The sequence below is a fragment of the Clupea harengus genome, chromosome 24, assembly GCF_900700415.2.
Source record: "Clupea harengus chromosome 24, Ch_v2.0.2, whole genome shotgun sequence".
In the NCBI taxonomy this organism is placed as follows: Eukaryota; Metazoa; Chordata; class Actinopteri; order Clupeiformes; family Clupeidae; genus Clupea; species Clupea harengus.
The window spans coordinates 18,606,100-18,678,052 of record NC_045175.1 but is presented as its reverse complement, the minus strand read 5'-3'; the positions used below and the strand labels follow the sequence as shown (position 1 = coordinate 18,678,052).

The window sequence follows — 71,953 nt, the reverse complement described above, 5'->3', positions numbered from 1 at the left end:
ATCAGCAAAGCTGTAAACCCTAGAATATCATCAACTGACCACATCACACTAGAAAACACCAGGATTATACCTTTCTGAAAGCAGATAAAAAGTATTAACAAACACGGAGTTGACTAAACTGCATACTGATTCATTGAATATGTTTGTGTGAAACAGCATGACACATTGCAACCGACGCAATCTAATGACACGAGGCACTATTAGAGTATTGGACATCACCGAGAGATCATCATGGTGGTGTGCACAATGTCCTAGTTCATATAGCTCATGTCAGAAAGCTTAAAATCTTATTGGCTTCATTCAATGTTACAAGCCTAGTCTATAGGGCAAAAATGTAATGCTAGTTAGCTTTTAAGTTTGTCAGTGTGTGGTTTATTCTAAGACTGATTAACACATAGGCCTACCATCCGTTGAAAAGCGACCCTACACATAGCCTATCTCTCCTACTTCAGGTGTATCATTAGTATCTCATCTGATCTCTCATACATAAATGTATAGAATGCCTTGTAGTGCTCCTAAACTCAATAGATTCAGCTCAATTTTGTTAAGTGCAATATTTAATGGTCATTCTTGTGTAGTAGTCTGTTAGGTTCACATTACTTCAACTATGTCCCAACCATACACAGCAAAAGCAGTCCTTCCATTTATCAATTTGGTAAAAAGGTCAAAATATGAAAAAGTAGCCTTAACCAAATATCTTAAAGTACGCAATTTATCAATACAGCATCAGACAGCATTTCTTTTTTACTGAATATTTTAAAAAGATACACAGTAAGCAAAGAATGTAAGGATGTGCAAAATATGCTATTTGCAATTTCAGCTGAATAAAGAAGTGAATATCTGTGTATATATATATATATATATATATATATATATATATATCTGTATAGTGTTTCCCAAACTGGGGTCAGGCCATGGGTGCAGGAGATGTTATTTGAAACCTCTAGATCTTTCAGTTAAAGAAATGACCATCTGCTGCCAGTGGAAGATGAACTAAATGACTAATCAAGAGGGAGACGAGTTTCCTCACTCCCTAGGACATTTCCCGGGGGAAATGTGTTGTGAATAATTTCACCAGCCTCATCCTCTCACTATCTGGTCTCACTGAGGTCATCACAGCTTCCATACTCAGTAGGCCTTTCATCTCAGAAAACATACAGATGATTCAGTCTGCTGTAGAAACTCCACCCTCACAACCACAGCCAGGATGTATCACACATCAGCGGTTCCTTCTTTGTTTTGTCTTTTTCCCATCACATGTCAGGATATTTGGCTCGCTACAAGGAAGACAAACTCGTTTATTTGAGAACCTGAAGACACAATAGTCACTCTAGTTATTCTCGTCTTTCAACTGATCTTTCCTACAGAATCTAGATAGACACAAATTTACCCAAAATTACCCATCCAATTCAAATGTGTATCATGTGTGTGTGTGTGTTCCACCATGCATCTGTGTTTACAGGAACATTGTGTTTACAGGAAAACTGTACATATGCTGGGAAATAAAAGAGGGAAATAGATGTGGCTGCAGGCACGTGCACAGATAGACCCCTAGTGGTGCTCAAGCACCTGCCCTTTTGCCTTGGATGAGAAAAGTGCCCCTTCCGCTGGAGCCAATTTTTTTCTTCATTCATCAATATTTAACAATAAAAATTACTCTCTCTGTCATCAATTCCCCCCAAATGTGTTTTGATATATGACGGGGCATTTATTTGAGTTCTTTTCAGAATTTCGCCCCGACATGCTCCGCGTCGCTCACAAGCCCCACGCGCCCCTCCCTCCTCCTCCTCCACTTTTAGTGCTCATGCAGTGCTGAGCGCCAGGCCAAACGGCTGCAGCCTACTTCTTCTCTGACCCGCAGCATCAGACAAACAGGTAATGACGGTGTTTGTGCAATCCCCCAACGTTGTTTGGTGATAAATTAACCACAACATTAGCGCCGCTGAAAACATTATGTTGCAACTGGTCCGACGTTTCCTAAAAAAATTAACAAACACAAAACTCACGAAATCCATGATTTAAAAGCCTTGTCCAGCTGTTTACTGACGTTTGTCGTGTTTAATGAAGAGAGAGGGAGAGAGATACAGGCAGACAGACAGGCAGGCAGGCAAGCAGGCAGGCAGGCAGATAATTTAAAGGCAGTTTTACGGTTCTACAAATTAGACTAGTTCACTAGTTTTGTTTCATTTAAAATCGTAATTATTGAAATGAAAGGTAGGTCTTAAGTTGAGCTACATGACTATATTATTAGTGTAATGCTGCTTATGCTTCAACTCAGTCAGAAAACAGTAAACAAAATGTGTGTGTACTGTGTTGTCAGCTTTACAGAGATAATGTAAGTCACTCTTGATCATTATGCACAACATTGATTTATCTCATTTACAAAATTTGCAGCATAATGCCAAGAAAAGAGAGACTCCAAAAGCAGAAGGACAGGGAACTGCAGCAAGCAGCTCAGGGTAGCAGCTTTCTTTTATCTTGGATCAGGCCATCAACTAGTAAAACAAATAAGGGAGAATCAGTAACCCTTCCTGGTTCAGAGGAGCCCATCATGGATGAGGAATGACAGATAGAGTGTAGGACTGAGTTATGTTCAGGAGATAATTTGAGTTAGTTTGTTAACAAAAATAAATATTTAAGTTGAGAATATCCTACTGTGTTTTTTATTTATTTATTATTATTATTTTTTAATTTCATTAATAATTTTGGCGATGGGTGCCCTTTTTTTTGGTTTGAGCACCTGCCCCCCAAAATGTCTGTGCACGTGCCTGTGTGGCTGCATGTGTTTGTGTGCGTGTGTGCATGTTAAACTATACCTCTGTGTGTGTATGTTCAACTACACATCTGTACGTGTGTGTGTGTGTGTCAGAGAGACATCAACCGCTACTACTAGTAGAAGGTCTTCAATCGATGATGCACCTGCCAGCGACAGCCGCCCAGGTTGCTCGTCCAAGCCTACCTCGGATCAGGATGTTAGCAGCAGTACAGTTGTGGCTAGCCAAGCTACTAGCTTTTTTGTGTGGAAATCAACTCGGTTGACATTTTACTTCTTTATTCACAAGTCCACAATAAAAAACAAATACACTTCAGGACCCAAATGTATCAGACGCATTAATTGCTCAGCCATGACTCAAACATGTGACTCAATCAGCAGTAATTATACAGCAGCACAACACATCTTATGGCTAAACACAGCACCTCCTCATCCAAATGTGACAACCTCCATTCATGGATGACATGGAGCAGTACTTTGCCCACTCTTTTGCTTTCATTTTTGAAAATCAAACTATCCTGAGACCCCTTGGGACCAGCTTATGCACATGACCCAAACTGCCAGAAAAAAATACAAGAAATTGGCATTTATAACCAGAACCAGATATTTGCTGCACAAGAGACTGAGGTTCCACTGGCTTCTGCTAGGCATGAATCAAAACAACAGCCTATTTCAAAGATGAACACTTTCTTGATGAACACGCTCTCATCAATTATGACATTATCGTGTCTGATGGCATTTGCATCAGAAAACATGTCTGCATTGCACAAAGAGAACATTTATGATTTAACAAAACAATTGGTATGAGTTGACACTGTAGGAGGGCAGATAGATGGTTAGATATAATGTCCACAATCCTCTCATGTCTGGAGGTATACAGTTCTTTATAGAAGTATCAGCCATTCAGTATATGGGCCATGGATTCTATGACCTGATCTTGTCCATGGCGAATACAGAATGACAGTCAGGGTACCAGATGGAGAGAGTAAGTTGGGTTGGAAGCATCTGAAGTCTGGCTGTGGCTGGAAAGATCTGGACATCCTTGTCAAAAGAGGTATTTTGGAGAGTGGTGTGAGACGCGGACTGGTCTGCTGTGGAGTTTAAGCCCAGTCCAGTGTTTCTGGCGCTAACGATGTTTGGCTGACATCAGGACTGCTCGGCTGCACATAGTGAATGTGTAATATAGTAACACATTTGGACTCTTTCATCAGTAGAGCAGACCACTCAAGGAAGGCATCAGTCCTGTTTAGCACATCTGTTATGATGTTCTCTTGGTGTGAGGACATTTGCACATGGTCAGCGTATGCCTGCACAGGGTTTGGGGAGATGGTTTCAGGTGGGGCGCACTGGCTCATCCAGTCCGCCCACTGGTTGATTGACAGAATAAAGTTCACAGCGCTCCATAGGCAGACAGTTTTAATGCCTAGGAACAAGAGTATTGGTTCTGTACAGACACACACACACACACACACACATACACAGACACACACATATACGCACAGCCACACACACATACACACACACACACACACAGACACACACACACACAAGTACAGACACACACACACACACACACATACACACAAGTACGGACACACACACACACAAACAAACACAAACACAAACACACACACACACAAGTATAGACATACACACACACACAAATGCACTACACACACACACAAACACACACACACACACATACAAAAATACACACACAGACACACACACACACACACACACACACAAACTCAGGAGGTCATGTGATCTGGCACACGGATACTGAGGAGTTATAATTCCAAACCCTAAACCCAGGATAGAGGGGCTCAGTGAATTTGGAGTGGAACGTGTGCAGGTGGGTGAGTGTGTCAGAGGAGACGCTGTAGAAGGAGAGAGTGCCTGCTGGCCAGTCCAGGTACACTCCTACTCTCCTGGAGCGGGAGGAAGAGGCAGGTATGTCAGTCCTCTTATAATTGTGATGGGCAGAGTAACTGTCAACAAAGCAATACAGACTCCAGGACTTGTCATTACGTCCAAACAGGCTGTCACTCCTTTCCTCCCCTTTCCTCAGGATGCTTTTATATGCCACTGCTATCCCAGCACTACTACCACTCCACTCAGCCTCCCAGTAGAAGCGTCCAGACAGACCCTCTCTACACAGCACCTGAGACCAGTCAAATCTCTCTGGGTGGTCAGGATACGGCTGCTTCTCACTCACCCATGTCACCTTTCTGTTCCCCTCAGAGAGAGACAGACGTGTGTTTGCTGTGTTTTGGTCCAGTGTGAACTCACAGGCATCTGCAGACAAGAGGGGAGAACATCCTCATCAGAATATGGGGTAGGAAAGGGACTGTTCACTGCACCCATCCACACACCCACAGACACACACACACAAACACACAATCATACAGATGTTCAGATACACATCTCTTCCTGCTTGCACACAACCAAACGCATGCTCAAACATACATAGACACACCATCACATACAGATCCAACAGGTGTGTGTGTGTGTGCGTGTGCGTGTGCGTGTTTCTGTGAGGAGAATTATAAGTTTGTATATTTGTGTGTGTGTGAGTGCATGTTGCATTGTACCTGTGTGCGTGTGTGTCAAGAAGGCAACAGGGAGTATATGTGTAATATCTGTGTGTGTGTTTTTGTCTGTGTGTGTATGTGCATTCATGTCTATTTGTGATATGTGTGTGTGTGTGTGCCAGGAAGGAGTACATGTGTAATCACTTGTGTGTGTGTGTGTCAGGAAGTATATATGTGTGTGTGTGTGTGTGTGTGTGTGTCTGTGTCAAGAAGGAGTATATGTGTAATATCTTGTGTGTGAGTGTGTTTGTGTGTTTTGTGTGTGTTATTGAGTGAGTGCATGTGTGGGTCTCTTTCTGTGTGTGTGTGTGTGTATGTCAGGAAGGAGTAGATGTGTAATCTCTTGTGTCTGAGTGTAAATTAATGTATGTGTGTGTTTGTCACTCTCTCTCTTTCTCTCTCTCTCTATCTGTGTGTTTGTGTCTGTGTGTATGCATGTAGGTGAGTGAGTGTGCGTATGTGTGTGTGTGTGTATGTATGTATGCATGTAGGTGAGTGTGTGTTTGTGTGTCTGTGTGTGTTTATGTCTGTGTAAGAGAATGTGTGCACGCGTGTGTGTGTGTGTGTCAGGAAAGCAGGAAAGAGTATATATATGTAATCTCTTGTGTGTGTTTCTCTCTCTCTATATATATGTGAGTGAATGAGTGGCTGCATGTGTGTGTGAATGAGCATATATGTTAGAGTGTGTTTATTCAGGGAGTCCAGAGTTCTGGAGATATTTTATGAATGTGTGGGTATGAGATGTGTATATCTTTGTGTGTGTGTGTGTGTGTGTGTGTGTGTGTGTGTGTGATTACATGATTAACCCTCCTATTACCTTCAAATTTACTAACATATTTTATGCTTGGAGTCAATTTGACCTCAGCAATTTAAACCTCCAAAACATTATTATAATTAAATAGTTTTACCCAAGTTTATGTGTCAGGTACTTTAGGTTTGTTTGTTGACTACCTAAATAACCCTTTAAATAAAACAATACCCCCACCCATCCCCCTTATACATCCAGAATACATGTTACGCGACTATGGAGAAATATGCAGATCACCCTAAAATCTCACTGATTGACGTAAAATTGGAAAGAGATATCCCTCTGGTGTTTTATGGCTTCATATTATTTCTAAGTACATATTGCTGTTATCTATAACATTTGGAATGAAAAACTTGTTCTGTTTACTTGTTCTGAATAGTAACATTTCTTATATATTTTATACAATTAAAACAGCCTGGGGTCAAATTGACCCCAAACAACACCCATGCGTACAGCATGTGTACAGGACATTGACAACATATCATCATGTTCATTTTGTGATTACCCAGTTGTCCCCATTAAATTAGGAAAAGTAATGAAATATGAAGCAAAACAAATTATGTTTGGGGGGGGGGGGGGGGGGGGGGTGCCGGCAGGAACAAGTATATGTGAAATGTCTTCATTCACACACACACACACACACACACACACACACACACACACCACAATCTGTCACACACACACACTCTTAGGTGTTTATCCCTTAAGGTATGCGTCACAGACCAAACACTGCCAGGCTTGGTTAAGTAAGTGTCAGATATCAATTCTGTTCAGCTTTCATTGTCCTGATGACACATGTCATGTAATGATAACACTGCAGTTGCTCAGCACCAGCTGTATGAGCTGGGAGTTGACTTGATCACATTTATGTTCATGTTTTAGAATTATCACAAGTCAAATGGCATCTGAAAATGACCAAGTGAAAACAAAGAAACATCAGCCTCCAGTACTGAAGGGACACTGAATCAAACATGCATGATCACATGCACTGCTAAACCTATAAACATACACAACTTCTTTCTCTTTTTCAAACACACACACACACACACCTCAATGTTTCAATATGTTCATACACAATCGTGTATGTATTTTTATCACTCACATTTTCTCAGTCCTGGTTTCATCCTGCATTCTCCTCCATGGTCATACCTCAAGAAAGAAGGGGAGAAGAAAATACAGTTGAGGCACAAAACTGTGAGTTTAGCATTTTAACTGATTTGTTATCAGTGAAATATTTTAATCAGGCAAAACTATGTAGGTTTTGTAGATCAATAAGGAAAAAAGTAAGCATGCAATACAAAATCAGTAATATATTTCATAGTCTGGAAACACCTGGGATATTTTTTCATGACAGCTGTACTATATCACTATATCTGAGTTTTTATGTTTCTTTGATGTCTATTTTTATGTGCATGTAATTTCTTTGTGCACGTTATGTATTTGCTGTAAACCACTATGTATAGCATGAAAGGTGCTATATAAATAAAGTTTTATTATTATTATTATAGAGCTGAGAGAGACACGCTGGACCCCCTTCAGTTTCCCTATCAACAAATCAGATCAACCACGGATTTCCACAGAAAACTAAGACAGCCATGTTAGAATGCGGTTCATTAGCTACTGCTCAGTATTCAACACCATCATCCCCTCCACACTAACAGACAAACTACTCATGCTGGGCCTTATCCCCTCCCTCTGCAGCTGGATCATGGACTTCCTCACGAGCAGAACACAATCTGTCTGCATTGGGCCTCTCTCCTCAAAGACACCTATCATGAACACTGGCTGCACTCAGGGTTGTGTGCTGAGCCCCCTGCTCTACACACTCTTCACACATGGCTGCACTGCCTCCTTTGAGAGCAACTCCATCATCAGGTTTGCTGATGACACCACTGTCATAGGCTTGATCACTGGTGGTGATGAGACAGCGGACAGGAGTGAGGTGTCAAGCTGAGTGACATGTTGCCATAAGAACAACCTTTCCCTTAATGTCAGCATAACTAAAGAGATGATTGTGGATCTGAGGAGAAGGAACAGAGGACATCAGCATCATACTTTACATAGACGGGTCTGCACTGGAGAAGGTAAGCACCATTAATTCATGGTCAAAAAACATGGTCATACAGTACAGACCAGCCAATCAAGAAAGACCAGGAGCAGCTGTACTTCCTCAGGAAGTTGAGGAGCATAGTTTGTTTAACTTTGCTTCTCTCTTGTCAGCTGCAGTCTGGAAGTGAGCCTATGCATCTTGAATAAAATTATACTCTGTCCGAGATAAACTTGAGTGCAAATTTTCACCTAACGCTAGGTGTTATTAGTCGCAACACTTTTGGAAACGATGATGCAGACACCCACGTTTGCTTCCTGATTAGGTGAAAGCCATCGTGCAGGTGCCAGGCTAGTGGAAAGTAACAACCAGTCAGGAGGGGGGTCACTCACTCACATCCACCCACCCACACACATACACACACACACACACACACACACACATGCACACACATACACACACATAAACACACACACATACACTCTCACACATACACACACTCGCGCATACACACACACACAAGATTATGGCAGTCAAGGTCAGGCCAAACAGAGATGCCTATTTTCTCAAAACAAGATCACAGTTTCCACAGGTGCAGGCGTACAGAGACAGCCAAATATTAATTAAAAGGTTTATGCATAAGGGGTAATTCAACAAAGAGCATGTAAAAGTTCCCACAAAAGAGCCTTGACATTGCTAACCGGGAGGGGTGAAACTACTGATAAGGACACAGCTGTTTCGGCATCTTGAAAGATGGTTTGGAAATAAGTGACGGAATATGCCCTATAAATAGTTAGTGCGCTGGGTTTTTTAGTCAGAGCTGCTCCATGGACCACCGCTCTGGTTTTGGATGAAATGTCTGCAGGATTGAATAAAACTTCAGTTTATCGCACTCGGACTTATCACTCTGATTGAATATTATCTCTAAGATTTGGAAACAGTTGTTTTTTGCTACAACACGATCTGCGACAATGCCTGTGTCCAGCAGCGTTATCAGCCCTACATAGAGTGCATGCCCAGTGTACGTAAATGGTCATGTGATATGCATTTGCAGGCATATTTGTATCAATGGAGATTATTTCACAGAGATACAGAGATAAAATGCTTGTCTGGACGAAGATCATTCCGAAAGGTAAATGTATTTCTGTGGATATAGCCACAGCAAGTTAGTGCTCTTAGTGAAAAGATTATTCCCATCCCCTCTATTAGAAATCTCCCTCCCAACCCTATGAGCCTTGGTGCCCTCAGCAACAGCCTGTGTCACCTACACCAAGAACCACCACGGTGTCCATTTTAGGATGTGGGAGAAAACCTACACATACATGGGGAGAATAGCCAGTTTATGCAGAATATGTCACCTAAGATCAAAATGTTATTAACACCCAGATAAACACCCAGCACTCACCTGAAAGTCTCTAGTTTACAGTTGGGATCATACTGTCTGTCTGTGAGCTCTCTGACACCTGAGTCTCCTGGGTGATTGTAACTCAGATCCAGATGTTTCAGGTAGGAGGGGTTTGATTTGAGGGCAGAGGCCAAGAAAGAACAGCCCTTGTGTGTGATGAGACAACGGCTCAGCCTGAAACAAGAGACAACAGAGTCAGACTACACATTTATAAAATATATTGTTTTAGGCAATGTTTTTTATACTGACCAAACTGTTTCTGTTTCTAATTATAACGTTATCAAAGGACTCCGGAGCTGTAGATCAATTTTTTATTACAAACAACCATTGCAATCGGGCTCACTCACAGCACAAGGATGAAAGTGAAGCAATTTCACAAACATCGTACAGGGTTTATATACTTAAGATGTATCTTACTCTGATGCCATAAATGTTTCTAATGTCAGTAAGAATATCCACACTCGACTTAAAGTCCCTTTGTGTCATCCCCGCTGTGCTTTCTTAAATGCAAGGATGTCAGTTTTACGCAGAGTAGAACAAGCACAGTTCTACGCTTCTTATCACCTCTGAGCTCACCCAAACATATGCAGAAGGTCCCTCTCCTTACGCATAACACTCATACTCATATGCAGACTACATGTCGTCAGCACCTAATAATAAAGGTTACAAACACACAGAAACACAGAAAAGCCATGTTCCTGTTTACATAAGCACATTATGCATACAAGGTAATTATTGGTAACGCTTTAAAATAACCTTAATTTATAAACCGTTTATGAAGCATTTGTTCATAGTCTGTTCATCATTTACAAATCATTATTACAACATTTATGAATGTTAGTTCGCTATTTATAAATGAGTAGTAATGTATTCATGAACATGTTTCAAATTATTTTCTAATGATTTATAAGATTGTTTATAAGGTATGTGATAATGATCTGCTCACATTTAATAAATCCTTTAGAAATGACAAATCAAACAGTTATAAATGATGTACTAATGATATGTATAAAGTATGTGATAATGGTCTACTCACCATTTATGGTTCATTATGAATAACCTTTATCAAGCATTAGCTATTGTCGAATTCAGGGGTTTTTAACTGGTTTTGTCCCAGGGACCACCATTCTGACTAGAAAGTAATCCGCGGCCCACTGATTTGCCTGTTCGCACGTGTGTCCATGTGTGTGTGTGTGTGTGGAGAGAGGGGAGACCTGTCAGTGTAATATCTGGGCATGGTGAAGTCCACACAGCCGGGCTATTCGTGGCGAAATGATAGACAGCGACCGTCTCATACGTATCATTGTCTGGTTCAAGCCTTGCCCTGTACTTATTCTTCAAGTATGCCAGTGTACAAAAAACGCTCTAACACAGGTAGGTAGTTGGAAAGGGCAAAGGACACCTCATTGCTTTTGCAGCTAGCTCTGGAAATACTGTCTGGCAACTTATCCAAAACTTAAGACTTCTGAAAATCACGTAACATCTGTTGCATGTACCCAATAGGCTTGGCCTGCTTCATGGCTTCATTTGACAGTAATGTTGAACACACGAAACACAGTGGTGCCTCTTCTCCTGCTCTGTCTGTCGTCAATGGAAATCCATATTTGATGTATTCCTCATTGTATTTTGACTATTTCCCTGTATCCTGTGAAGGTGTAGCTTTGTTGGAAGCCTGTCCTTGTCCCTCTATCGTGGCAGCCTGTCCCTCTGTCGTGGCAGTCTGTCCCTCACTGTCACTCACCTGACTAAAAACCGATCCATTGGTGCTTCTGACCAGCTAACTCAACATTAGAATGAAATGTTAGCTAAGGACAGTAGATAACTTCAGTCATTCACCAAAAGTATTACTTTTTCGACTAAATTTCAAAAGTACAAGTAGGCTATGTTTTACTGCAGATGCTTGTCAACTTCATAATATGCATATGGCATGACGTTAGGGACGCAATGCATTAACATTAGCAAAGCAAAGGCTACCATAGACTGGATAGGTGCAAGGCTTCATTATGTCAGCGTGAATCTCTTTTATATTATTTTAGACATATTTTTCTTATTTTAGATATTTTTCAAGAGTAATTTGGAAATGTGTTGAAATATCAAAGCGAATCTATAAAAAAAAATCAATGGTGAACTGATCAACATAGGCTCATGTCGCGGACCCCCTGCAATGCTGTCGCAGACCACCAGGGGGCCGCGGACCCCGGGTTGAAAACCCCTGGTCTAATTCATGAGTGAATTCATAAATGTTAGCACATGTAGCAATGCCTCAGTTGATGCTTAACATAGGTCTTTAGAAACCATTTATTAATCATTAGTGAAGTGTTTTACAGTGTTTGATCTCTGTGTTTCATATAAAAAGAAACAAGCAGACACACACACACACACACTAACACACAAACAGTCTTTCTTATATGCCTCATAACTGACCTCAGTGTCTCCATCTTGCATTGTGGATCTCTTAGTCCCACACAGAGCAGCTCCACTCCTTCATCATGCAGGTCATTGTCACTCATGTCCAGATATCTCAGATGGGAAGGTGTCCCTTGCAGCACTGATGCCATCATTTGACAGCTTGCTTTGAAGAGGTGACACCCATTTAGCCTGTTTAAAAAATAGTATGTATGTACGTATGTAATAATATATATGAACACATTTAATACTATCCAGCATTGACACTGATTTAGCCTGTTTAGAAATTAAGACTAAACATCATATTGTTGAGGTATCTCAGTTTCATATACAGTTATAACACTTTTATTCATGTTCATACACAGTTAAACACACACAGTGTTTATAAGCATCTCTCTCAACCAGTATGTCAGAATACATTTCCAATCATTGTTGTTAATAAGGCTTTACCCACAGAACCCACTCAAAACTTTACTCACCAAACTCTCCTAGAGACTTTCACTACAGGAAGCATTCTGTTGAGCCCTTCCTGTGATCTCAGGTATTTCTTCAGATCAAACTCATTCATGTCTTTAGCTGACATCAGCAGCAGATAAGCCAAAGCTGAACACTGGGCTGGAGTCAGGTATTTCTCCTCATTTGCTGAGTTTATGTACCTGGGTAACATTTTAACGCAATATTCATAATCTAAGTGATATTTAAAAAGCCTCTAATTTAAAAAGACAATACACCTCTAATTTAAAAACAAAGTCCAGAAGAATAGAGCAATACAAAAAAATCAGCTTCAATACCAACAAACATCAATTTCCTATTCACTACGGATTAAATACATTCTGATGATTGTTGTGAACACTTAGATAATGAATATGACACAAGTTAAGAACATATATTGAGGACTATTCCTTTATCAGGGTGAACATAATTGCACAGACTTGATGATTTCAATATTGAATGCATATATGATATTTTCCTTTTACCACAAACAGTTACAGTACATGTAGGAGAACCAATATGTTTAAAACAGTTACCCTCCAATAACTGAGCCCTGCTAAGTGCTTTTATTAGTATGTGCTCTTTCGGAATCAAACCTATGGCACTAGTGTTGTTGACACCATACTCTACTAATTGTGCTCTTTACAAATTGGTCTGTATTGATTACCTGTTGATCTCCTCAATCAGTGAGTTGTCCCCTAACTCATTCAAACAGTGGAAGAGGTTGATGATCCGGTCTGGTGAGATATCTTCCCTGATCTTTTTTTTTATGTATTGAACTGTTTTCTTGATGCTCACTTCTCTGATAGCTAACTGTGGCAGCACCACATCCAGGGGGGACCGGATTTCCGGCTCCAACATTGGAGCCAGGCCGAGGAGGAAACGGACAAAAAGATCCAAATGTCCGTTCTGGCTCTGCAGGGCCTTATCCACAGCAAATCTGTAAAGGTCAAACCTTGAGTGTGTGAACCACCAGCTGATCTTCTCCTTCCAAGTCTTGAAGAAGGGATTTGCCCAATGACACCTTTATGAAGAACATAAAGAGCTGCCAAGAATTCCTGTACACTGAGATGCACAAAGCTGAATATGTTCTCTCCAGTTGTAGCACTCGCCACGTTGAAGATCTGTGTGCAAACTCCAGCCTGCAGTGCTCCCCAATTTACATCAATGTCACACTCTGCCAGGTCCTTCTCATAGAAGATCAGGGTGCCTTTCTCCAGATGTTTGAATGCCAGTTTCCCAAGTTTAACAAGGAACTGCCCTTTTTTCTTTGCACTCATCTTCTCCGGGTTTTTGTCATTCATTCTTTTCATCTGAAAGACATTATACATTGTGTACAATTCTGTCAAAGTTTTGGTTGATTCTTCTTTGCTCTGATCTTCCAGTATTTTGTCCACCACATTGGCTAGAATATGGCAGAATACTGGTATGTGACACATGATGTGGAGGCTTCTATTCTTGTTGATATGGTCAATAAGTCTCTTAGCCTTCTCTAGAGTCTCTATGTTTGTCTTAAAGAACTCATCTTTCTGGTCGTCATTGAATCCTAGAACCTCTGTCACCAAGTTGAAGCAGTCTTCTGGGATCAGACTGGCTGCTGCTGGTCTGGTTGTAACCCAGAGGAGTGCAGAGGGCACTATCATACCTTTAATGAGACTTGTTATGAGTATGTCTACTGATGACTCTGCTTCCAGCTTACTAATGCATTTGCCAAAGTCCAGATTGAGTCTACTTTCATCCAAACCGTCAAGGACAAAAAGAATTTTGCTGTCACTCAAGTCAAGGATGTATTCCAAATCTTTCCGATAAGGGTAGAATACCTCAAGAACATCAAGAAGGTTGCAGTGTTCACCTTTCTTCAAGTTTAACTCCCGAAATGGAAGAACAAAAACAAAGTCTATATCTTGATTTGCTTTTTCCTCAACCCAGTCCATGACAACCTTCTGCACTGCAACAGATTTCCCCACGCCAGCAATTCCCAAAGTCAAAACTTTTGTGGCAGAGTTGTCTGTGAACATGTTTGCCAACTTGACTTGCTTATCTTGAGAGCTTGGTCCTCTCCCAATCTGGCTCATGTTAATTGTCGACACTTCATGTTCATTGCTGACTCCACCTGTGCGGCCCTCTACAATGTGAAGCTCAGTGTAGATATCTTGTACACTAAAAACTCCAGACTCTTGATGTACAACAGAAAATCTTTTTTTTTGGTGTTTCTGAAGCTTCAGTTTTAGTGATGCTTTCTTTTTTTTAACCTCCTCTGCTGCTTTGTCATCTGAAGACAACAAAAGTCAGATGTAATATGGTGAAATGGGGAAATAATTAGTTGTTTATATTACATATGACACCTTAATCTTAAGATAGGATTTTCATTTGTTAGCTTTGTTTGCATCCTCAGTATAACATTTTACTTCCACCTTTCCTGTGGTTATTTTTGTAGTTATTTTTTTCCTCTTGTATTTGTCTGAGCAACTATCATTGTTTTAAACATGTTGCATGGATAAACGTACTTTTTTATGTATTCTTATACTTAACTTTGCATGTCTGTGTATCAATCTCCAAGTCTCACAAAAACATTTACCAAGGTTCACATTCTTTCATATGTGAAACGCATAACTAACAGTTTCAGTCAAGGTTCAATACAAGTGCATAATGACCAATACATATGAAACTAAATTAATATAAGTAAAGCAATATACATGCCAACAAACCATATAGTGAACAAAGGGACCAATGCATTTGTACAAAACCAGTACTGACATATTTCCTGAACTGCACCCCATACATAGTGGTACAATTTTTTTATTAGCAATAAAGGACACGTCACAGCTCTGTTTATCTCTCTTCACTGACTTAAGCTCTGATGCTCCCCTAGACGGTAGCCACCCCCTCAACAACACCCTCCTATCTAAACAACCTCATCCAGGTCTACAGTCCATTTTCACCAGTGAGCAGCCAAGGTTTGTGTAATATTCGTGTGTGTGTGTTTATTGCAGCTAATATGCCACTGAATCCAACTGTGAAATGGCCAACATTGGGTCCTTACCCCCTCCTTGTTGTGGCATGGGTGATCCTCTGCTCACGGCTGGGGCGTTCACCATCCCTCCAGAGCGATGAAAGAGAAAAATACAGAGAGAACGAGGGAAGAGACAGAGAAAAAGAGGTGACAAAGAAAAGGAGACAGATGGAGGAGATTAATGGAAACAGAACAGTCACAGAGAAAGTAAGCAGAGAGAAAGTCAAAGAGAGGGAGAGAGGAACAGATGTGATGAATACATGTGATTCTTCCTACATACACAAACAGGAGCCTCATCTGAGACTGTAAGCTACACACTTACATTTTCCCAGATCTCTCTCCAAGTCCTTGGCCAAATGGTTGTTGTTCATCTTCTTCAAGATGGTCAACATGACGTCCCCAGCTCCAGTGCTGTACACCTTCACCATCAAGTCCACAGTGTCCTCTGTGTCTGCCTTCTCCAGCTTTCCCCATGTGATTTGTCTCTGATCCCGAAGGTCGTGCTTAAACCTCTTAAATTCAGCCTCCGTGAGGTTGCCCAGAGCGTTCCTCAGCACTTCCCTCGGAGGTGCAGTCATTGTGGGGTCCAGATTATTAGTCCACTACGAACTGGATGCTTGGGTTCAGGCTGGGCCAGCTTTCAAAAAGATCAGATGTTGGGGGGATAGTTCATGTTCAAAACAAAAAATGTTTTTTTTTTCAAGAGCAATTGTTAAAAGTATAATTTAATTTTCACAATGAAATTGTACTCTCCCTCTCTCTTTTTGTGTGTGTGTCTCTGTGCGCGTTTGTGTGTGTGTGTGTGTTTATGTCTATGTACGTGTTAAATAAGAGGTGTTAGTACACATTACATCAGGGGTTCCCAACCTTTTCTACTCCAAGGCCCACCTTTTTGTATTTGATACAGGTCGGGGCCCAACAGACACCCCGCTTATTTTTAGCTAATCTATATTCCATTCTTATTAATAAGCGATTGTTATGTGTCACAAAGAGCAACATCAGCACCTGCTACAGGTGGGAGCCTAGAAATTAATACAAGAAAATCTTCCTCTAGATGGTGCAATGAAAATTGTATTGTGCACCAGAAAACAACATAAAACCGCACAGAGCACTTTCAGTCAAAAGGGATGTTTTATCCAAAAGAGTTTTGAAACAAAGGAACTTAATTGCAGTAGGCCTAGGCCTATTTGTGCACAGCAAACAAGCAAGGAAATAAAACCAGAGTAGACCCAAACGATAGCATGCACTCAAAACAAGTGATGAAACATGCAAACAAAACCACTCAGCTAGGCCTAATTAAAATATGTGATGCTTCAGACATGCAAACAAATATGTTCAAATAATGTTCAAATAAATAGGTTTAAAAAGGTCAATATAATGATTCAAATTATTGAAATAATGATTTAAATCTGTGGCTGCAATCTATTATCAACATAAATAGCACCGAGCAGTAGATCGAGCTCTCCACAGAAAAGCATGTCCTCTTGTATAATACCACTCCAATGATAACGCACAAAAAACAGCACTAATGCAGCTTTATTGACGTCCGTCTACTCGTCTAACTTGTTTTAAAAGGAACGGGCTACCTTTCATCCTTTCCAGGACCTGGTTCTGTATGTGAGTGCTGGATGTCGCGTCTCCAAATGTCGATTCAGATTTGAAGGTTTGAGCGCCTCATTAGACCGCTTTAAAACGCACTCAACACACTGTGCCCTGGGATCAACGTCGTCATCTCTATTCACAAAACCAAATCTAATAAAATTAGGGTTGTATTTACGCAAAATTTTACTAACTTTTGGTAATATGACACCAGGGGCGGAGATCCCATTTCATTGTAGGGGGGGACAATAGATCGTAAAATTTCAGAGAGTAATTCCTGGGGGGGGGGGGGGGGGGGGATTGCTGTCACGAGAGCTAGCATAACTTAGCTGCTAAATACCGTATTCTCTTATAACATTTACAAACAGAAATTCAACGTAATTTTTACATTCTCTAAACGGCATTAAATGTACTAACACAAAATATCTACTCACAGACAAATCATTTCCAAAGTTCAAACGCAAACGAAGGCTCTACAAGGAGGAATTCAGCTGCATGTAAATGAACGTCTTCTCCCGTGGTGAATCAGTTCAACAATAAAAAGTAAACCGCATCTTCTATCGCATCTACTGTCCACAAGGTGGCAGTGTTTATCTAGCTACAGCTACTAAAGCTACTACATTTAAGCAGAGCATTTTATTTCTTTACTCCAGTTTCTCTATTTACCATCAACAAGACAGAGGTGAGTCTAGCTTATATAGAGAAGAGGCCTATGGAACTCTGGGAATACCGGATTGGGTGACCTCTCTGTGCACTAACACCCCGTGTCACAATGGGGTGCCTAACTGGATACCGCTGGTCAACCTTCTGAACAGTTGTTTTCCTCACAATCTGACCATGTACTGGGCTGATTGACTGACTAGTGCTTATTCATTTATTCAATGGCATTTGCAGTGTTCGTGTAGTGCTTTTATTTATGTTAGGACATTACGATGCCTCGTATAATCATGACTATAAATGTGGACATAAATGTTTATGATACAAATATTCTCGTATTTATTACTATTATAATCGTTTAAATCCCAGGATGTCTGTAGAATTGATGTGAATGCAATCACCAACGATTTCTCACAAATTCAGCCCTTGGCGCAACATGGGTGCAATCCAATCTGGCCGATTTATGACTCGTATAGCGTTCTTAAATTCTGTTCAAATTTATGAAAGAATCCCAGATGAGAAAACTTTCATGAATGCCAGAATTGTCCCAGGAACTTCGTAAATGGAGTTTAGAAAAAAAATCTTCTTTACATGTTCTTAACTGCGTTCGAGAATGAGGTCAATCTCTTTACATATCGTGTATCATAGTGGCAGTGACAGGGGAGAGAGGAGGAAAAAAAATCTCACAATCTGACCGTGTACTGGGCTGATTGACTGAAACACGGAGCTGCCGGTAGCCCCACCCGTTGGAAACAGCATGTGAACCAAACCACTTTGAGGAATAGGGGGATCATGATTTTTCAACACTTAAAAAACACATTGTTTTACGTTTATAATTGTCGTCGTGCTTTTATTTAATATTACTATTTTTTTCAAAAAAACATTTTTGTTTCCAATGATTGTTGGGGGGGACAACTTTATGGTAGATCTCCGCCTATGTATGACACTACAAGTGCTTTCATTCTTCCGCTTGAGAAACGTATCCATTTTCCCGATAATATCGCCAAAGAGTAGAATATTCGAATAAGACCCGAAGCTGCCCTGTGGGGAAGATTGTGGTGTTGTGGGAATGTAATAGCTCCGCAAGTTTTTATCCTACATACATAAAAATAACACCCCCAGAAGCCTCGAAACAACATTTGTAAGGAGAATAGAACTGAAGTTTTGCACATTTCAGTCTCTGAATGTGGAAGCATCTGCTAACGACCCACCGATTAGCCAGTCAAAAGACAAAAACAGGCCTTAGAGTCCAGAGCATTAACTGAGCGCAGCCCATGGGTTGGAAAACCCTGCAATACATGATTATGAAGGTAAAATTGTCTTAAATACAAAGACGGTCAGAGTATGCTTTGCTCTTGTAAAAGGCGAACTGTAACACAGAAACGCTAATCGCTAATCGCTAATCGCAATCACAACTTGATTTTTTGAGTTTTCAACTATAAGTTCTGATCTGTAAAAGTGCAAAAAACTAATTGCAATAGTCATTTCATACTTGCAAAACCACAGGATTTGTATTTGTTACTTTTGCTTTGAGTGCTCATGAGCGTAATCTTATCACGCGATTTTTGTCAGCTTTCAAAAATGAAAAAAAAATGTGTCTCACGATTTGCAACACAACTTGCTTTCAAGAAACCGTAAGCTGTGGCTGTTCTAACACAAGCATCCAGTAGGTGGCAGTGTTTCATTGGCCAGTAATATTACATATGCAAGTCTGTTCTCCTCATGCAAGATGAGGGAAGAGAAGCCCTTTTGTTTAGCCACTCTTTGTTTTTCTTGTAACCATAATATGTGTTGTCATGGGTTCAAGGAAACACTGTTTCCACCAAGTTAGCAACATTTATGAGAGGAAAAGCAGCCTTGTGGAGTATCATTAGTTGGTTATCTAGATAGCCTGCGGCACCTTAACATTACTGTAGGCCCCGGGGCTTAGAGTAATTTCGAGGGCTACAGCTGGATGGATAGATAGCCTCCCACCAGAGGTTATGAAGACGACAGCCTAAATAGCCTTGAAGTACAGATGCCATGGTGTCATAGAGGGGTATAAAGTTCACTTCCATTTATATTAAGCCTGAAGTCCACCATGTTTCCATTAATGTAAAGAGTCAAAGACGGTATTCAGGACTTATATTTACACTTTCCCAGCTGTTTTGCAGCGGGATCACTAGTAACCAGTACGATGTTAAAGTGTGAAACATCTTCAAGTTAGTTTTATAGATAGGCTATATACACTCACCATTTATTCACTTTATTGTCAGGGGTCTAAAGTAATATTTAGGTGTATCTACCTGCTAATATGTTAATGATTGTGGAATAAATACCTGGTTTCGTCCAAGGCATTTGCAGTAGTGTTTATTGTAGGTTAGGTGAATAAAGGTATATGTGTTTGATGACAGATTGTAATCACACAGGAGTATGGTTACAACGGTACACTATATCACTTTGTGGAACTGTCAAATAGGAGCTGTGTGTGTGTGTGTCCATTGACTCTACTATATCAACTTACCCATGGTGGTCACTAAGACACATAGCTGAAATACCTCCCTGAAGTGAATTAAACAAACAAAAACATTGCTGGTTGTATTACAGTAAGAGTATGTTAGGTAATAGTGATATGAAAAATTGCCCATTTGTAGATTTGATTGTCACTTCAGCACCTTTAAACACCAATTTTCTTATTGGTCTGTGTGTGTGTGTGTGTGTGTATGTGTGTGTGTGTTTGTGAAATAAGTTTACAGTTCCAATACATAATTTGGATTGTAGAGTTTCCAAACTTTTGGAGGGCAGTACTCCCTGTAACTGTGTCAAGGTTGAACCTGAAGATGGCGCTATTTTACTATATTTCTGTTGATTTATGTGAACTGAAGAATACAGAATTGTGAACACTTCCCTCTCTGCAAGTAACTGGTGTCAGTTTCAAGGTTGAACATGAGGAGGGGGCTATTGTACTATATTTCTGTTGATTTATGTGAACTGAAGAATACAGAATTGTGAACATGACATCTCATTTATCTCATTATACACATGCTGAAGTCTGTAAGTCAACCAACAATGCATACAACATCTCTATGAAGCCACAACTCATCAACACCCATCAACATTCATGCCATGATCCACCTTACCTCAGTGTCCAAAGGAGTTGTCCCTTAGCCAGTCCTCAACTGTCCCTGATGACACAATAATTCCATCTGATGAATATGTGAGAACAGCAGTTGAACATGAAGTATACATTCCCAGAGCAAATAAAGGGGCCATATGCCACGTACACAGTGCAATGACACAGTGCACTATTAGCATGTGCAGATCACTTACACTTGACATCCAATTAATTCAAGTCCCTCAGTGTCATCATGAACTCTGCTTCAGTGTTGATAAGATTCTCATGCATCACCAACATATATTTGTATTGCTCTATGTAATATACAATACGTTATGTGGAAAAAAATTACATACATGTGGTACAATGCCCTAACATGGAGCTGAAATCAATGCAAAAGTCAAAATACGCTGTGAATTCAGGTTCCAAGACATCTATCTATTCATATCTACACTCATTCTGCTAGTGATGCTGCAGGGCCCTCAGGATGTTAGAGCTCCCCCTATTGTTCACTTAGTGACCACCCATTGCACAAGTGAAGTATGCCAATTCCAACCATTGACCAAACAAGAAACCAGCCATCATTCAGTGCTCTCATGTCAGCCACCTGCCTTTGACCCAGTCTCCCACATTACTGAACTGGTAATTCTGGTATCTTTTGACACTCTTTGGTGTCATAGGGATTTGTTGCTGTGCCATCCTGTGTCAGAGAAGCACAAATTTGTCTGGATACACTGCTGTCCTTTCCCCAGGTACCATGGATCTGAATCCACTGCATTATTTTAAAGTCTTTGGGGCCTTGCATTCACTTGCAGTAGCAACACCATGTCTACCTGCATAAAGCTCTGTGTTGAGGATCACAGTGATCCTCCATCTGTATTTAATCATTCTCTGAGCTCATCATGATTTTATATGGATACGTTACTGTAAACACAGAGGCTGCAACAAACTGCAACACGTCACACATTGGCATGGTGGAAACACTCCAGTGACTGCATCCTATATTCACATCTAATGGATCTATTCGTGTGCAAGTCGTTCACAACCACAAGAACACGACGTTGAAATTAGAACTTTATTAACTTCACACACACTGTATCAGCAAACAAACACAACTATGGACAAGTTTCTGATTCGTAAAAGTCAGAAAGAGAAGCCTGTGGACTTCTTTAAACATAAACGTGATGGCCTCCAGCAACAACGAACCACCATCTCCAAGCAGTGTCTGGAGGCATCTTATATAGTTGCTCATAGAATTTCTAAGCTTGGCAAACCCCATACAATTGCCGAAACACTGATTTTGCCGGCCGCACAAGACGTGTATGTCAATATGTCGCTGAATATCAGAAATCAGTTTGGGTCCTATTTCAAAGAGGACTGCCGTTCATTCGCCTGAGTTCGGGATCCATTTCTCTGCTCAGCAGACGAGCTGTCAATAGACATGAAAGAGCAGCTGAAGAGTGACAGTAGACTTCAGCATCTCCCCTCTTTCGTCATTCTGGGTAGCAATGATCAGCTTTGCGACATAGCCTTAAAAATGCTCCTCCTTTTCGCATCGACATATTTGTGCGAGGCAGGCTTTTCAAGACTGACTGCGCTCAAAACTAAATACAGCAACCACGCACAGATCGAGGATGACCTGAGGATATGTTTGTCAAACATTGCCTCAAGATTTGAGGATCTTTGCAGGGCAAAGCAGGCTCATGTCTCACATTGACAGACCTGTAGGATTTTTTTTTAAAGATCACAAGAGGCCCGTAATAATAACAGTATCCTAATGATAGCAATAATAACACTTTTATTATGATAATAATAATAATACAATAATAATAATTGGTCGATAATCATTAATTATAATAATAATAACATAATGATGGTGATAATAATTAATAGCCTACTAATATGCCTACTATTAATGATAATAATAATAACAATAATAATAATAATAATAAAAAAAAATAGTTATAATAATTGTCTGTATGGGCCTAACAATAACAATAGCATAACCTTGACATGTCAGGCCTATCAATAACAATATGCTATCTACGGTATCTATCTATCTATCTATCTATCTATCTATCTATCTATCTATATATGGTGGTGTAGTTGAGGGCGGTGGTGGCAGGCCGCAGGGGGGCGGGGGGGAGGCGTTTCTGTATTTCTGCGTGTGTGACCCTTAGATTATTAGGTGCCACTTAGTCTGCATATGTACAAGAGCATGTTTAGACCAGAGGTGATAAGAAGGGTCGAACTGTGCTTCTTCCGACCTTGTGCAAAACTTCAATCCTTGCCTCGGACGTCAGAAATCCACCACGTGGTTATCCCTGCTGAACACTAAACTTCTGTCTATATAAATCCTGTGCGATGTGTTTAATATGACTTCACTTTCAGCCTTGTGCTGGGAGTGAGCCCGATTGCAATTGTTGTTTGTCTACTAAATGAACTTAAATGCAGCTCCGGAGTCCTGAGGTAACAGTCAATTACAAACACAGAGTGACTCACTCTGACGTAGGTGACCCACAAAAACAGTCAACTGCTTCATATTAGACTATTATTAGATATTCAGACTAGGAACTTTCCATGCATCAAATGTATTGTTTAATTTGACACCTATTGAATGTCCTGATTATTTTAACTTTTATTATGAATATCTTATCTGTTTCGGAACGCTAGGAGTTGAACTGGGCTACAGACAGCACATATTGTACTGTGAAGGAGGGCCTTTACGGATCCTGGGTACAGCATGTGGCACGTAGTGCAACTGTCGCTAGCCACTTGTGTACTGTTGTTGTATCCTGCCACACTTACTATACTTGGAAAAATTTAAATTTCAACGCACCAAGCCAGCCACCTTAACTGAAATAACTCATCGCAACTAAACTCATGTCAGATTCCCAATATCAATAAAACTGGACTACAGGCGGCACATGTTGTACTGTGAAGCAGGGCCTTTACAGATCTAGGGTACAGCATGCTGTGTGGTTAGAATGTCATTTCCTGTTTTTGTTCTCTGTGTCTCTTGATTTGATTTGATGTTGCGGCTGTCACCTGCCAGTTGTGCACTGTTGTGCATCCTGCCACCCTTGCTATCCGTGTATAACTAAAATCTGCATGCACCATGTCTGCCAACCATAACTAAACATATCTCATAAACATAATGAAAAAAAACACATTGCCAGGCAGCCTCTCCCTCTCCTTCCATATCATATTATTATTATTATGCTAATACCGATACTGATGATGTGGCCATATTACCTACTGTTAACTGTTTACCTAATTTTTCCCTGTTTATCAAATTGATGTTTACTAACCAAATTGTCTCTCTTATAGCGTGACCTTTGGAGTCTCTTCACCCTGGAGTGAAGTAAGTCAGCACTGCACATAGGTGGCCCACAAGCACCTAATTTAATCTAATCCTAATTTTAGATTTTAGTTTTTTAAGCTATTATGGCACCACATTTCAATTAAAAGTGTTCTGTAACTATGACAACTACATTTGGGTTTTAGTTCTGCAAGACCGCTTGAGCCCTTGCTCCTCCCCCTTCAACTTCTCTTGACAACAACTGTAGTTACCACACGCAGATAAAGCACCCTGCATAGCAGCATCCACATCTCCCTAACTTGCCGTCATTGGTGACAGCCAGGTAACAACACTGTACACTAAGCCCCCAAGTTTGTCACTGTTGTGAAATTAAACCACTGTTGAAACATTTTAATGCTAACTGCAATGGGCAAAATAGCCAAACTTAGATAATAGTCCTCCATTTAACTAACAATAAACAAGCTCTGGAAAAATAACAACGTCAATAAAACAAGTGAACTCCACCAGTTCCTTTGACAGGCAACTTCTACATGTGTGACGAGTAAATATGGATAATGTGGTTAATAGTCTATGCAAGGAAAACACAGTAGTTGGCTTTTGCATGTTATTGTGCAAGCTCAGAGGGTATAGCAGTTCACACATAGGCCCTGTAGCCATGGTTACCTGACCACAGACCCTTATTACAGGAAATCCTTGCTGTTGAGGCGACAACAGTTTTTCTGTTGCTTTTCAGCATATGTAAAATTACCCTGCATGTCATTGTATGCATGTATTGCCTACATTCTTATAGTATTTAACCCCTCGCAACTACATTCTCAAATGAGATACATTCATATATTAACAGGTAGGATTTGTATGACACCATTCTTTCTTGCTTCACACCATTAACATCATCCATTTAGTCGTCATACAATCAGAGGGGGGAGTGGAGCAGAGAACACATGTTTTGGGGTAAATTGCAACAATAACACTTTTAAGGGCAGTGCTAAATTAATTCCTTACTTCAACAAGTTTGCCAACTTTTTTAGAGGTCTTGTAAGTAATACCACTGCCTCTTGTTTATGCTTGTCATAAAGTACATATTTTTTTACAAGTGTCTGAAATAGATTGAATTGTTTGTTATCTTACTTCAGTTTCCAGTGTTGTAGACCCCGAGGTTCAGGACATGTGTCAAATCCTCACAGAACATTTCTGTGTGAGAGGAAATACTCACACATTTCCTATCAACAGTTAAGGGGAGGGGCGATTTGTTGACTCAAAGCTTTTCCTTTAAACAAATAGTTATTCGACAAGTACGGCTATGGTGTGATACAACTTCTCACTTAAACAGTGTGGATATGAAGTCTTCTTCAGCACACATGTTGGTTTTTGAATATGTTTTTCAGTTCTCTTGAATATGTTATGTAGAGAAGCCACTCCTGGCCCAGAGAGAGACGGTTATCTAGTGGCTGAAGGTATAATGCGTGATCTGTCTTATCCGGTGTCCTGATGAGAGTGCTTGGATGGCATAAGCTCTCTCTTGACCAATCTGTTCTTTCGTTCCAATTCTTAATTGTAGGATTTCCCTCCCTTTGTAGAAACCTGTTGAATGAATACATTTGGTCTAGGAAGTCCTAATTGTTTTGTTGTCAATTTATCTTCATTAATACGCCGACTAAAAAGGAGTTTCTGTCAAAGAGCGAATCGAGTTGTTGCACTGAACAGGCGCCATCTTGACAGAATATAACTCTGTCGAAAGCTGTATGACGTTTGTCGCTACCGGACGGTAGTCCTTTAGAGCATGTGGGGATACAATTTACGATCACCCAGCAGGTGGCAAGCACGAGCCATTTTACGTTCTAGGCCACGAAGCGTCTTCAATCATCATAAAAGTAAACACGCAGCCAAGTCAGTGAAGAGAACAGTTGAGGAGGTTTTCATTTGGTCATGATATATTTTGAAAAACTTTAAAACTGTGAAACAATGCCAAATGTTATTGGCATTCTTAACAGGCAGAGTTATTGCATACATTGCTCATTTGGTAGTGTTGTTTACAGTGAGTGCGTTGAGTTTGTCATTATAGTCCACTATTGCACAATATAACTTGAAAGGGTAAAATCTGTCTGGCTGGTGTTTGTAGTTTGCTGTGACCTACACAACTCTTAAACAGTAATAGTATTTCCTCAAACTGTAACTCCTTGCTGATAAGATAGTCCCGAGGGAATTGTTACACACACACACACACACACACACACACACACACACACACACACACACACACACACACACACCTTCAAAAATGAAATCAGACAGACTGTTTATTTGAATTAAATGTTACATTGTATCAATTCGACATGCATTGTAGTGCATGTAGTGTTAAAAGTCAGTGAACTTCAGGCTTAATTTACGGAACAAGACCAAAATGTAAACATTACCTCAAATGTAAACATTTTTCTTGAACCTGTAAAGTGGTGATGATGTCATGGATGTATGCTGAAACATAACCAGCATTTACATTTCCAGATTTCTATTTTAACACTATTTTTAGATTTACATACCCCTGTGTAATTATTATGCAATGTGCCGAACCATAGGTAAAAAACATAGAATACTCCTCTACGCTAACAGGTTAACCTAATTGTCCAAATCTTATTTCAGCCTAATTCAGCCTTATTTCAGATATTTCAGATATTTCAGCCTTATTTCAGATAGTTGTAATTTTGTAAGTTTAATGGAGGAGACTGTAATATCAGTTAGATAACTAGCTATCATGTCATGAAAATGGAATTGGAAATTTAAACCGTTTAAGTTTAGGCTGTTTAAATGTTTCTTTAGCTAGCAAGCTAGTTCGATAGCATAGAAACTAGACAACCATAGCAACCAGGACACATCATTTTTATGAAGCTCTGTTTAATTTCTCAAAATCAGCTCATCAGTTCAAGGCAGTCAGGTTCAAAGTGATCAAAACCACTTACAGATGATGATGAATGGCTTCACATGACTAAAACATGCATAATTCATAACACATCAATTAATGAACGTTCTGCTAAATCTGTTCTGCTTATAGCCTCCAGCTTCATGTCTTGTAGAGCACTTCTGTGTGTGTTGAGTGCAAGTAGTCAGTCAGTCAGTCAGTCAGCAGTAGTCTTTTAAAGGGTAGTGTTTAGTGTTACCTGCCTCAGCATTAAGTTCCTTTGAGACCTCTGTGTGTTTTTTGTGGGAACTCAGCTGGTATCAGCATTAACCCTTCAAAACGTATGTTTCCAGCATTAACCCTTTAAAACATATGTTTCCAGTGTTATCTGTAGAAGTGGAGTTATCGAGTTCTTCTGGTAGAATCCCTCAGAAGTCTGTGTGTGACAAGTGTGTTTGGGACTCAGGTATGGTAAGGTAGTCAAACACACAAAGATGTTTTTTGACTGACAATGCCGTCTGTCCTTCTTCCTCGTGCCTCTGTCTCTCCTCCTCCTCCTCCTCCTCCTCTTCCTCGCCTCCTGGCCCTTGACGGCTCATCGTCACGGCGACAGTCGCCGGCAGCAACCTCAGCGGGCAGCGGTGGCAGGATGTGGCGAGGTACGGCTGGAGCGACTCAGCGGAGACGTGGGAGAAGGTGTACAGGTGTGTGTGTCGGTCCGCATCGCTGAAACACACACGGCCCGACCCTTGGCTCACGCGCACCTTCACCCTCCGAGGGCCCGGGGCCCCTCCCACTGTGCGCCCATGGTGGACAGGGACAGCGGTGAGGGGGAGGGGCGCAGCGGAGGCTTCGAGGGCCTCGTAGTGAGAGTCGCGCAGTGACATGGCCCAGTAGCCATTCTCGGGGCAGGCGGCAACCAGAGACTTCCTGGTGACAGAGCGGCGGGCCACACCCACTCTCCAGTTGCTGTTGTTGCCAACGTCCACGACCCAGGAAGTGGAGCTGTCACCACGACGGCGGCCACGGAGGCGGAGGGGCTGGCATTGTGGCACGGAGGTGGAAATGACCTCACGGCCAAGCATCTCACCACAGTGGGTGAAGCGCTCAGGGTTGTCCGGGAGACGCACGTCTGCATCATCAGTGACGTCACCGCTGTCCCGGACACTGGTGAGATCATCAGAGACGAGCAGAAAGGGAACAGCAGTGTTGGGGTCAAGGGTCACTGGAGCTGAATGAGACAGAGAGGAGAGAAAAGAAAGAGAGATACAGGAAGGAAATGAAGGAGAAGAGTCAGTAAGGGAATAGAGATATGAGGAAACAAATCAAGAGGTTTGAGTCAAGGAATCAAACGATATGAAGGAAAAAAGAGGGCTGAGAGGAGGGAAGGAAAGAGAGAAATGAGTAAGTGAAGAGAGAGGTTTGAAGGAAAGAGAGAAATGAGCAAGTGAAGAGAGTGTGATGAAGGATAGAGAGAAATGAGCAAGTGAAGAGAGAGGTTTGAAGGATAGAGAGAAATGAGCAAGTGAAGAGAGAGGTTTGAAGGAAAGAGAGAAATTAGTAAGTGAAGAGAAAGGTTTGAAGGAAAGAGAGAAGTATGGCAGAAGAGAGGAGTGATGGAGAGAGAAGTATGGAGTATGAAATACAAATAAAACGTATGAGGTGCTGTAGAGAAGAAGAGAGGGATATGAGTGAATCAGGAAGAAGATGATGAGACTACCCGAATGGCGTTGGGATCTTCACAGTGGATGAAGGAGGACATTTACATCAGAGATTGAAGGACAGTATTTACAGGATGGAATGAGATGAATAGATGTGTAATCATGCATACAAACACACACGCACACACACACACAGACACATACACACACACACACACACACACAGACACTCACACACACACACACACACACACCAATATCAGTACTTACTGTAGGGACAAATGTCCTGCATTTTCTTCCAAACTCTGAACCTAAGGTTGCCCACATGTTTGGGGACGTCAATCAGAGAATCGTAACTCTTCTCTGGACTCTGCTTAGCATTCCATACTCTGCAATAACATTCACACACGCACACACACACACACACACACACACACACACACACACACACACACACACACACACACACACACACACACCCGCGCACACACACACACACACACACACACACACACACACACACACACACGCACACACGCACACACACACACACGCACACACACACAACACACACACACACACACACACACACACACACACACACACACACACACACACACACACGCAGACATGCATACATAAATAATGGACGTGTGCACACATATACTACATAAAGGGAAAAATCTGAATGGAAAACACACAGCGCAAACAGGTGAAGAGAGATGAATAGGATAGTCATACCTTTTCACAGTCTTTTTATAATTCTGGAAGAGAGGAATAAAAGAAGGCCTTCAATAAAAACCTGCATCACTGTCATTTTGCCAGAAACACAACATTCAATTAAAATCAATCCAATTCAATTCAACATGAATGTCTCTTCTCTCCTTCAAAAACGAAAGTTTTTAGAAACATTTAGTCAAAACAGACCAATATAAGCTGTGTTTCTCAGGCAAGGCTGGAACCACAACAAGTGCAATTTTAGCGTTAATCTGAAATTAAGCTAATTAACTAAATTAACTTCAGCGTTTATAAGAAATTAAGCTAATTTACTAAATTAACTTTAGCGTTAATCTGATATACCACAAAGACAGAATGGCAAATGAAGTATAGAGTTAACCACCATTAACATCGCAACATGTCACACGACAAGCATTGCAAACAAAAAAAATCACATTACAAACATAACATCACAAAGAGCCCATTACAGGCATCACATCATAAACACAACACAAAAAATCACATCATAAATAATGTATCATAAACATCACATTTGCCATAACATCAACATGTCAAAATCAACATTATAATCATCACCTTACAAGCATCACAGCACATACATCACAATGCAAACATTATGGCACAAACATTACATCACCACTAAAGGTCCTTGCAGTACTTGCTGTGCTTCTAATCCGTCTCCCTCCTCCATCTCACAAAACTCACAACACAAACAACGCAAACAACACACATCACAGCAAAAACATAAAATCTGCAATCACAACAAAACACAATCCCGTCACAGACACCACAGCACAAATATATCTGCTTGCAAAATCACATTACAATCATCACATCACAATACCGAGATCATAAGATCATAAGTAGCAAACAATTCACATCACCACACAAAGATCACATCACCACACAAAGATCTCCTTACAAATATCCCACCACAACAAAATCACATCTACAGTCAAAACACAGTCAGTTGCATCGGTGCAAAACATCTCATCAGTGCCAACATCTCATCAGTGCCAACATCTCATCAGTGCGAAACATCTCATCAGTGCGAAACATCTCATCAGTGCCAACATCTCATCAGTGCCAACATCTCATCAGTGCGAAACATCTCATCAGTGCGAAACATCTCATCAGTGCAAAACATCTCATCAGTGCCAACATCTCATCAGTGCCAACATCTCATCAGTGCAAAACATCTCATCAGTGCCAACATCTCATCAGTGCCAACATCTCATCAGTGCCAACATCTCATCAGTGCTACAGTCTTGTTTGTGTTTAACCTGAAGGAAGTGAAGCCCGTCTCCCCCGTCCATCTCCATCTCCATCTGGGAGGCTTTGAGCGTGTGGAGGAGCTTGCACATCTCCTTCCTCATCCTCTCCGCCCTCTCTCGACGCGCCCGAGCCTTCCTCTCCTGCTCCTCCCTCACGGCGGCTATCCGCGCCTCCTCCTCTGCCCTCAGGAACCGCCGGAGCTCCTCAAACTGCTCTTTTATCCGACTCTCCGTCTCCTCAGACTGCGCCTACACAAAGGATTAATAAAGATAATATTTATAGATTAATAATAATTTAAGACTTTAAAAAGAAGTATTGATTAATATCATCAAGAGTGTCTTTAAAGCAAGAAACCCTTAGTATGACAATATTATTCAAGCACGTATGTAAGAATGACCCCTTTTACCACCAAGGACACAATTCTTTTTTAAAGGAAATTAAATAGTTTAAAGTTAAGTTTAAGTAAAAACTTTAATTTCTTTGCCACTGATCATACAAACACAATAACATAACAATAACCTACTGAGCGTAACAATTACATATAACATACTGTTTTATCATCAATAATGTATTGGATTAGATTTAACTAATTTCTGTAATGCTTACTGGGATGTGCTTAGCCATTTGTCTGCAGGTCTGCTGTGCACCTGTGGCAGTCTTCAGGCACTGAAACAGAGGCTGCATGGAGGCCATCAGCTCCTCCTGGGAAGACAACCACGAGCACTGATGCAGCACAGGTTAACAACCACGAGCACTGATGCAGCACAGGTTAACAACCATGAGCACTGCTGCAGCACAGGTTAACAACCACGAGCACTGCTGCAGCACAGGTTAACAACCATGAGCACTGATGCAGCACAGGTTAACAACCACGAGCACTGATGTTAGGTATGTCAGTCCAACAACCATGAGCACTGATGCAGCACAGGTTAACAACCACGAGCACTGATGTTAGGTATGTCAGTCCAACAACCATGAGCACTGATGTTAGGTATGTCAGTCCAACAACCACGAGCACTGATATTAGGTATGTCAGTCCAACTGTAGGAATGAAACTAATGAAACGGCACTTTAAACAACAGTATTAAATAAGACAAAAAATTGAATGAATTAATGCCTCACGCCTCACGCCTCACACACACACACACACACACACACACACACACACACACACACACACACACACACAACCAGCCAGTCAATTGGTCAGACAGGGTCAGACAGCTGCTGGTGATGCTAATTACATATTTTTTTTCATTTTCACACTTGTCTTAATATCACATCCATTTTTTTTCAAAACACTTAACACATTCACCAAATCAGTACACTATGTGAACCAAACTGCGGACACTTGTCCAATGACCACTTCTTCCACAATTCATAGATAGTAGTTGTCACTGAAGATATTTTCCCACTATTACTGCTGTATATGTAAGTTATGGGCTATCAATGAGGCAAAATGACCCACAAATAGAACCATAATGAACACTTTTAGCCAAAGTGTCATACAATAGCATCTTGCACTCGCCAGGAATTGAACCCAGGTCAGCTACTTGTTAGTCAACACCAATAACCACTGATCACACAGGGTACATTTTCCACACTCAAAAGTGATATATACAGTATTGTGACAGGCAAAGAAACAGATCAAAAAAGTTTGTTCTTGGTGTCAGGACAACAGCTTGTCTTGAAAGATGGGAATATGGAATATGGGACATGTTATGGGTGGATAAGATGTGCGAGGGAGAATGTTGTGGTACTGTAAATGTGGTAGTCTCATGTGTTGTTGTTACTGTCCTGGGAAAGAAAAGTGTCTGCACACTTCTTTTGTACTATAGTATACCACAGAAAATGTAGTATGGAGCTGTCTTTTCTTTGTTTTTCAGTTCATTGTACATTGAGTGATGAAGTCGTTTAATGGGAGAGAGCATATGCTATAGCTATGGCAGCATGAGTCACGTTTGGGTGAAGTACGTATAAAGTGTTTTGGTGGTTGTAGTGCATTTTGCACTAAAGGTTAACTGCTGTGCTGAGGTGTGTGTCTGTAAAGCCCACTGTGTGAACAGTTTTGAAAGTGGAGTGGACATGGTATTGAGACAAGTGTGAGAATGATTGGAAAAAACTGTAAGCCAAGGCAGGTTTTAGTTAGTTAGTTTGTTAGTTTAGTTTAGCAAATGGGCAGCATACAATTATGTGGAAACAACAGTACAGCCATGTGCAGTCATATACTGTGTGTGTGTGTGTGAGTGTGTGTGTGTGTGTGTGTGTGTGTGTGTGTGTGTGTGTGTGTCATGGTGTGTGTGTGTGTGTGTGTGTGTGTGTGTGTGTGTGTCATGGTGTGTGTGTGTGTGTGTGTGTGTCATGGTGTGTGTGTGTGTGTGTGTGTGTGAGAGAGAGTGTGTGTGTGTGTGAGTGTGTGTGTGTGTGTCATGGTGTGTGTGTGTGTGTGTGTGTGTGTGTGTGTGTGTGTGTGTGTGTCCGTCCTACCCTGCAGTCCCGCAGTGCCTGCTGATGGGGGGAGACTCTGTGTCCCTGGTGTCTGTCTGAGTCTCCACACTCCCAGCAGAGGGCCAGCTGGTCGTCCTCACAGAACAGCACAGGCTCTCTCTGACACTGAGGGCACCCTGACAAGTCCTTCCCTTCTCCTTCACACTCTTCCTCCCTCTCTCCACCCTTCTCTTCCTCACACACTCCATCATCTTCTTCCTCACACTCTTCATCCCTCTTTCCATCCTCCTCTCCCTCCCTCTCTTTATACTCCTCTTCCTCATCAAACTTTTTTCTCTTCTCTCTATCATCTTCTAGGTCTTCCTCACAATCTCCCTCCCTCTCTCCACCCTCTTCTTCCTCACACTCTTCTGCCCTGTCTCTATCCTCCTCTTCCTCCCCCTCTACTTCATCACACCTTTCTCTCTTCTCTCCATGATATTCTTGCTCTTCCTCCTCCTCCCTCTCTCTGTCCTCCTCTTCTCCTCCGCCACTGTAGTCTTGCTCTTCGTCTCGTTTCTCCTCACAGACAGAATACTCTTTTCCCTCTCTCTGATCATCTCTCTCTTCCTTATTCTTGCCATCCTTCTCTTCTGTGCATTCTCCCTCCCTCTCTCTAAATTTTTCATTCATCTCTTCTCCCTCCTCCTCCTTTCCTTTCTCTTCCTCCCTCTCTCTATCCCTCTCTACCTCACACTCTTCCTCTCTCTCTCTATCCCTCTCTACCTCACACTCTTCCTCCCTCTCTCTATCCTTCTCTACCTCACACTCTTCCTCTATCTCTCTATCCCTCTCTACCTCACACTCTTCCCCTCTCTCTCTATCCTTCTCTACCTCACACTCTTCCCCTCTCTCTCTATCCTTCTCTACCTCACACTCTTCCTCTCTCTCTCTATCCTTCTCTACCTCACACTCTTCCTCCCTCTCTCTATCCTTCTCTACCTCACACTCTTCCTCCCTCTCTCTATCCTTCTCTACCTCACACTCTTCCTCTCTCTCTCTATCCTTCTCTACCTCACACTCTTCCTCCCTCTTTCTATCCTTCTCTACCTCACACTCTTCCTCTCTCTCTCTATCCTTCTCTACCTCACACTCTTCCTCTCTCTCTCTATCCTTCTCTACCTCACACTCTTCCTCCCTCTCTCTATCCTTCTCTACCTCACACTCTTCCTCTCTCTCTCTATCCCTCTCTACCTCACACTCTTCCTCCCTCTCTCTATCCTTCTCTACCTCACACTCTTCCTCTCTCTGTCTATCGTCCTCTTCATGTCCCCCTCCATCATTAGTGTTGTCCTGCTGCTCGTCTCGTCTCTCCTCAGACACGGAAGATTCTTCATCCTCTCTCTCAGCTCCCTCTTCCTCCCTCTCACCATCCTCGTGCTCCTCCTCATCTGTGGCATGCCGCTCCTCGTGGAGTTGTCTCTCCTCTCTCCTCATCTTTCCCTCACCCTCCTTTTTCACCCTCTTTTCATCCTCTTCTCCTCCATCTGTGGCTCTTTGTATTTCCTCAAAACCGGAACGTTCCTCCTCTTGTTCTCCTCCATCTGGGGTGCTTTGTCTCTCCGCTCCCCTCAGCCTCGCGCCGCCTCTCTCTTCCAACTTCTCTTCATCGTCCTCCTCCTTCGTCTTCACCTCCTCTCCTCTGTTAGTCTCCTTCTCCTTCTCTTCACAACACAAGCGTCCTCCTTTGTCCGCTCCCTCTCCCTCATTCTCATATTTCTCATGCTCATTCTCTCCATCGTCCGGCTGCTGTAGCTTTCTCTCGCCGCTGACTTCCCTCACCTCATCTCCTTTCTTCATACACAATAAACACTCAGACGCCTCATCTCCCTCGCCTTCACTGCCATAGTGTTCCCCTCCCTCCCTCCTCTTACCGTTTATCCTTGGAAGTCTGTCGTTCTCTTGTCGACAATCCCTGTAGTTCAGTCCTTCATGGTTCCTCTCCTCTCCTAGGAAGTGCCACTGCGTGTGTACCAGTTCCATCCCTCCTTCCGTGCCCTCTTTCTCTGTCTCTTCTGTTGTTGTTGTTGTTGTTGTTTTTGTTGTTGTTGTTGTTTTTTGTTCTCCCAGTGTTGCCCTAAACGAGTGGAATAGAGAGACGCAGAGAGACAAGTAAACGGGTGAGGAGTGAAGTAGTGAGTGCTGTCTATTCGGGAACAAGCCAAAAGCCTATAGGACCTGAGGGCTGTGCGTGCGTATGTGCCTGAGCATGTGTGGCTGAGAGAGAGAGTTTGTGTGTGTAAGGAAGAGGGTGAGAGAGAGTTTTAGAGAGAGAGAAGAAAGAGAGAGAGAGGGGGGGTAGAGAGAGGGGTAGAGAGAGAGAAGAGAGAGAGGGACAGAGAGAGAGAGGAGAGAGAGAGAGAGAGGGACAGAGAGAGAGTTTTAGAGAGAGAGATGAAAGAGAGAGAGAGGGGGTAGAGAGAGAGAAGAGAGAGAGGGACAGAGAGAGAGAGAGAGAGGTAGAGAGAGTAGAGATAAAAAGAGAGTGACAGAGAGAGAGGGGTAGAGAGAGAGTGAGAGAGGGTTAGTGAGAGAGAACGAGGTAGAGACCGAAATATACATAGAGAGAGCTGTGTGTGTGAGAGAAAAAGAGAGAGAGAGAGAGAGAGGGATAGAGAGAGTGGTAGAGAGAGAGAGCGAGGGGTAGAGAAAGAGAGATAGAAATAGAGAGGTGTGTGTACATACACCAGTAAATGTGCTTTGCGGGGTGGAATTTGAGCTGAAAAGCCTGGATCTCAAACACGACCCCCGTCCATATTCTGTGAGTCGGTACATGCATGTCTGTGTCACATGTGCTACACATGGTGTTCCCAACACATGTGTGCCAATACAAGGATCTCTACACATAATAATAATAATAATAATTCATTTTATTTGTAACGCACTCTTCATTCAGAAGAATCTCAGAGTGCCAAACTCATTATTCAACTCCCTTTCTATTCCTGTTTTGCCTTTTCAATACATTTGCAAACAATTTCTAAAATCCTGTTTTTTCGCTTTGTCATTATGGGGTATTGAGTGTAGGTTGATGAGGGGAAATTAATTGAAATGATGTAAGAATGAGATGAATGGGGAATGTAGGCACATTATAGAGTCTACATGACTGTGTTTCAGTTTGTGTGTCAGATGTGAATTTACCTTTTGTGTGTGTGTGCATGCATGCATGATGTGTGTGTCTTTGTGTGTGTGTGTGAGTATGCATGCATGATGTGTCTGTCTGTGTCTGTGTGTGTGTGTGTGTGTTTGTGTGTGTGTGTGTGTGTGTGTGTGTGTGTGTGTGTGTGTGTACATTATGTTCTCTTAAAGTGTTAATAGCTCCAGGGGGCTGGGTTAGGGTCAGCATGTTAAATTTAGTGGGTGTGAAGATGAGTGTTAATGCAGCTGTTAGCTTGTGTTTGTCTTCACGTGATTTGGAGTGTCATAACTTTACAGTGGCATGATTGGCATGGTAACACACTAGGTAGCACACAACACCACATTGCAGTCAGGACCACTCTTGTCTTGAGTCACATTGCAGTCAGGACCACTCTTGTCTTGAGTCACATTGCAGTCAGGACCACTCTTGTCTTGAGTCACATTGCAGTCAGGACCACTCTTGTCTTGAGTCACATTCCAGTCAGGACCACTCTTGTCTTGAGTGTCATTGCAGTCAGGACCACTCTTGTCTTGAGTCTCATTGCAGTCAGGACCACTCTTGTCTTGAGTCACATTGCAGTCAGGACCTCTCTTGTCTTGAGTCTCATTGCAGTCAGGACCTCTCTTGTCTTGAGTCACATTCTAGTCTCATTGTAGTCAGGACCACTTTTGTCTTGTAACAATGTACTGTTACTCGTGGTATTGAGAAGCACGCAACATTTATGTTTTGTGGAATGACTTGCATAGGTAAGCATAGTATAGTACAGTGTCCCCCCCACCCCCCCACCCCCCACACACACACACACACCTATTGAAGCAAACACAAAGACCAAAAGAAAAACAAGATATGTGTATGTTTCTAGCATTGTATTGCACAGTTATTCACCGAAGATGCTGCTATGGTTGGTTGAGGCATAACTGGAGTCAGTAGCTGCTCTGTGGCTGGAGGTGTAAATGATACGGTATGATGACTCCGTGTCTGGCCACCATTAGTACCCAGACAGGAGCAGTTTGTGTAACCTTATACTGCAGCACAGATTCCACATTATAGCACACACACACACACACACACACACACACACACACACACACACACAGACATGCCCAGATGACATACATCCCAGCACATTCTGAACACTCTGATGCCTGAGTCTTGTTACATATGTATGACCTAATAGAGCATGTGAGACACACACACACACACACACACACACACACACACACACACACACACACACACACACACACACACACACACACACACACACACAGTTGCCCAACCCTTCCCTCTGCCACATCCAAAGGTCATATGGATTATTAATAGCACAGACGGGACATGCATGTATGACATCTCCCTGTTCACACACCCAACTGGCACAGGTCACTCACTGTACCCGAGAGACAGCCATCATCAATGACCTTTACAACCAATTCATGGGTCTCTCTCTCTCTCTCTCTCTCAAAGAGAGGGAGAAAAATGTACAAAAACAGAGACACACATGCACGCAGATGAGAACACTCACAGACACAGACAGACACAGACGCGTGCACACACACACACACACACACACACACACACACACACACACACACACACACACACACACACACACACCATACTGTATATCTACTTGTGAAGATTGTTTTATGTTGTCCGTTCTTGATAGATATAGTGTGTGTCTATTACATTGGGTGATGAAAACTACACACCCCATAAACACCCTATTAATCCAACACCCCCCACACTTTATTAATCCAACACCCCCCAAACGTTTTCCTCCTCTCTCTCCCAGTCTCTTCTCCATCCCTCTCTCACTTTCTCTCTCACCATCTCTCTTTCTGTCTCTCTCTCTTCCTCTTTCTCTCTCTCTTTATCTCTCCCACTCTTCTCTCTATCTCTTTATCTCTCCCACTCTCGCTATCTCTCCCACTCTCTCTCTCTCCTGTCCTCAACCCGCCACACACACACCCCTTCTCCCTGTCCCCTTCTCAGCTTTCTATTTTTATTACTATTCATTAATTATCATTCTCACAGACAGGACAGCACAGGAGGGCAGGACCGGACAGGACAGGGTAGGAAAGGAAAGGAGAGGACCGGACAGGACAGGACAGGACAGGACAGGACAGGACAGGACAGGACAGGACAGGACAGGACAGGACAGGACAGGACAGGACAGGACAGGACAGGGTAAGATGGACATCCTCCTGGAAGTAGCAGCTCCAGAGCCCTACCCCCCTGGTGCTCTCTGCCCAGCGGAGGTAGCCCTCCGTGGGGAGCCTGACCACGGGCTCTCCCTCCTCTCTGCGGACGAGCTGGAGCACGTCTGCTGTGAGTGTGGGACGTCTGAGTTGTGTGAGGGGCGCAGAGGTTGTCACTGCAAGGTACGACACACACACACTCACACACACACACACACACACACACACACACACACACACACACACACACACACACACACACGTGCACAAACACACCATATCATAAATACAGGTGTCTAATATCATGCCCAATGTCATACATGCGTTTGTATGTGTATGTGTATGTGTGTGTGTGTGTGTGTGTGTGTGTGTGTGTGTGTGTATGCATCTTGTAAATGTATCCATGTCTCTTGTGGCATGTGTTCCCTGTGTTTATGCATTCATTAGTATTTTTACATGTGAATATGTACTGTATGTTCTTGCTGATGAGAAGGTGGTCTATTTTTATTTAAGGGAAGAACTCAAACTTATACATGTTCCCTTTGCCTCCTATATGATCTAAAAGAAATGGTCTCATCTGGGGTGGTATTGCAAGAACATGGTGTAGTGACAAATCTTGCTAAGTTACCTCAGATTCAAGTGGTAAACCTCCTAATAAAGACCCCAATGCCTTCATTCTCCCAGCAAAACAAAGCCACAGGGCTCTTCTAGTAGGAGGTTTACCACATACTCACATAAGTTAAATTATCCAGGTTTGTCACTAAACCACATTCTTGGAATACCACCCTATCTGTTATGTATTTAGTACAGAAGATCACGTTTGAAAATGACTTGCATAACGGAAGTTGTTTACTTTCATATATACGTATATGTGTATATGTATATATACAGTATACTGCCGGTCAAAAGTTTGGGGTCCCTTAGAAATGTCTTTGTTTTCCATGAAAACATACTTGAAATGAGTTTGTGATAAGAAATATAGCAAAATGAATATGAAATATAGTCATTGACAAAGTCAGACATAATGATTTTTAATTCAAGACTAGAAAAGTCACGTGTAAAGACCAAGAAAGTCGGGTCATAATTTCCGTTTCCTGATCACATGTTAACATTTCCTGATCACATGAAATACCAAAACTTGCCTTTTGGAGTTTCACAAGAGAAAACAGGGTCTACTTTATCCACGTTACGAGAGTGGCAACCTCAAGATCAGTTGGGGCAAAAAAAAAAAACTCTTCATAAATCAACACTTTGTAGATGTGCTGACAGCCCAAATTGCTCCTAAATTAGTAACTTATAAATATGTAGTAGACGTAGAAGTTACACATCTGTGCCAAATGTTATTTTTATGCCCTGTTTTCCTATCCAGACACACATAGAGTATTTGGGTTTAAATGTATTGCAATGCTCTTGTGCGTATGTCAGCGTACTGTGCGTCTATGCATGCGTACGAACCCAGTGTCTTTGAGTTCATGCATATAGTTTTGTGTGTATGCACATTTGGTCATGTGTGTGTGGGAGAGTTTGTTTTTTCAAAATAACTTGTGTGGGAAATACAGTATGTGTGCATCGCCCTGTACATATGAATGCATTTGTGTGTGTGTGTGTGTGTGTGTGTGTTAGTTTTATACATCGGATTGTCTATTCCCCATGCCTGTGAAGTGAAGTTCTGTTTTTGACCTACAGGGGGAGCTAGAGAGGTCTGTGTATCAGCTCAAGGAGAGGAGCTGGAAATATGACCTCATAAAACAAACCAGCCAGTCAGCAGCCCAGCACACTCTGGTAATCCATGATTTATGTCTTTAAATGCAGGTCTTTACTGTTTTGAGGTATGTTTTGACAAGTAACTCGCTTTTATAAAGTCATCAAACTCTACTACATGTTGACTTTGACTACATGTACTCATTTGAAAGATCAACGAGCACCACTTTACTGTTTTGAGGTATGTTTTGATAAGTAACTCGAAGTCCTAAAGTCCTCAAACTCAGTTTGACAGCATATAGTCATGTGAAAGATCCCACTAGCTACCCAGGCTTTTCAATATGCAGTATTGTGATGCAGGTCTAGAGTCTTGCGTTTTACAGCCCAACGTTGCCAAATATTTCACCACAATGCATCAGTTAGCAAGATAGCTAGCTTTTATCAGGGCCAACTGTGCTGTTGTTGGTTTTTAGCCTGTTACCTGGTATGCCTGATAAAAAATATATAATTGTGAACACAGAGGATTGATACTCTCTTTAGTCATACCCATTTTGCATGCAGTTGCATAGTTGTCTGGTTCGAACTAGATCAGAACAGCAAAGTCAAATTTTCTGTAAAACTGCCTGGATCATGTTTGTCCCCTCCTCAGTCATCTTATTTATTAGTGAGATGAGACTTTCTGAAATGGTGAACCATTCAAAAACTCCTTACAGCAATACATATGTATATACAGTATATCTACTTGTACACATACACTTTTACTCAGTTTTACTATACGGCTCCTCAGAATGCTGCAAAAAGTTTCCATTGATTTGAATGGGCCACCCCAACGTTCAGAGGTCTGATATTTCTTGTGCTTCTGATTCACATATTTCAAATAATTTTGTAGTAATACGTTGCTACGCACAACTGAAACTTTAAAGCTTATTGGCGTGATGAACTATATTTTTCTCAGCGGAAGCCACGAAACAGCAGGAAAAGCATTCTTAAAAAATTCTTTTGGAAGAAGTACTTTTTATCATTTGGCAAGCAACCATGTCAGGGTCCCGTTACCCCTGTCGGGATTTATTTTCCGATACTGACCAGCGGACTATACATTATCCTTTACTTATACTTTCATATTTTCTCATGTTTTACATTTTTGTATAATTTGTCATTTTTCATATTTATAGTAACATTTTGAAATAATTAAGTAGATAGTATAGATCCCTCCGTTATTTAAAAAAAATACAAATAATAATGCAAACATCTGGACATTATAAATATTTGCATGGAATCAATTATTTGTACCTTATTTATTTAGAACATCCGTACTTGGTAATAGTGGAGTTGTAGAAACACCTTTTTGCTGATGTGATATGTCTTTCTTCTATGCAGACCCAGGCTGAGCAGACGGAGAGTCGGATAAAGGAGCAGTTTGAGGAGCTCCGGCGGTTCCTGAGGGGAGAGGAGGAGGCGCGGATAGCCGCCGTGAGGGAGGAGCAGGAGAGGAAGAGGAGGAGGGCAGAGGAGGAGTCCAAGAAAATGGATAAACAGATCCAGGCACTCACAGACACCATCACTGACATTGAGACAGAGCTGGAGGAGGATGAAATCTCATTTCTGCAGGTAATCAACTAGTCTTGTCTGGTTTCTCAATGACATTGAGACAGAGCTGGAGGAGGATGAAATCTTATTTCTGCAGGTAATCGACTAGTCTTGTCTGGTTCACTGGTTATAACAGCTCTCTCTAACTCTCTTTTTAACAGCGCTATGAAAGAACCGTAAAAAGGTATGTTTATTTTCTTTCTTTGATAAACAAAACAAAAAACTAAAATAAGTGATTCGTGATTTACGCAAGGCCTCATTATATGAATCTACACTACATTGTACATATACAAATATACAAATATACAAAAAAAAGTTAACTAATTACACAAAAGGTCACAGCTATGTTTGCATGTTAAACCACTACACATGACCACCACAGGGTCACATTTAGATGGTTACCAGTGCTTTTCCTGTGGACTGTTTGATTTCACGGTCATGAAGAACATGGAAAGATCTGCAGAATCCAGAGAAGAGTTACGAAGCTCTGATTGACGTCCCCAAACACGTTGGCAACCTGAGGTTCAGAGTTTGGAAGAAAATGCAGGAGATTTGTCCTTACAGTGAGTACCTGTGTGTGTATGTGTCTGTGAGTGTATGTGTGTTATAACTGGGACAAACACACACACTCATCTCTCACACGCTGTGGGTCCAACTATCAGTGAGGTAGCCTTCACTTGCTCTGGAGGTCACACTATCAGTGCGGTAGCTTCACTTGCTCTGGAGGTCACACTATCAGTGCGGTAGCCTTCACTTGCTCTGGAGGTCACACTATCAGTGAGGTAGCCTTCACTTCCTCCTCCTCTTCCTCACTATCAGTGGAGAGAGCAGGATAGGGTGTCTGTCAATTACTTTTCAATTTCTCTCTGTGATGTTTCCCTATCACTTCGAGTTCCCTCCTAGTTCCTTTGTTTAGTTTTTTTTTATCTGTCACATATTGTCCAACACATATGTTGGAAAGTAACAGCGAGAGATTGTTGTGTTTTTGCTAATGAGGGGACTCTCCTTGCTCCACCTGGGATACGTACGAATGATGGCGACATAAATGAGACATCATGTTGGACCTGTTTCCACTTGAGCAGCCAACAGTAGTAAAGCAATGCGTGCAGACTCTACTTTGTTTGTTTACAGTCTTCTTATCCGTGTCACCGTATTGAACGCTGAATCCAAAACATTCCCACACAGCGGAGTTGAAAAATGCGATGACTCAAAATTGACTTCTCTCTGTCTAGCAAGCATTCACCGTTGTCAAGTTGGAGCTGAGATCATTTAGTTTGTAGTGTCCCTTCTTTTCTCCAGCTCCTATTTGAATACAATTTGAGGGAAATTATAATTCTAACAGGCTCCAGAGATGTTTTGTGGATCCAAATGTACAATGTGCACATAGTAAGCAGCACAGAAAGCAAGCTTTCAAAATAATAGGAACTTGATAGGCTTAACGCAATGTGTGTGTATTGAACCGTAGGGGGCGTACCAAACGGTCCGACATAATACCGTGTACCGTTGCATCCCTAGTGTACATACATAAACACACACACACACACACACACTAACACACACACACACACACATAAACACACACACACAAACACACACACAGACATACACACACAAACACACACAAACACACACATACACATATATACTCACATACACACACATATAAACACAAACACACACATAAACACACACACACACACTCATCACCCATCTTGTGTGTTCCCTCAGCGCCTGTGACAGTGGACCCAAACTCCGCGTCCTGCAGCCTATCGGTGTCTGCCGCTCTAGATGGAGTGTGCAGCAGCCCCGCTCCACAGCGCCCCCTGCTGCCTGTGGTCCCTGAGCGCTTCCACCCGTATGCTGCCGCCCTGGGCTCCGAGGGCGTGGCCTCGGGGCTCCACCAATGGGACGTGGAGGTGGGCGACAGCACCAACTGGACGGTGGGCGTGGCCTACGCGTCGGTCAAGCGGTGGGAGGAGTTTGAGGCCTGCCCGGAGGAGGGCGTGTGGACCATCAGCCTAAGGGATGGCGTTTACCTGGCGATGATGTCGCCGTGCGAGGTGGTGCCCCTGGACGGGGGGCGACGTCCCCGGGTGGTCAGAGTGTGCGTGGACTGGGACACGGGACGGGTGTGTTTCAGCGACGCCGACCACCGCACACACCTGTTCACCTTCACACACACCTTCGTCGAGCCGCTGTACCCGTACTTCGAGAGCATCTGTAAGGAGCGTCCTCTGGCAGTGCAGCCACAGAGAGTCTGCGTGCTGGTGGAGGAACTTCGTCCACCGGATCAGAAGAACGAAGACCAGGACAAGGGGCAGAGTTCCTGATTCACGTTTGTGTGTGTGTGTGTGTGTGTGTGTGTGTGTGTGCGCGTGTGTGTATCAGGATACATGTTGATATTGTGTGTTTGTATATTAAAGTCACATTCTGCGCTTCTGGCAAGAAGTGTCCCCATTTCCACTGCAGGTACTGTGTACTAACACCTGAGGCTTTTTGAGTGCACACTCACTGAAGACAGCTGGAGGACTGCAAGGTGCATTATGCTAAATTTGACAAAAAGAATAATGTCTTACAATAAAGGATTGGATCTTTAAGATGTTTTACTACTGAGAACATTTTTTCAAGGGAATTTGTGGTACTTGGTGTTTTCTATCTTTTCTCTGAGTAACATACTGTAGACATCTACATCTTCTGCCAAATATAAATGTCTGTAAAGCTACGTATAGAGTTGTTTCAAATAGCCTGGAGAAAGCCATGGTGAACTAAACTTAATGTCGATGGGATTATGGACCGATAAAAGACCACAACAGCACACTGCAGTGTCAGAGTGTTTATTTAGTCTCACTCCTCACCGGGGTAAAAGTCTTTATCTCACTCCTCACTGGGGTAAGAGCGTTTATCTCACTCCCCACCAGGGTAAGAGCATTTATTTAGTATCTCACTCCCCACCAGGGTAAGAGCGTTTATCTCACCGAGGTACGAGTGTTTATTTAGTATCTCACTCCTCACCGAGGTAAGAGTGTTTATTTAGTATCTCACTCCTCACCGAGGTAAGAGTGTTTATTTAGTATCTCACTCCTCACCGGGGTAAGAGTATTTATTTAGTATCTCACTCCTCACCGGGGTAAGAGTATTTATTTAGTATCTCACTCCTCACCGGCATAAGATCGTGTTTCTCACTCCTCACCAGGGCCAAACACAGAACACAATATTTTCAGAATTAGAGTGTTTATTTAGTCTCTCACTCCGCACCGGGGTAAAAACAGAACAATCTGAAGGCAAGTCTCATCTCAACCCCCTCCCCCCACCCGCCCCGCCCCCAAACAAGAAATAAAAACAGATTAAATATTCAGGGCCATACAGTTCCCCTTCACATTGTGAACTGGGACAGACATTCAAATTCCCACTGATCTATTAGGTAGGCTAGACAGTAGTTTTGGATTATGAACAAAGGAATTTGACACTTCTCACTATTTCTCATGTTGGTGTCCACAGATTTAGATCACATATTTAGAAGTCAATGGGTGGGTGGGTGAGTTCAACACAAGACAAAACAATCCATTGTCCCTTGTTCTATGAGGTCCTTCTGACAGATCCGGCAGAAATATTTACAGTCAGGCACTTATGGGGAAACAAGTCACAGTGCGTTAAAGGCAAAGTGTGTAGCATTTCTTTCCCAGTGTACAGTGTGAGAATTCACGATTGGTTTATAGAGCAGCATCAGATGACAGGTTTTGAGCTCACACACACACACACACACACTTGCCTGCATCTCTCACACAAAGACACACACACACACACACACACACACTTCAAAACACACGCACACACAACCGGAGTGAGGGTTTGAGCTTATTTTGTGAGGATACATTGCATGAAAAAAAAAAAAACACATCCGTAACATCTCTCTCTCACACACACACTTACATGCATGCATCTCTCATACACACACACAAACACTTCTAGCACACACATGAACATGAAAACACACACACACACAAAACCAGGGTAACTGATTAGTACAGTAACATCCTAGTCAGCATGGATCAGATCCACGTTTAAATTCAACTCTTCCTCCACCTGGGTTTAACCAAGCCATTGTGTATTTCTCCGAACCCAACCGCTAGACAACCTCTGCCTCGGACTTAGGACCTTTGAACTACACTACAGTACACCAGTCTGTGCGCTTTGCTTAAACACATTAGTAGTCAGCCACCTAGAGTAGTGTAAAGGCAGCTCCCTTGTCGTCCACAGTAGCAGCCACTCCTGTTGCTAAACTGTTAGTGGCACGAAGCTAAGCTATATCTATGATAGAAGAAAATGAAATATAGTTGAAAATGGAGGTTCACCCCAACAGCAGTTTTTGCCAGTCATTTTTGTTTATTACCCTGACTCACCTTAGGATAGTCAGACGTAGCTTATAATAAGCTTGTTATTATGATATTAACCTTGGACGTAGCTTATAATAAGCTTGTTATTATGATAGTAACCTTGTCAGTGTCAGTGTAGGCCATGTGAACACCAGAGATGTTGACAGTTGGCCACAGTTACCTCGGAAGTGTCTAGTGTTTCGTGGAGTTGCTGTGTCGACGGCAAGCTACCAAAAAATGAAATAACAAAATAAAAGTAAAATAACAATGGCACGGCACTACTTCATGCACATCCCAGCTACATCAGACCGCCTTCAGCAGGGATGGTCTGCATCATCCCACACACCTACATCACACCTACATCACACCTACATCCTCCTAAGTGCATTAGTCGCCCAGACAGCGGCTGGATCTCAAACAGGCCCGCCGGATCAGGCGCAGAGTCAACAGCTATCTGGGCTGTATTGTTCAGAAAATGTCTTCACAGTATGGATTCCCAGAGACCTAGGGGGGGAGGGGGCAGAATATGCTGGAGACATCTCCCTCCCCCCCCCCGGATATCTCTTCACTACACACATATAATCAATCACACAGAAATCTCTAGATAGCAAAAATAGCCCTGTCACACAAACAATTTTTTTATCTGTGTGTGTGTGTGTTTCAAAGTTTACCTGCCAGTCCGTACAACTGATATGGTTCATCCGGGTATTCTAGTCAGTCATCATGTCGGTTTTATCTGTTAATCCGTCTGTATTATTGTGATTAGGTTTTTGTCAGTCAAGCCATCCTGAACTGTGGGTTTGCATGTGCACCTATCAATCTACCGGTTCTCTTAACTATTTACACGGCTAGTCATCCATCCATCCATTCATACGTAGTACCTCAGTTAGTCAGTAACTTCTGTTAGTCTGTGCATCAGCTTATGTCTTTGTCCGTCTTGCAGTCTATCCATCCATCCATCGGTCCGTCCATCCATCCTTCCATCCGTCTATCCTTCCATCCGTCCGTCCATCCATCCCTCCATCCATCCTTCCTTTCACTCATCTACTCATGAATATCCATCCACCCAACTCTCCGTTCATCCATCCATTCTTTTTATCTATCCATCTATCTATACATTGATCGATGGATCCATCCATCCATCAATATATACATTCATCCATTAAAACATCCATCCCTTACTAAAAGTGTGCTGACTTATCGGTCAGTCTGTGTGCGTACATTAGAGTCTGCGTGTCTGTCAACACCAATATCTATCTAATAATCTAGTATTCTATGCAACAGTAGCTCTATGGGGTTTTTCCAAAGCCTCATAGACACACTCTTCCTTCTGTGATGGCGCTATATAGGTCCTCAGTCACAGCCTCATAACGCCCCACCCGACTGTTCAGAAAGTAGATCCGGTCGGTAGAGTGACGCGGGTCAAATCCTTCCTTCTGAAGCCTCGTCTTCTGGATTTTAAAGGTTCCTGCGGTGGAACGACAAAAGAAAGAAAGAAAGAAAGAAAGAATAGAACCAAAAACATAGTTTGCTTGCTTTTGTGGTTCTACTTGACATCAAGCACAAAAGGAAAGTGACAAAGGAAGATCATTTCAACCATCTCATCATTCCAGTGTAAAATATTTTTATATTACAACTATTTAAAAATCAACCACTAACAGCTGCACAGGCATCAGAAATGGGCCTGTTATAACCTCATATAACCAGTAGGGGGCACTAACCTGTGGTGTCGACCTGTGCCGAGAGACGCAGGAAGACGGGTCTGGCATAGGGAGGAAGCGCAGCTTGGACCTCCCTCAGGAATGCCTCACAGTCAAAGCCACCCGTGGCCTCAGCGATAGTCGCCATGCCTGCCTTACCCTCCGCACCTGCAGGGGGCAGCAGAGAGACAGAAGAGGAGAGGACATGAAGACTCACTTAAATGTAATCGGGTTTGTTTTTCCACTCCACTCCACTCCACTCCACTCCACTCCACTCCACTCCACTCCACTCCACTCCACTCCACTCCACTCCACTCCACTCCACTCCACTCCACTCCAATTTGATTTGCATCAGTCCTATTCAGCTGTTATCTGGGTAACTGTGCAGTATGGGTACGACACGGGTACAGCAGGGGTACGACAAAGGGACAGCAGGGGTACAGCATGAGGACAGCAGGGGTACGACACAAGGACAGCATGGTTAAAGTAGGGCTACAACAGGGGTACAGCACAGATATAGTAGGAACTATAGTGGTATACAGGGGGTACAGCATTAGTAAGTATGCAGTATGGGTAGAGTGATCACCTGGCACAGGTACCCCGTACACCGCCACGTCCGTCTGGCCCAGCAGGCCACTCAGGGTGCCCTCTACCTCTGTGGTGGAGACGTTCTCCCCCTTCCAGCGGAACGTGTCTCCACTACGGTCCCGGAAGTACATGTAGCCCAGGTCATCCATCACCAGCACGTCACCTAGTGGAGGGAGAGAGGGAAAGAGAGATAAAGAAAGAGAGAGGGAAAGAGACCAAAGTTAGGAGATGAGGTGGCCAAGAAATGAGAATACCCACAAAATAATAGAAAGTAAATCATGAGAAGGGGATAGAGACGAAAAAAGCCACAGAAAAAAATGACACAGAATACATACAGTTCCCTTTCACATTGTGAACTGGGACAGACATTCAAATTCCCACTGATCTATAGGTAGGCTAGACAGTTGTTTTGGATTATGAACAAGAGAATTTGACACTTCTCACTATCTCTCATGTTGGTGTCCACAGATTTAGATCACATATTTAGAAGTCAATGGGTGGGTGGGTGAGTTCAACACAAGACAAAACAATCCATTGTCCCTTGTTCTATGAGGTCCTTCTGACAGATCCGGCAGAAATATTTACAGTCAGGCACTTATGGGGACACAAGTCACAGTGCGTTAAAGGCAAAGTGTGTAGCATTTCTTTCCCAGTGTACAGTGTGAGAATTCATGATTGGTTTATAGAGCAGCATCAGGAGACAGGTTTTGAGCTCACACACACTTGCCTGCATCTCTCACACAAAGACACACACACACACACACACACACACACACACACCCGGAGTGAGGGTTTGAGCTTATTTTGTGAGGATACATTGCATGAAAAAAAAAAAAAAAAACACATCCGTAACATCTCTCTCTCACACACACACACACACACTTACATGCATGCATCTCTCATACACACACACAATCACTTCTAGCACACACATGAACATGAAAACACACACACACACAGTGTATAAAGTAAGTAAATCATGAGAAGGGGATAGAGACGAAAAAAGCCACAGAAAAAAATGACACAGAAAGCAAAAAGAGAGAATGACACAGAAAGCGAGAAGTGAAGAGAGAGTAACACACAAAGCGAAAAGAGTCACATTCAAAGCGAAAAGAGAGAGTAACACACAAAGCGAAAAGAGATAACATGAATAGACATTGCTCTGCATGCAGTAAGGATAGGAGACCACCTAGTGGCTTATATTGGCTAATCAAGTGGATACTGCAGCAGGATTATATCTAAATGCTCACTGATAATACTGCAGCAGGATTATAACTAAATGCTCACTGAGTGGATACTGCAGCAGGATTATAACTAAGTGCTCACTGAGTGGATACTGCAGCAGGATTATAACTAGGTGCTCACTGAGTGGATACTGCAGCAGGATTATAACTAAGTGCTCGCTGATAATACTGCAGCAGGATTATAACTAGGTGCTCACTGAGTGGATACTGCAGCAGGATTATAACTAAGTGCTCGCTGATAATACTGCAACAGGATTATAACTAAATGCTAGCCGGTGTCAACAGGGCAACTGCTCGCCCAAAGTGATTAAAAAGTAAGGCAAAGCACAGAGAGAGGTGAGGGGTTCCATGTTACCAGTAGATTCTCTCTTTTCTACAAACCACAGAAATCATTATATTTCTTCACGGCAATGACCTCAAAAGTGGGAAGTGAGAAATACACAGACACACAACCAACAAACACGAGAAACAAAATAAGAAAAATAACTAGACATTAAGTAATAACATGTCACCTGACAGGTACGCCGTGTCTCCCTTTTTGAAGACATTGTGGGCAATTTTCTTGCTGGTGGCGTCCTGGTTGGCGTAGCCGTCGAAGCGACGCAGAGGGTCTTGCTGATTGATTTTCCCCACAAGCAGTCCAGGCTCCCCTTTAAACACAAACAGCAGCAAATGGTTTTTTTTTTATCCAGGGCTAAGGCACTAAGACCATGGTAATCCTCTTAAGTGTCCATTTGGTCTGGACTAGAGAGGCTCACAGCTCAACTGATCTCAGGTCTCACAAAGCCTGCAGGTCTCAGATCTCACCTGGTCTACAGGTCTCACCTGGTCTACAGATCTCACCTGGTCTACAGATCTCAGCTGGTCTGCAGATGTCAGATCTCACCTGGTCTACAGATCTCACCTGGTCTACAGATCTCACCTGGTCTACAGGTCTCAGCTGGTATGCAGATTTCAGATCTCACCTGGTCTACAGATCTCACCTGGTCTACAGGTCTCAGCTGGTCTACAGGTCTCACCTGGTCTACAGGTCTCACCTGGTCTACAGGTCTCAGCTGGTCTACAGGTCTCAGCTGGTATGTAGATCTCAGATCTCACCTGGTCTACAGGTCTCAGATCTCACCTGGTCTACAGGTCTCACCTGGTCTACAGGTGTCAGCTGGTCTACAGGTCTCACCTGGTCTACAGGTCTCAGCTGGTCTACAGATCTCAGCTGGTCTACAGATCTCAGATCTCAGCTGGTCTACAGATCTCACCTGGTCTACAGGTCTCACCTGGTCTACAGGTCTCAGGTCTCACCTGTTTTGCAGGGAAAGCACAGTCCCCTGCTGTCCCGCACCAGCTCCATGTTCTCCTCATTCACCCTCACCAGCTGGATGGGGTACACGCTGGGCAGGATCCTGCTGTTGAAGCCACACGCCCCCACCTGGTACAAGGACCACATTACACATTACATAAATGTCAATTGTGCTCGTACCGTAAACAACAGGCACCTTATATGTTTATACATATATTGTAAGCATTCACTTTTTACTTTCTGATGGCTTGTAAGGCCCATAACCAGGTTTACTCATACACGTCTATTCCCCCCCCCCCCCCCCCACACACAAATATATGTATTAATACACTGACAAATACAGATTAACACACACATGCACACACACAAACATTTATACCCAAACACACACACACACACACATTTATACCCAAACACACACACATTTATACCCAAACACATCCTCTCTCCCACTCCAACTCTTGACCCTTCACCCCTGACCTTGCCATCCATGTTGGCGATGCTGCAGTTGCATTCAGTGGCGCCATAGAACTCTCCGACCTGCTTGACCCGGAAGCGCTGGGTGAAGGCCTCCCAAACGCTGGGCCGCAGGCCGTTGCCCACGGCCAGACGCACACGGTGGGACGACTCTGACGGACGCACCGGCTGGGAGAGCAGGTAACGGCAGATCTCGCCGATGTACTGCACCACCTGGGGACAGACGTGTTGACAGGGAGACCGAGATCTGTTAAAGGAACAGGCTTAGTATCTATTTATCTTTACTATGTTCTTTTAGCTTCATTTTCTATCTTTTATTTTATTTTGGTATGTTCTTTTACAATGCACTTTTTACCGTTTTAATCTTTAATTTTTCTATCTGCTCATTTGTAAACCACTTCACTAAATGAAATGACACTGGGGACAGACGTGAGGCAGACAGGACTAAATGGAATGACACATACTCCGTACCACTTGGGGACAGATGTAAGACAGAGGCATTCATTAAATGTTAACAAAACAGGAAATGTGACATGAGACAAAAAAATAAGACATAAAAATAGGAGAAAAAAATAAGACATGAAAATAGGAGAAAAAAAACGACGCAATCCATCACCTGTGGACAGACGTGTGCAAGAAAAATATGTTAATTACACGAAACAAATCATGAAAACCACCTGGGACACAGAGAGGACACACACACACACACGTGCAAGACAGACAAGTCATGTAGACATTATGAAATAAACGTGCAGCGCACAGCTGGAAGACATCCGTATGACAAACAAAACTATGTGAAAGGCAGACAGCGTACAACTGTACTGGACCGCCTTTGCAGATAAGGGAGACAGACAAAACAGCATCACACACACACACACACACACCACACACACACACACACACACACACACACACACACACACACGTTACTGAGGTTACACGCCAGATACTACAAACAAACTATAGATACATACACACAGATGGGGGATGAGCTTGTGTGTATGTGTGTATGTGTGTGTGTGTTGCTGTTGTACAATATCAGAATGAGATGTAAATTATCTGTAAACAGCATGAAATCCAGATACTGCACCACCTCATGCCAGAAGCAAGACATGTTAGATGTTAACTGCATGTAAAAATAACAGACAAAACCACTGCGCTACATGAAGGCCGAAACAGAGGCATAGAGAGACACTATCTGGGATGCTGTTGTACCAAATAAATAAATGAATGAATGGTCTATCAACCCTCTACCCTCGACCGACCAGTGATCAGTGGTTAATCGAACGCAAGGTGTTAAAAAGTGATCCTGCGGCACCACCTACTGGAGATAAATGTATAACATCATAATAGTGTCAATGACATGTCCTATCAGTAAGAGGAACCTGCTCATTCCCAATAAAACGTCCTTGTCTACTATCCATGCCTGTGATTGGTTAGCGAACCCACCACCTTCTTTGATCGTGTTGTATGATTGGCTGACACACTCACTGTGCAGTTGTATTTGATGCAGTCGTCCCAGAACCGGCTGGCGGAGAACTTCCTCTTTATCACAACTGTGAGTCCGTACAACAGACACTGCCCCACCCCCATGATGTTACCTAGGAAACCAAAGGAGAGAAAAAGAGATTTTATCGGTCAATTTGTGCTACTGCACCACCCACATGATGTTACCTAGGAAATCAAAGAGAAAAATGATTGGTCGATTGGCTTTCCGGACGCACCCATGACATCTGACACCTACCCTGCTAAAAAGAGTTCCACATGTAGACAAAGTGGCTTTGATTCATGTGATGGTATGATATTGTAACAGGCTGACAGAGAGTCACCCAAATAAAAGGAGAAGCAAGAAGCACAGGAGAAAGTAATTAGGATGGGTCTTATGAAGGTAAAAAAAGGGCAAAGACCAGAGAAGGATGGAAGTCAGAGAGAGAGAGAGAGAGAGAGAGAGAGAGAGAGAGAGAGAGAGAGCCAAAAGAGGCGATGAGCGAGAGAGAGAGAGAGAGAGAGAGAGAGGAGAGAGAGAGAGAGAGAGAGACAAAAGAGACGATGAGCGAGAGAGAGAGAGAGAGAGAGAGCCAAAAGAGACGATGAGCATGAGACAGAAAAAGGACAACACATGGGGAAACAGATGCAAACTGGTGTATGGATGAAAAAGAAAAGCATGATATCCAAAGAGGGAAACGATATAGCAGAAAAATAGGAGAGAAAGAGTGTTCACATACATATATCTCTCTCTGTGTGTGTGTGTGTGTGTGTGTGTGTGTCAACTCCACACACCTGCTGAGTGGTAGAGGGGCAGGCAGTTGTAGATGATGTCATCTGGCCGCATGCCGAAAGAGTAGTACCCGAACGCAGCGATGCGGAAATACCTGGAAAGCACACAGAACATTCGTCCTCACAGAACATTCTAGAACCTTCGTTATCACTGAACAACCCAATCAACAATGCTATCTGGGAGAAAAACATAATCAAGACCACCTCAAAAAGAGTTGTGTTCAGTCACAAGGGGGCATCCCCTTAATTTAGGTGTTTGTGTGTTGAGTTTTCCACTGTGGCCACTAGAACTAACTATATGGCTGAGGTGACGTTAAGTAGCCTATAGTTCTGTAATGTGTTAGGTGATGTTAAGTGGCCTATAGTTCTGTAATGTGTTAGGTGGCGTTAAGTAGCCTATAGTTCTGTAATGTGTTGGTGTGTGGTGAGCCCTAAAGAGGTGGTGTGATGGGTCACTGTGGCAGTATGTGACTCTGGCCAAGGGTTGAGATTTTGTCATCAGCTGTCTGACCTTGCACCCAATTTCAACACCTCTCCCTCTCCCTCTCCCTCTCCCACTAATCTTTTTCAATATGAGTTAGAGGTGACCAACACAGTCAAAGACCTCACACATGATGCAAGTTGATCTTCTTAAGACTTCTAAAACTGTTGCCAAGTTTTTGGCGGTACTAATATGAGATGTAGTGCCAGATCTCAAATATTAGTACAACAGTCTGTCTGCGTGTGTCTGCGTGTGTCTGCGTGTGTCTGCGTGTGTCTGCGTGTGTCTGCGTGTGTCTGCGTGACTCTTACTAAACGAGGGCGACCATGAGTGACCTTCTCCAGGCATTCGCTCACCTGCTGTGTACTACGATAGCAGCTTTAGGTAGCCCAGTGGTCCCCGAGGTATAGATATAGAAGAGCCTGTCTGAAAGGGAGAAAGGGAAAGAGAGAGAGAGAGAGAGAGAGAGAGAGAGAGCGAGCGAGGAATAGGTGGCAGAGAGAATATTACTATACTACTTTTTTTTTCTTTTTGTGAACGTATTGTGTCACACCCACAGTATGCTTGGTAAGATTTTAAATATACTGTGGTCATGCTGAAATCTACAGTTGGATACAGTACAAACATTTGGGTCTATAAAACAGTCTAGCTGAAATTTACAGTTTGTTCTATAAAACAGTATAACTGAAATTTACAGTTTGGTCTATAAAACACTGACATTTACAGTTGGGGGTCTATAAAACAGTCTAGCTGAAATTTACAGTTTGGTCTATGAAACAGTATAACTGAAATATACAGTTGGGGGTCTATAAAACAGTATGGCTGAAATGTACAGTTGGGGTCTATAAAACAGTATGGCTGAAATGTACAGTTTGGTCTATAAAACAGTATAACTGAAATTTACAGTTTGGTCTATAAAACAGTGAAATTTACAGTTGGGGGTCTATACAACAGTATAGCTGAAATTTACAGTTTGGTCTATAAAACAGTATAACTGAAATATACAGTTGGGGGTCTATAAAACAGTATGGCTAAAATTGACAGTTTGGTCTATAAAACAGTATAACTGAAATTTACAGTTTGGTCTATAAAACACTGAAATTTACAGTTGGGGGTCTATAAAACAGTATAGCTGACATTTACAGGTTGGTCTATAAAACAGTATAACTGAAATGTACAGCTGGGTGTCTATAAAACAGTATGGCTGAAATTGACAGTTTGGTCTATAAAACAGTGTAACTGAAATTTACAGTTTGGTCTATAAAACACTGAAATTTACAGTTGGGGGTCTATAAAACAGTATAGCTGACATTTACAGTTTGGTCTATAAAACAGTATAACTGAAATTTAATTGGCAGAGAGATTAACAATTTGGAGGTAGGTGTCCTTCACCTTTCTCACACAAACACACACACACACCATATCAGCGACCATGTCACATGACATGCAGGCATACACAGACTTTAAACATGGTCCAAATAGACCATGTGTCAAATGTATCTTTTGCCACCTGTCAAAACACACACACACACACACACACACACACACACACACACACACACACAAAGAGGGAGAGACACACAAGCGCGCACACACAAACACAGAGGGAGAGACACACAAGCACACACACACATAAAATGGAATGTGTGATATTTTTCTGTTTACATTATCGGCTCATCGCTCGTCTCTTTTCACACACACACACACGCACAAACATGCACATACACACACGCACAAACAATGCACACACATACACACACTCTGACTGGTCAATCCAGTCAAGTTGCCTTGTGTGTGTTTGTGATGCTTCAGGGCAGGATGACTTCAACACAACCAAACACATCCACTCCTATTATTCCTGGCCTGTCTTTGTTCTTGACCGCCAGTCACGTTGTGTCCTCTGACACCTATGCTAGGTATGTTACGCTCCCGTGTTCTCTTTCATCGGCTGCCTTCATCGTTAATGGGCAGTTGGTGGTTGGGTTGGGTTGGGTGGAGTGTCAGTCCAGTCCTTTACAGCACCTGGTTTCTGTAATGGGTTTGGTGACGTTAAGTAGCCTATAGTTCTGTAATGTGTTAGATGACGTTAAGTAGCCTATAGTTCTGTAATGTGTTAGATGACGTTAAGTAGCCTATAGTTCTGTAATGTGTTAGATGACGTTAAGTAGGCTACAGTTCTGTAATGTGTTAGATGACGTTAAGTAGCCTATAGTTCTGTAATGTGTTAGATGACGTTAAGTAGCCTATAGTTCTGTAATGTGTTAGATGACGTTAAGTAGGCTACAGTTATGTAATGTGTTAGGTGACGTTAAGTAGGTGAACGTTATGTAATGTGTTAGGTGACGTTAAGTAGGTGAACGTTTTGTAATGTGTTAGATGATGTTAAGTAGCCTTATCCTTCTTCAGGTATTGGTGTGTGGTGAGCCCTAAAGAGGTGGTGTGATGGGTCACTGTGGCAGTATGTGACTCTGGCCAAGGGTTGAGATTTTGCCATCAGCTGTCTGACCTTGCACCCAATTTCACACCCCAACCCTCTTAACATTCTCTCTCTCTCTCTCTCCCTCATTTTGGATTTTAATTTTTAATTGATTTAAGTGATAAAGCATTTGATTATTAATGTATTATTCCTATATCTCTCTCTCTCTCTGTCTCTCTCAACCTCAGACCCACTTTGTGTGTGTGTGTTTGTCGCCTTCATTCCGCATGTTCTAGAAGTTTTTCTCATTCTGTTGGCCGTCTCTTTTACTCCCTAACTGCTCCCTCTTTCTTTGTCATCACTCTCTTTTGTCCTTCTTTCTTTTTCCTTCCGACACTGAGTAAGGCTTCGCTGACCCTTCTTCACACACACACACACACACACACACACACACACACACACACACACACACACACACACACACACACACACACACACACACACACACACACACACACACACACACACACACACACACACACACACACACACACACACACACACACACACACACACACACACACACAGCATTTGTATCCTACTCTTTGACTGCCGTGTTTTCATCGCTGTTTCACACTCATGCCCGCCCGCACACACACACCCCCGCCCGCACACACACACGCACCACCCCCGTACACACACACACACACACACACACACACACACACACACACACACACACACAGTGCTCTTTCCCTCACACTCATTCCCTCATTCACAAATGCCCTGCACTCTGCTGGTATGTGACCTTTACCCTACTTTCCCTGGCATACCCCTCCATATTCAGTCTCTTTCTCTCTCTCTCCATCCCTCCCTCTCTCCCTCTCTCTCTTTCTCCCTTACTTACACACAAACACACAGGTTTGATTGTGTCAGTGTTTTATCTCAGTGTCATGTCTGCAGTCTCTCTCTCTGATAATAATAGTCTCATAATAGCACTGTGTGTGTGTGTGTGTGTGTGTGTGTGTGTGTGTGTGTGCGCGCGTGTGTGTGTGTAGCATAAACATTCCCTCCATGTCTGCTGGCCCGACTGCTCTGGTTCCCCCGTCACACACTCCATTAGCTGGCCCTATAAAAGCTCTCACTAAGGCCCTAAAGCCCACCAAGCATTTACAGGCGCTTCAATGTGTGTGTGTGTGTGTGTGTGTGTGTGTGTGAGAATGTGTATGTGTGTGTGAATGTGTATGTGTGTGAGTGTGTGTGTGAGAGAGCAAGTGAGTGTGAGTGAGAGTGAGAGACTGTGTGAGTGTGTTTTTTTGTGAGTGAGAGACTGTGTGAGTGAGTGTGTGTGTTTGTGAGTGTTTGTGAACATGTGAGTGAGTGAGTGAGTGTGTGTGAGAGACTGTGTGAGAGACAGTGTGTGTGTGTGTCGGTGTGGACAGCCTGTGGAGCACAGCTGAAGTTCAACTCACTCCAACACAAAGAGCAAAGCTCAACAGCTTCACACAGCAGCCCTCCAAAAGGCACGTCCCTGTCTCCTTCAGCGCAAGGGCCGCACTGTATGTACCGGGAGAGAGAGAGAGTGTCTGTGTGTGTGTGTGTGTGTGTGTGTGTGTGAGAGTGTGTGTGTGAGAGTGTGTGTGAGAGAGTGTGTGAGAGAGTGTGTGAGAGAGTGTGTGTGAGTGTGTGTGAGTGTGTAAAAGCATGTCCGACAGTATATCTGTGATGTAACAGGAAGCTGACACTGTCAGGAGCGAGCCCAGACCTGAACGTACTGACGTCACAGGGAACTCACCGCGCACACACACACACACACACGACACATATCAGTAAGAGCCTGTTTTTGTATTAGAGCATCATCATTGAACAGTGCATCTTGTTGTGAAATGTGAACATGAACAGGCACTAGGAGTCAGATCCCCATGTGAAGTCTACTCACACAGGGACAGACAAAAGGCCCAGAGATGAACCAACACACACACACACAGACATTCACCATTGAAACCCTTGTTGTGTTGCTGTTTACAGTGGCCATATCTCCAGGGTGAAGGACACACACACACACACACACACACACACACACACACACACACACACACACACACACACACACACACACACACACACACACACACACACACACACACACACACACACCATTGAAACCCTTGTTGTGCTGCTGTTTACAGTGGCCATATCTCCAGGGTGGAGGACACACACACACACACACAGTTGAAGCCCTTGTTGTGTGTTTGCGGCGGTGTTGTCTGGAGTGGAGGCCGCACACACACACACACACACACTCACCGTTGAAGCCCTTGTTGTGTGTTTGCGGCGGTGTTGTCTGGAGTGGAGGCCGCACACACACACACACACACTCACCGTTGAAGCCCTTGTTGTGTGTTTGCGGCGGTGTTGTCTGGAGTGGAGGCCACACACACACACTCACCGTTGAAGCCCTTGTTGTGTGTTTGCGGCGGTGTTGTCTGGAGTGGAGGCCACACACACACACACTCACCGTTGAAGCCCTTGTTGTGTGTTTGCGGCGGTGTTGTCTGGAGTGGAGGCCGCACACACACACACACACTCACCGTTGAAGCCCTTGTTGTGTGTTTGCGGCGGTGTTGTCTGGAGTGGAGGCCGCACACACACACACACACACACACACCTCACCGTTGAAGCCCTTGTTGAGTTTTTGCGGTGGCGGCGGCGTCTGTGGAGTGGAGGCCAAGATCAGGTCCAGGTTGAGGGCGGAGAGGGACTGCAGGAGCTCAGGCCTCAGGACGCCCGTGCAGAAGAGCTGCATGGATGGACCCAGCGCAGATGTCACCTCCTGCACAGCTGTAACACACACACACACACACACACACACACACACACACACACACACACACACACACACACACACACACACACACACACACACACACACACACACACACACACACACACACACACACACACAGTTTCCAAAGAGAGACAGAGAGAGATTAGAGGATTGTTGTCTGTATGTCATGGAATGTCAGACTCAAATCACACAAATGGGCTGGTATCTGTGTTTGTATTAAGTGTGTGTGTGTGTGTGTGTGTGTGTGTTATGCAGACCTATAAAAAAAAAAACACACGTGGGCAGACAAACTGATGCACACGTGATGGAATGAATGGAAATTCAAATAAATGTATGAAAATGAATGGCAATGCAAATGTACCTGAAACGAAACCAAATCGAACTAAGTCAAGCCAATTCAACTCCATATATGTATAAATGATGTGAAACACCGAATGCTATCAATATCCTGTCCATACATGGCAGTCATATTTTGTCTACATACTGTTGATATATTAAGAAGGGCGCCCGTTTTCCTGACGCCACTGAAGGCTACTGGCAAAACAAACAAGTTTGGCCAGTCTGCAAGGCTCCTGGATTTTACTTCCTCTAAGGGCCTACATCACGTGCCCTTTAAGGGCCGAAGCCACGTCCCCTTTAAGGGCATACACCACGTACTCTTTCTCTCTCATCCTTTAAGGGCCTACATCACATTAGGGCTGAACAATTGCCATTCAATCGCGATATGATAAAACGTGCGTTTCTAACCGCTATGTTCACGATTAAAAACGTGGTCTAAAAAAAAAAAAGATAGTACATTTTGAACACAGTGTTTAAAAAGTGCAGGCCTTGTGTTTATTCTTACAATGACTTTGTTTAAATTACTTAAATGCACAGTGGCAAAGCCACCGATTGGTTGTTCTTGATTCTGTAATGAGCAGATAAATAAAAATGTAAAATGTGGGAAATACACCACGTACCCTTTAAGGGCCTACACCACTACCCCTTTAAGGGCCTACACCAAGTACCCTTTCTCACTCTCTGGCTTTTGTTTGTGTTTTTAAAGGGCTCTTCGAAGATTAGGAAACCGGTCAAATGTGAACAGTTAGACTCATAAATGAGAAAAGCAAAGACACACACAGGGAAGACACACACTCACGTTGGTGGAACAATGGTTAGCATTGGCTCCCCCCAAACCTGAGTTTGATTCCCGACCGCTGAAAGCTGAAAGTCTCTCAGGCGTAAGTCACTTTGTATAAAATTGTCTGCTTAATACCAGACCTTTACACAGTAACACACATAGTCAAGCATGAAGGAGTTGAGACACTAGGTCTAGATGCGCACACACACACACACACACACACACACACACACACACACACACACACACACACACACACACACACACACTAGTATGTGAGTGATGCAAAGACAGCGATGGTGACCACAGTCTGATACATTATGCTGGTTCCTAGTGTGTGTGTGTGTGTGCGCGTGTGTGTGCGTGTGTGTCCGCATGTGCGTGTGTGTCCGCGTGTGCGTGTGTGTCCGTGCACGCGTCTGTGTCTGTGTCTTGCAACAAGGTTGCAACACCAATGCAAGCCAGAGAGAAACTGAGGTCATTACTACACCAGACTCAGGATGGAACCTGGACGTTGTGAAAAACACAGTGACATTGACACGGACAGACCTAACTGAAGATCACTGAAAAACACAGTGACACAGACAGACCTAACTGAAGATCACTGAAAAACACAGTGACATTGACACAGACAGACCTAACTGAAGATCACTGAAAAACACAGTGACATTGACAGACCTAACTGAAGATCACTGAAAAACACAGTGACACTGACAGACCTAACTGAAGATCACTGAAAAACACAGTGACACTGACAGACCTAACTGAAGATCACTGAAAAACACAGTGACACTGACAGACCTAACTGAAGATCACTGAAAAACACAGTGACACTGACAGACCTAACTGAAGATCACTGAAAAACACAGTGACACTGACAGACCTAACTGAAGATCACTGAAAAACACAGTGACATTGACAGACCTAACTGAAGATCACTGAAAAACACAGTGACATTGACAGACCTAACTGAAGATCACTGAAAAACAGTGACACAGACAGACCTAACTGAAGATCACTGAAAAACACAGTGACACTGACAGACCTAACTGAAGATCACTGAAAAACACAGTGACATTGACACGGACAGACCTAACTGAAGATCACTGAAAAACACAGTGACATTGACACGGACAGACCTAACTGAAGATCACTGAAAAACACAGTGACATTGACACTGACAGACCTAACTGAAGCGGGAAATGAGTCAAGAACTATTACGAATGAGACAAGAAATATCTGTGTTGCAATCATTGAACTGTCACCTTAATAGAACAAGTCTTACATAGCAATAAAATCATCTTAGGTCGGTGACTCACATATTCAATTAAAATCAATTTTATAGTGCCGAAAACAATATAATTGTCTCAAAGTAACACGGGCAAGGAAAAACTCCCTGTTAACAAGAAGAAGCCTTGAGCAGAACCGACACATAAGGGGGGCCAATCTGCTTGGAGCCAGCTGGATAGAGGTGGAGATAGAAACAGATATAGCAGTGTGCAAAGACAACAGATTCAGCGCAGTACCAAGTTAATTTATACAACGGTCATGCCAGTGACAAAAGCTCCCTTGGTAATTAAGTGGCCATGTGAATAGCCATTTTAAATAGTTTGTTTTAGATTTTTTTTAAAGTAGAAAGATTTAGTTTGGAGACAAAACAGACTCACAGGAAGACTAACAGACATCTGGGGCCAAACGGACTGTACAGACAAACAACAAACAAAACCAGGAACAAAGAGCAAAGCCAAGAGATGTACAGAACAATGGAGAGAGAGCGAACAGACAAAACCGCCGCAGAGAGAGAAAAAAACAACCAAAAAAAAACAAAATGAAACAAAGACTGAGAGATGTGACACTTGTGTGAGTTTGTATGAGTGTGTATATATATATATATGTGTGTGTGTGTGTGTGTGTGTGTGTGTGTGTGTAGTGTTTACTGACACTTTCACAAAGAGACAACTATGGAAGGTGCAGAGGGAGTTTGTTCTCGGAATCAGACATAACAAACGGAACGCTGCCAGAGAGTTCTAGAACAATCAACACTTGAGCGGGGTCTAATGCAGTCGTGGGATGGACAGCCTCAGTGCAGACCACAACTATACGACTAAAAACAACCAAACCAAAAAGTCAAACAAAAACTAAACCGAAATAACAAACAAATTAATTTCACTGATGTGACTCCAGGCCTACACGTGGGGCTCAAACAGCCCAACAGGCAGCGCAAGAAGTCAACCCTCTCATTGAACTCAGCGAACACAGCATCAGCCATCTACCCTTCAGGAAAGAATCAGGGTCTGTTTCATGTCATGTCACAACACACACACACATTTACATATTTACATTTAGTCATTTAGCAGACGCTTTTATCCAAAGCGACTTACATACACATTTTACATTTACACTGATGGCACACTGCACATCAGGAGCAATTAGGGGTTCAGCGTCTTGCTCAAGAACGCTTCGACAGGGAATCGAACTAGCAACCTTCTGATTACTAAACGACTTCTCTACCTCCTGTACCACTGTCGACCCACTGCCGACACACACACATATATAAACACACACCTTTAGCCCCCTGGCTCCAGTTCTGGCTCCAGGATGAACCCAACCCCTCCACCCCCCTCCTGTCTGACTCACCATCGGCCAGCTCTGCCCCGAACACGAGCGCTCTGGCTCCGGACGCCCCGATGCAGTGCAGCAGGGCGTGTTGGCGCAGGTTGAAGTTGAGCAGCGCCGCCTCCACGCTCACCTTGGCCAGGCCCAGCCACAGCGCCACCAGCTCGGGACGGCTCTCGGCGTACACCGCCACCACGTCGCCGGCCACCCAGCCCCGCGTCAGCGCCCACTGAGCCACCGCGTCCGAGCGGCGGGCCAGCTGCGCGAACGTCCACACCTCGCCCGTGCTCTCGCACACCAGCGCCGGCTTGTCGGGGTGGCGCGCCGCAGTGGCCGCGAAGATGGAGGGGATGGTGCTGCCCAGGCGCATGTGCCGGCGGATGGCGAACTTCACGCGCAAGAGCACGTACAGGCCACTGGAGGAGGGAGCGGGAGAGGGAGAGAGAGGGAGAGAGAGAGAGAGAGAGAATGAAAGACAGCAAGAAAGAGAAAGCAGACATGAGAGAAAAAAAGGGAAAAAATTCCATTAATGTATGATTACTAGAAATAAGCACTCTGCTGGATTGCTGGGGTACCTAACTAGTATTCATTCACTCTTTTTCTCATTTATTCATTCCTTCTTATTCCATTACTCATTCATTCAACTATTTATTCATTCATACATTCATTCATTCATCAATGTATTGATTCATTTATTCATACATTTATTACTGGTTTGCTGAGTGCTTTAGTCACATCCGTTCAATTTTAGCTGTCCTGATTTATTCATTAATTTGTCCAGCTATTGATTAATTCATTCATCCATAGATTAATGCATAATTAATTCATTTATTTGTTAATTTATTTCTTCATTCATTCGTTCTTTCAGCGTCTCATCCATCCACTGAGCGTAATGTCATAACCCCAGGAGAGGTTCATTTATTAAAGTTAATAAACGTCTCACTCACATCAGGTCCCTTTTAGCCGTCCGGAGGACCACATAGAGGAACTTCCAGCCCCCAGTGCTCAGGTAAACCCCCAGCCCCGCGGCCAGGCTCCAGGACCATGGGGCGCCCAGTAGCCGCAGTAGCCCTAGGGAGCTCACCGCCACTGGGACCCGCACCAGACTGAGCATCCTGGAGAGGAGAGAGGCGTGGGGAGAAGAGGAAAAAGACGAGATGAGACGTAGAAGAGGGGAGAGGAGAGGAAGAAGAAAGGGGAAGAAAAAAAAGAAAAGAAGAGGGGTAATGGAATGAGTGCAGCGAGAGATAAAAAGTACAGAGAGAAGACAGGCGTCGAGGAGAGAGGAGAGAGGAGAGAAGAGGTGAGGTGAGGTGAAGTGAGGTGAGTTGAGGTGAGGGTAGAGTAGAGAAGAGGTGAGGGTAGAGGAGAGAAGAGGTGAGGCGAGGGTAGAGGAGAGAAGAGGTGGAGATGAGGGTAGGAGAGAAGAGGTGATGACAGGAAAGAGAGAAATTAAGTGATGCGGGGTAAGTATAGTACAGGGTCAAAGAGGACACGAGACGTGTTGAGAGGAGAATGGAATGTATTGGGTATAAAATAACGATTTCACAAACGCTACAAACTAGGCTACACATTCTACTAAGACTGTAGATAGTTATGTGAAAATGGCTTTTTATAATTCCTAAAAGTTTAGACACCTACATTATGGTGCAACCATTAAAACTAAAGTAGCCTACTCAACTGTTTCGACATAGAGCTGTTGCAAACACGTTAACAATAGTCCTACAGCTTAAAAGAGAGATTGTTTACCAACATCGCGCCAGCAAAAGCCTGACACACACACACAAGCTAGTAGCCTACTAACACGTGAATGCGCTTACCTGTCCCCAACTTTCCCTCTTTTCCTGTCGGATATATGATTCGGTAAACGCAGGGGTGAACGTCTGTTTTGCAAACACTCGTTTGGCGTCAAGTGTTGGGGTTTATCGGCTGTTTCTTACAAAGTGAAAAGCCTTTAAAGTCTGCCGAGAATAAACAACGGAGTGTGTGAATGGAAGAAAAAATAACAAACATTTATCGTCCAACCTACGACGATGCTGCCATGATCACAATGATGTTGTTCACGTCGACTGGCAATATTTTACGACAAACCACGAGGAATTGTAATCGTTTTAAAATATGACCCGGTAGGCTATTCAGTTAGCTATGTAGCCTATGCAGCGCTACGATGTTACTTCTTGGTATTAATCGCTAGTGTAAGCTACACCGTGCAGTCTTTATAGTCCTCTACCACGCATAGCAACTCAAACCAAGTCTTCTTGCATGTCAAAGCCCACCCACACCAACGACAACCCACGTTTTCCCCGGCATTTTACTGGATTACTAAAATGTCCGTCATTCAATGCGCGAATCACATTGGACTGGATTATGGTTGACCCCAAATGACGCCAGATTCGAACCGCCCACATCATTTCGACATTAAATTCCGACTCCATGAGATTGTTTTGCAGTTTAGCAGCGAAGCCGGAACAATTTACCTGAAACGTAGATACAAATTTTCATCTGAGAGAGAGTCATATAGTCATGACGCCAGCTGCCAGTCAACATTTTGCCCCTGCTGTCAAAGTATGACGAAGCTGGATATGGGATCGGCTAGTAGTCGGAATTTAGAAGTTTGCGTAACACCAATTTTGGATGTTGAGGTTTAAATTTATTCCCGAATATCATCATACATTACCCAAAGAAACACTATGTTGGATAGGTTTAGTATACATCTAACAAAATTAAGTAACCAAAACACAACATAAAAAAATTATACAAACATATATATGTATAATATGCATTATTATTATCTATTTATTTACTTTATTTTTATTATTTTTAATGTTACTTTTTTTTACTTTTGGGGATTATAATCTGCAATTTCAACAGCAGGTGTACATTTGTAAGGTAGTACAATATCCAACAGTACTCCAATAAGAAAGGAATGAAGAAAGAGAAAAAATTAAAGAAAATGTAGGCCTATCTTTCGCAACAGGATTCATTACTTCTGTCTTTTCATTATCCCAGAGAGGAAAATCACTTGGGTTGTCTAGGTCATAGACGCAATGAAATATTGTGACATATAGCACCCTCCTGAGGGTGGAATGATTACTCAACTGTGTGTGTTCGGTGTTAATGTGTGTTCATCTGTCTGTGTGTGTACGTGTGTTAATGTGTGCTTGTCTGTGTGTGTGTGTGTGTGTGTGTGTGTGTGTGTGTGTGTGTACCCTCCTGAGGGTTGAATGATTACTCAAGTGTGTGTGTACGTATGTTAATGTGTGTTTGGCTGTCTGTGTGTGTGCACCCTCCTGAGGGTTGAATGATTACTCAAGTGTGTGTGTACGTGTGTTAATGTGTGTTTGTCGGTCTGTGTGTGTGTACATGTATTAATGTGTGTTTGTCTGTGTGTGTGTAGTAGTGTTTCTGAGATTTACAATCTTTTTGTCCATCTCACTGATTTCAAAACAAAATAAAACTAAAGTAAAATAAGTATTTGTATTAGTAAGTTAGTATTTAAACTAAACTAAAATCTCAGATGCTCCTCATCTACATTCTCCGTATGTCTCACCTCATTTCCCCTTCAGCACACACACACACATGAAAACACACACACACACACAGACACAGTGACAGACAGACAGACAGATTCACGCACACAAGTAAACAAATACACACACACACACTATTTGAATTACATTTTGCCTCAACTGTTGTGGGTAGGTTACGTATAACACCCACCTCTCTTTGATTTTTCTCTTTCTCTCCCTCTCTCTCTCATCCCTCTCTATCTCTTTCACCAGATCCTTCTTCCCTTCAGTTCACCTCTCTCTATATATATCTCTGTATCTCTCTTTCTCTCCCTCTCAATCTCTCTATCTCTCTTTCTCTCCCTCTCTCTCATCCCTCTCCCTCCCTCTCTCTATCTCTCTTTCTCTCCCTCTCTATCTCTCTCTCTGACCATCTCAGTCTTTCACCAGATCCTTCTTCCCTTCAGTTCACCTCTCCTCGTCACCATCCTTTTCCAAGCATTAGCATGTCAATGTTGTGTGTGTGTGTGTGTGTGTGTGTGTGTGAGAGAGAGTGTGTATGCTCTACCTTATTATTCAGCATCAACACATAAAGCAATGAAAAAGTGTGTGTGTGTTTATGTGTGGTGCTGTGTCTGTATTTATGTATGATAGATAGTGTGGTATCATGAGAGGTTTCACCACTGAGCAAGGTGTAGGGCAGTGCGTAAACAACAGGACAGAGCAGGCAAAAGTGCTTTTCAACGAATAGTCCGGTTTATTAACCAACAAAAAGTACTTCAGGAAGCAAAACAATAAAGTTCTCCAAAGGCAAAACATAGGCTTCAAAAAGTTGCTCCTAACTTAACTCAAAGTTCATCAGACACCGAACTTAGTTTGTGCCACGTACGATGCCCCTCGCTTGGTGTGTGTCTCTGCTCCTTTGTTCTCTCCCTCTCCCACACCTGAGCTCCCGCTTCAATCAGAGGGCTGAGGCATTTGCACCTGTCTGAGAAGTGCATTCTGGGAGATGTAGTTTTCCCGGCAGCCATCTTGTGGCGTGGTAGCCATTCCGGGAGAGGAACATAACGCCCCTCTACCACACGTCCCCTCGTGATGCCACACATCCCTCCTCTCGGGCCTGACGCCCTCGGCAGGGTGAATGAGGACCAAAAGGCATCACGGCGGGACAGTGCGTCAGCGTTTCCATGAGTACGACCGGGTCTGTGAATGACAGAGAAGTTAAAAGGTTGGAGCCCTAAAAACCACCGGGTTACCCTACTGTTAGACTCTTTGTTTTTGGCCATCCACTGTAATGGAGCATGATCCGTTACTAGAGTGAACCTCCTCCCCAACAGGTAGTATCTGAGTGTTTCTAGAGCCCACTTTATCGCTAGACCTTCTTTCTCCACCGTGGCATAGTTCCTCTCTCTTGGCAGCAGTTTACGACTCAAATAAAGAACTGGATGTTCCTCACCCTCATGGATCTGGGACAGGACAGCACCCAGCCCCACCTCAGAGGCATCTGCCTGGACCACAAACTCCTTACTGAAGTTGGGAGCCATGAGGACTGGTTTTGAACATAAGGCCCTCTTGAGATTGCCAAAGGCTTCTTCTGCTTCCGGGCTCCACTTCACCATCCTTGAGTGCTTCTTTGTGGTCAGTTCTGTGAGAGGAGCAGCTATCCCAGCAAAATCAGGAATAAATCGTCTGTAATAATTTGCAAGGCCTAAAAATGATCTCACCTGCTTCTTTGTCAACGGTTTTGGCCACTTCTGAATGGCATCAAGTTTCGCCTCCTGCGGCTTGACGAGGCCTCTGCCAATGGTATACCCCAGGTAGTTTGTCTCACTGTAGGCCAGCTTGCATTTTTTGGGGTTCGCCGTCAAGCCTGCTTCTCTTATAGACTCCAGGACCTTCTCCACCCGAGGTAAGTGACTATCCCAATCAGGACTCTGGATCACCACATCATCTAAATACGCAGCAGCATATTCTTTATGAGGTTTCAGTACCTGATCCATTAAGCGTTGGAAGGTCGCAGGGGCTCCGGACAAACCGAAAGGCAACATCCGGTACTGCCAGAGACCTCCCGGAGTGGCGAAGGCTGTCTTTTCCTTTGACTCTGCTGCCAATGGTACCTGCCAATAGCCTTTTGTAAGATCAAGAGTGGTTATGAACCGGGCATTACCCAGGCTTTCAATTAGCTCGTCCACACGAGGCATGGGGTAGGCATCAAATTCAGACACAGCATTCAGCTTTCTAAAGTCATTACAGAAACGTACTGTGTTATCAGGCTTGGCCACAAGGACAATAGGGCTTGACCAGGCACTCTTGGACTCTTCAATCACATTCAATTTCAACATCTTGCTTACCTCTTCCTCGATCACTTTCCTGCGGGCCTCTGGTACCCGATACGGCCTTTGGTTTACCGTTTCCCTGCCTGGGTGCGTACTTCATGCTCCACCAGTTGGGTGCAGCCCGGGAGGGATGAGAAAACATCTTGGTTGCGGTCTACCAGCTCCTTTGCTTGCTGTAGCTGGTGAGGGGAAAGTTCGGGGCCAAAATGCACTACTTCCCGGGCTAAATCTTCTGGCTCCTTTGGGGGACAACCAGTAAACAATGTCTCTCTGTCATGCCATTTCTTCAAGAGGTTAACATGGTATATTTGCTCCCCTTTACGCTTTCCGGGTTGTCGTACTTTATAATTAACCTCCCCCACCTTCTCAACGACTTCGTATGGTCCTTGCCAGGTGGCCAAGAATTTGCATTCTACCGTGGGCACCAAAACTAAGACCCTGTCCCCCGGTTGGAACTCCCTGGGTTGGGCTGTTCGGTCATACACAGCCCTTTGATCTCTCTGTGCTTTTTCCATGTGCTCTTTCACAATGGGAAATATAGCGGCCATTCGTTTGCGCATTGCCGTCACATGTTCAATCATTGTCCTATGGGGACATGGTTGTTCCTCCCAGGTCTCTCTGGCTATGTCCAGCAGTCCCCTTGGTTTGTGGGAATAGAGAAGGTCAAAGGGTGAAAACCCAGTGGAGGACTGTGGGACTTCCCTAACTGCAAACAGGAGGTAGGGGATGAGCTGATCCCAGTTTCTTCCGTCTTGGCCGACTGCCTTCCTAAGCATGGCTTTAAGAGTTTTGTTGAACCTCTCCACTAACCCATCAGTCTGTGGATGGTATACGGAGGTTCGGACCTGTTTCACTCGCAGCAGAGCACACAACTGCCTCATGACCCGGGACATAAAGGGACTCCCTTGGTCAGTCAGTATTTCTTTTGGTAACCCTACCCTAGTGCTGAAGAGGAATAGCTCATTTGCTATTTGTCTAGCGTTAGCCTTTCTAAGGGGAATGGCTTCTGGGTACCTGGTTGCATAGTCCACCAGGACAAGGATGTACTGATGGCCTCGAGCACTCTTGGGTAGTGGACCCACAATATCCAGCCCCACCTTTTCAAAAGGAGTTTCTATGATGGGTAAGGGAATGAGAGGACTCTTGTACCTCGGTTTTGGAGCGGTGACCTGGCACTCTGGGCAACTGCGACAGAAATTTTCTACCTCCCTGTGAATACCTGGCCAAAAGAACCTCTGTAATATTCTCTCTTTGGTTTTTTCCACCCCCAAGTGAGCCCCTAGAATGTGCGTATGAGCTAACTGCATAACCGTGGAACGGTGAGGTTTTGGCACCAGAAGTTGCTCCAAAACTTTATCCTGATACTTAATGACCTGATACAAGAGCCCATTCTTGACTGCAAAGTGAGGGAACGACAGGGTTAGCCTAGGTCCCACCAGGGTGCCCTCTACAACCTGGACATTTTTAAGCGCATTATTTAGGGTAGGGTCCTGTATTTGGGCTGTTCCAAACTGACCTTTCAGTGGTGGTTTCGCTTCAACGTCCTCGGCCTCATCGTCACTTGGCCCGGGTTGCAGCTCGGAGTCGGCCGTCTCTTCCGGTTCTGAATCCCCACCACTGGAGTCTGCTGCAAAAACTTGAGGTTCAACAGATGGTGAATCCCACGGCTTGGAAGGATTTACCCATGACTTATTAACTTTGGTGACTAGAGACCTACGTTTTCGTGGCTCGGGCTTACGCCTCTTTTCTGCCTCTTTCCACAGCATGGAAAAGGCTGGGCAATCTCGACCGATCAGGACGGGGACAGGGAGGGACTTGATTACCCCCACTTCAATATTGAATGTGCCTTTGGTAGTTTTCAGCCTCACCCTGGCAGTTGGATATTCACGAGTGTCCCCATGTACACACACGACCGGAACGTGTTCACTTTGGGCAAGAGGTGATGCTTCCAGCACGGACTCCTGGACTAGTGTTCGGGCACTTCCCGAATCGAGCAAGGCTTCTACCTCACATTGATTTACTGTTACAGGGCAGGTTGGTCTGCAGTCCACACTTTCCCCAAGGAGAGCAGCAAAGTTGGCTTGCTGACTGTTTGAGGACGCAGCTGTGGGCATTGGCTCGTCCAGCTTGTCACACTGCCACGAGATATGGCCTACTTTGCCACAGCGGAAGCACTGATGAGGTTCTGGGTTGGAGGATCCCTGTTGCTGTTGAAACGGGGTAAGCACCCTTCTCTGTGAGCTAGCAGGGGAGCTACCCTGTTGAAAAACTCCTGGGCGAAATCCACTCCGGCGAACAGGAGCCGTAGCTGTTGGTTCTTTCCGGGTGAGACGAAGCATATCCATGGAGGCCTGATACTGTTCTACAGCTTCTACTAACTGCATGGTTGTTGTTAGCCTCTGCTGGCTGATCACCTTTTTAGCCTCAAACGGCAGGGCTCTTAGATATCGGTCCATGAGAAGAACCTCTACAATGGCTGCTGGGCTGTTTTTTCCAGGGTCCAGCCACCTGTTTGCTACTCTCGTCAACTCATGCATTTGTGCACGCGGGGTTGCCCCTGTTTGAAATGTCCATTCATGGAACCGTTGAGCCAAACTAAACTTGGTAAGGCCCTGGCGGCTCAGTATCTCTTCCTTTAATTTGTCATAGTCTTGCCCAACACTCATTTCTACATCCCGAAAGGCTTTAAGAGCCTCCCCTGAAAGAAAAGGAGCCACAAGTCCTACCCATTGCGTCTTCGCCTAACCCTCTCGAGCGGCTGTGGCCTCGAAGGCATGGAGGTAAG

At 43.4% G+C, this 71,953-nt stretch overlaps 5 protein-coding genes across 5 annotated transcripts; 1 reads left to right on the top strand and 4 right to left on the bottom strand.

Annotated features, from left to right (window-relative positions):
• Nucleotides 1–4,494: 4,494 nt before the first annotated feature.
• On the bottom strand, nucleotides 4,495–5,230 carry LOC122128769 (stonustoxin subunit beta-like). Its single transcript, XM_042703531.1, has 2 exons — nucleotides 5,227–5,230; nucleotides 4,495–5,095 (listed from the first exon to the last, which is right to left on the bottom strand). The coding sequence occupies exons 1-2, from the start codon at nucleotides 5,228–5,230 to the stop codon at nucleotides 4,533–4,535; spliced, it is 567 nt and encodes a 188-aa protein (XP_042559465.1). The 3' UTR covers nucleotides 4,495–4,532.
• Nucleotides 5,231–7,226: 1,996 nt separating this feature from the next.
• On the bottom strand, nucleotides 7,227–14,008 carry LOC105905824 (NACHT, LRR and PYD domains-containing protein 12-like). Its single transcript, XM_031562687.2, has 5 exons — nucleotides 13,193–14,008; nucleotides 12,513–12,689; nucleotides 12,052–12,225; nucleotides 9,628–9,801; nucleotides 7,227–7,324 (listed from the first exon to the last, which is right to left on the bottom strand). Exons 1-5 carry the CDS (start codon nucleotides 13,384–13,386, stop codon nucleotides 7,270–7,272), a joined length of 774 nt encoding a protein of 257 aa, XP_031418547.2. The 5' UTR covers nucleotides 13,387–14,008; the 3' UTR covers nucleotides 7,227–7,269.
• Nucleotides 13,475–25,475, bottom strand: LOC122128768 (NACHT, LRR and PYD domains-containing protein 6-like). Its single transcript, XM_042703530.1, has 6 exons — nucleotides 25,339–25,475; nucleotides 20,914–20,958; nucleotides 15,861–16,175; nucleotides 15,569–15,625; nucleotides 13,638–14,797; nucleotides 13,475–13,549 (listed from the first exon to the last, which is right to left on the bottom strand). Exons 3-6 carry the CDS (start codon nucleotides 16,114–16,116, stop codon nucleotides 13,475–13,477), a joined length of 1,548 nt encoding a protein of 515 aa, XP_042559464.1. The 5' UTR covers nucleotides 16,117–16,175; nucleotides 20,914–20,958; nucleotides 25,339–25,475.
• A 13,037-nt stretch (nucleotides 25,476–38,512) lies between these two features.
• LOC105905822 (E3 ubiquitin-protein ligase TRIM35-like) lies at nucleotides 38,513–44,402 on the top strand. Its single transcript, XM_012833874.3, has 6 exons — nucleotides 38,513–38,781; nucleotides 40,285–40,380; nucleotides 41,677–41,907; nucleotides 42,048–42,070; nucleotides 42,331–42,449; nucleotides 43,615–44,402. The coding sequence occupies exons 1-6, from the start codon at nucleotides 38,593–38,595 to the stop codon at nucleotides 44,214–44,216; spliced, it is 1,260 nt and encodes a 419-aa protein (XP_012689328.2). The 5' UTR covers nucleotides 38,513–38,592; the 3' UTR covers nucleotides 44,217–44,402.
• A 2,327-nt stretch (nucleotides 44,403–46,729) lies between these two features.
• LOC105905830 (long-chain fatty acid transport protein 1) lies at nucleotides 46,730–65,572 on the bottom strand. The gene is made up of 13 exons (XM_012833881.3): nucleotides 65,144–65,572; nucleotides 64,271–64,438; nucleotides 63,345–63,739; nucleotides 59,413–59,580; nucleotides 54,680–54,749; nucleotides 53,846–53,937; nucleotides 53,057–53,166; nucleotides 51,569–51,778; nucleotides 51,091–51,217; nucleotides 50,304–50,441; nucleotides 48,546–48,710; nucleotides 47,981–48,127; nucleotides 46,730–47,727 (listed from the first exon to the last, which is right to left on the bottom strand). Exons 2-13 carry the CDS (start codon nucleotides 64,435–64,437, stop codon nucleotides 47,570–47,572), a joined length of 1,947 nt encoding a protein of 648 aa, XP_012689335.1. The 5' UTR covers nucleotide 64,438; nucleotides 65,144–65,572; the 3' UTR covers nucleotides 46,730–47,569.
• Between the last annotated feature and the right edge of the window lie 6,381 nt (nucleotides 65,573–71,953).

Bases quoted from the DNA above. Each gene is read 5' to 3' on its own strand.
- LOC105905824 (XM_031562687.2), bottom strand. From the start codon at position 13,386: ATGTTGGAGCCGGAAATCCGGTCCCCCCTGGATGTGGTGCTGCCACAG. The intron at 12,690-13,192 runs GTAATCAATACA...AATGTTACCCAG, and splicing joins CTGATTGAGGAGATCAACAG to GTACATAAACTCAGCAAATG. The intron at 9,802-12,051 runs GTCAGTTATGAG...CTCTTGTTTCAG, and splicing joins TGCAAGATGGAGACACTGAG to GCTGAGCCGTTGTCTCATCA.
- LOC105905830 (XM_012833881.3), bottom strand. From the start codon at position 64,437: ATGCTCAGTCTGGTGCGGGTCCCAGTGGCGGTGAGCTCCCTAGGGCTA. The intron at 51,218-51,568 runs GTCAGGGGTGAA...TCCTTGTACCAG, and splicing joins TCGCCAACATGGATGGCAAG to GTGGGGGCGTGTGGCTTCAA. The intron at 50,442-51,090 runs GTGAGACCTGAG...TTGTGTTTAAAG, and splicing joins GTGCTTTCCCTGCAAAACAG to GGGAGCCTGGACTGCTTGTG.
- LOC105905822 (XM_012833874.3), top strand. From the start codon at position 38,593: ATGGACATCCTCCTGGAAGTAGCAGCTCCAGAGCCCTACCCCCCTGGT. The intron at 40,381-41,676 runs GTAATCCATGAT...TCTTCTATGCAG, and splicing joins CAGCAGCCCAGCACACTCTG to ACCCAGGCTGAGCAGACGGA. The intron at 42,450-43,614 runs GTGAGTACCTGT...GTGTTCCCTCAG, and splicing joins GCAGGAGATTTGTCCTTACA to CGCCTGTGACAGTGGACCCA.
- LOC122128768 (XM_042703530.1), bottom strand. From the start codon at position 16,116: ATGACTGCACCTCCGAGGGAAGTGCTGAGGAACGCTCTGGGCAACCTC. The intron at 15,626-15,860 runs GTAAGTGTGTAG...ATCGCTCTGGAG, and splicing joins GGAGAGAGATCTGGGAAAAT to GGATGGTGAACGCCCCAGCC. The intron at 13,550-13,637 runs GCGAGTGCTACA...TTCTTCATAAAG, and splicing joins GCACACAGATCTTCAACGTG to GTGTCATTGGGCAAATCCCT.